This window comes from Chenopodium album, chromosome 3 (assembly GCF_948465745.1).
Source record: "Chenopodium album chromosome 3, dcCheAlbu1.1, whole genome shotgun sequence".
NCBI classification, from domain to species: domain Eukaryota; kingdom Viridiplantae; phylum Streptophyta; class Magnoliopsida; order Caryophyllales; family Amaranthaceae; genus Chenopodium; species Chenopodium album.
Genome location: NC_137836.1, coordinates 3,637,467 through 3,709,555, shown reverse-complemented (window position 1 = coordinate 3,709,555; position 72,089 = coordinate 3,637,467). Strand labels below are relative to the sequence as shown.

General features: G+C 32.3%; 6 protein-coding genes, 1 long non-coding RNA gene and 1 pseudogene across 7 annotated transcripts; 2 read left to right on the top strand and 6 right to left on the bottom strand.

Annotated features, from left to right (window-relative positions):
* Window positions 1-10,432: 10,432 nt before the first annotated feature.
* On the bottom strand, window positions 10,433-11,471 carry LOC145610553 (transcription repressor OFP6-like). The gene has a single exon (XM_081665870.1). The coding sequence runs from the start codon at window positions 11,411-11,413 to the stop codon at window positions 10,808-10,810; it is 606 nt and encodes a 201-aa protein (XP_081521996.1). The 5' UTR covers window positions 11,414-11,471; the 3' UTR covers window positions 10,433-10,807.
* A 2,664-nt stretch (window positions 11,472-14,135) lies between these two features.
* LOC145623725 (uncharacterized) lies at window positions 14,136-23,072 on the bottom strand. The gene is made up of 13 exons (XM_081676585.1): window positions 22,870-23,072; window positions 22,602-22,703; window positions 22,233-22,306; window positions 22,080-22,151; window positions 21,962-21,990; window positions 20,892-20,942; window positions 19,981-20,031; window positions 19,202-19,261; window positions 19,020-19,102; window positions 17,761-17,905; window positions 16,830-16,880; window positions 16,118-16,222; window positions 14,136-14,525 (listed from the first exon to the last, which is right to left on the bottom strand). Exons 1-13 carry the CDS (start codon window positions 22,941-22,943, stop codon window positions 14,394-14,396), a joined length of 1,029 nt encoding a protein of 342 aa, XP_081532711.1. The 5' UTR covers window positions 22,944-23,072; the 3' UTR covers window positions 14,136-14,393.
* A 16,142-nt stretch (window positions 23,073-39,214) lies between these two features.
* On the top strand, window positions 39,215-42,903 carry LOC145623723 (putative HVA22-like protein g). The gene is made up of 6 exons (XM_081676584.1): window positions 39,215-39,683; window positions 39,803-39,901; window positions 41,357-41,413; window positions 41,522-41,585; window positions 41,666-41,878; window positions 42,459-42,903. The coding sequence occupies exons 1-6, from the start codon at window positions 39,652-39,654 to the stop codon at window positions 42,822-42,824; spliced, it is 831 nt and encodes a 276-aa protein (XP_081532710.1). The 5' UTR covers window positions 39,215-39,651; the 3' UTR covers window positions 42,825-42,903.
* A 158-nt stretch (window positions 42,904-43,061) lies between these two features.
* Window positions 43,062-43,610, bottom strand: LOC145624735 (uncharacterized). The gene has a single exon (XM_081677830.1). It carries the CDS (start codon window positions 43,608-43,610, stop codon window positions 43,062-43,064), a length of 549 nt encoding a protein of 182 aa, XP_081533956.1.
* Window positions 43,611-45,429: 1,819 nt separating this feature from the next.
* LOC145623724 (uncharacterized) lies at window positions 45,430-46,522 on the bottom strand. Its single transcript, XR_014110207.1, has 2 exons — window positions 45,984-46,522; window positions 45,430-45,905 (listed from the first exon to the last, which is right to left on the bottom strand). It is a non-coding gene; the product is annotated as an uncharacterized LOC145623724 (long non-coding RNA).
* Window positions 46,523-47,603: 1,081 nt separating this feature from the next.
* LOC145610547 (protein SEEDLING LETHAL 1, chloroplastic pseudogene) lies at window positions 47,604-48,853 on the bottom strand (annotated as a pseudogene).
* Window positions 48,854-50,796: 1,943 nt separating this feature from the next.
* On the top strand, window positions 50,797-55,415 carry LOC145623722 (2-Cys peroxiredoxin BAS1, chloroplastic-like). The gene is made up of 7 exons (XM_081676583.1): window positions 50,797-51,180; window positions 51,836-51,910; window positions 52,065-52,146; window positions 52,236-52,315; window positions 54,366-54,491; window positions 54,885-54,998; window positions 55,099-55,415. The coding sequence occupies exons 1-7, from the start codon at window positions 50,953-50,955 to the stop codon at window positions 55,213-55,215; spliced, it is 822 nt and encodes a 273-aa protein (XP_081532709.1). The 5' UTR covers window positions 50,797-50,952; the 3' UTR covers window positions 55,216-55,415.
* Window positions 55,416-57,270: 1,855 nt separating this feature from the next.
* Window positions 57,271-63,038, bottom strand: LOC145610542 (cytokinin riboside 5'-monophosphate phosphoribohydrolase LOG7-like). The gene is made up of 7 exons (XM_081665861.1): window positions 62,706-63,038; window positions 61,409-61,506; window positions 59,728-59,758; window positions 59,142-59,241; window positions 58,937-59,007; window positions 57,979-58,122; window positions 57,271-57,686 (listed from the first exon to the last, which is right to left on the bottom strand). Exons 1-7 carry the CDS (start codon window positions 62,814-62,816, stop codon window positions 57,591-57,593), a joined length of 651 nt encoding a protein of 216 aa, XP_081521987.1. The 5' UTR covers window positions 62,817-63,038; the 3' UTR covers window positions 57,271-57,590.
* Window positions 63,039-72,089: the final 9,051 nt, after the last annotated feature.

Sequence of the window (72,089 nt, the reverse complement as noted above, 5' to 3'; positions counted from 1 at the left end):
TGGCAGCGAATAATTAGTGCCAACAATTGAATGTTGTTGCAGCAAGTTCAGGATTCTGAGTGTATCAATTTTAGCCTATTTGACGGGGTAGCTTCAATGTCTGCAAATTGATTATTATTATTCATTACTAATTTACTGGCTACCTCAACTATAATTTTCATTTTTTTTTCAAAAAAAAAAAAAAAAAAAAAAAACCTTAAATTTATTTCTGATTGAAAAATATGAAGTATATCCATTCAAAACTCCAAAGGCCTCTAAATAATTTAGGTTGCGTCAAGTCGGGTTATTGGATCAAACTTGATTAAGACAAGTAAAACCGGATGTATAAAGTTTGAGTTTGTGTTGGATCGATGTTGTCAAGTTTTGTACACAGATTTCAATGCAAATACTTGTTCTCCTAAAAAATAAACAAAACCTTTTGTGTGCCCCGGGTGTACAGTAATTTATTGTACATCAGCAATTCTCACACGTGTGTCACTAATAAATTCATTATCCCCAATACTCTGTATTATTCTCTCTCCTCTCTCTCTTCCAACAAACTACCAAATTTACGACCACATTCAACCTCAAATTACAATAAGGTTGTTGTTAGGATGATCTCTCATAGAGTTTCGCTTCCTTTGATCTATATTTCTCAGTCTGCAATTGATTTTTCGTTTTATCAAATTTCGAACCCTAACATTCTTAAATTTTTTTTTTTTGGTGCTACATTCTTAAATTGTGATATTTCGCTCTCAAATTTTTCTGATTTAGGTTTCTAATTGATATTCCGATCAAATTTCCGAGCCTTCATAACTTTGGATTTAGAGAACGAGTGAAGTATCAGTCGAAAAATCAGGTATTTTTTTCCATTTTAAAATCAAATTTTCATTTTTATGTATAAAAATTACCCTTTTTACCCACAAAAGTTACCTTTTTTATCTATAAAAGTTACCCTTTTTACCCACAAAAGTTACCCTTTTTATGTATAAAAGTTACCCTTTTTACCCACAAAAGTTACCCTTTTCGTGCACAAAAGTTACCCTTTTTACCCACAAAAGTTACCCTTTTTACCCACAAAAGTTACCCTTTTTATCTATAAAAGTTACCCTTTTTACCCACAAAAGTTACCCTTTTTATGTATAAAAGTTACCCTTTTTACCCACAAAAGTTACCCTTTTCGTGCATAAAAATTACCTTTTCTACCCACAAAAGGTACCCTTTTTATACATAAAAGTTACCCTTTTACCCATGGAAGGTACCCTTTTCATGCATAAAAGTTACCCTTTTTTTCTTCTTCTGCTTCCTTTGCAACGTTTCTTCTTTCCTCAGCATCTTTCTTTTTCTTCTTTTTCTTTGCAATTGCAGCCTTTTTTCAATTGCATTAACATAATCAACATTTTGAAAAAATCATGAAAAAATTAATAAAACACACCTTCATCTTCTGACGACTTCTTTGTACTCTTCTTCTTCACCATTGTAGAATCAAATAAAAAACAAAGAACAAAAACAAAATAAAAAAACCTAAAAATCGAAGAATCAAAACAACTAATACAAACAAAAATCTCATAAAATTAAGTAAACAAACTTAAATTTGCAAATAACAACTTCATAAGTGAAAGAGAAGAGAGATAATCGTTGTTGAAGAAACATAAACCAAGTTGAATAGAGATAGAATTGCCAATTGAGGAAGAAAGAAGAGAGAGAAAGAACTTTCTGAATGAATGAGAAAGAGAGAGAAAATATTGGTTTTTATTTGTAGGCAATGAAGCTTGGCATGTGTGAATCAAGATCGAAACAAAATTGTTTATGTTTAGAGAGCCGATTTACACTAATTTGGTGTAAATCGGATGTCATTAAACATTTGTGAAAAATAAAACAAAAACTTTTATATATACCCGATTTACACTAATTTTACTGTACATCGAGCAGTATAAGGGTAACTTTTACCTAATTTTAGGGTAACTTTTTGCCTTTTTTTGGGTAACTTTTAACATAATACAATTTTTATATAAATAGACAATAAGAAAAGTTGTATAATGGTAATTTAATTACATTTAATCACAAATAATTGATTTTTAGTCATTTAAAATGTGATTCTTTACTAATAATTTTTATTTGTATTGGATTACTTTTATGCATATTAGGGTAACTTTTATTTATTTTAGGGGTAACTTTTGATCAATCTAGTCTATCTTTATAGTGGATGTACAATAATTATTGTCCCGATTTTTTGTAAAGTTTGTAAAAACAAAATTACCTTTTCATAATATTTTTTTAAATAAATTATTTCCTAGCATACATTCGATTATGCAGGTACAAAACATCATCTAGAAAAAAAAAACAACAATCATCAAAAAAAAAAAAAAAAACATCATCTAGAAAATCTAGCTGATATTTTTCTCTATCTGATCTTTGCAAGATGAATGGTGATAAAATTCCCGATATTTTGAAATTAGACCTAGTTATTGGATAAGGTAATCCAATGATAATAGGGTCATGGCTGAGCTTAAAAGACTCATAATGAACATGGTTTTTAATGGACAGAATCAATATAAAGTCAAAATGTTTTAACAATTTAATTAATAAAGAAATAGGTAATGTAAAAAAAAAAAAATTACATAAATATTTTTGTACATATAATTTGTTGGTCTGCCCATTATTATCAACATATTATTAACCTGCAATCTGCAGTGGCCCGATAAAATGTGACCATCTTTGTACCGACCCGACTAGCATCAACCACTCCAACTCGCCCAGTAACCAGGTCTATTTGAAATTATAGAGAGTTTAATTGACACCACAGACACTAATTTAAAACACTAATGTGATTCCGTCCTTGCTTCCACAGAAGAGTATTATACTCCGTATTGGATTTTCACAAATGACAAACTAACCAAAGTGACAAACTAAAATGGTTTCAATGTTTAGTCTGAAACGAACTGTATCATTTATTTACTTGCTAAAATTTAAGATATATATTGAATTGGTTCATTAATGTCTCTCAGATATATATGGCTCTATTACATGATAACCTACTCCAAAACCCCCAATCCTTTCATATTAATGATGTGAACTCAATTAATAGGAGGTAGCTAACATTACTCAGGTTCCCCTCGATCTCTATAGATAGACTGCATGCAATGATAGTATATACAAAGTACATATTTTTGATAGGCGAAATTGGTTTCAACAACACGAACTTTTAACAAGATGCATGTAGGCATGTAGCAGCAGCATGAACTTTGACTAATAGCTATAACAATACAAACTTCTTTACTAGATGTACAAAATATCATAAATGAAGCTCGACCAAAAATTTTGCCGAATTAGACATGGTATCTTGCTAATATTTTATTATCATAAAAAATCGTTTGGTATTGCGTGCCTCGATTTGTATGCGGGAAAAAAAAATCAAACTGGGTTTTGGAGGTCAATTTAGTCAATATTGTGATCAAATTTAACAAAAAAAAACTATAAAAAAACATCGATTTGCATGCTATAAAAATGTCTCGGATAAGGTTTTGGGTCAATTTGGACCTTGAGGACTAAATATGATATCAAAATTTGCAAAAAAGTTAATAAAATATTAAAAATTCCATATTCGATAAATTTCCGGTCCTAGGTTTCATTTATGATATTATGTGCACCCGATGAAAAAGTTGGTGATGTTTCGTCTACTAGTCAAAGTTCATGCTGTTATATGCACCTTGTTAAAATTTCGTGTTGTTGAGACCAATTTTGTCTTTTTAATATTACGATTTGAGTAAATGTATTAAACTTTAGATCAAATAAATGAAGGATTTATTTATTAAGTTGTGCTGAATTTAATTAAAGTGTTTCCCAATTATTAATGAGATACATATGCTATGCAAAGTCACAACAAAATTCTTGTAACACTTTAATTTAAATTTTTTGAAAAAAATAACTAAATATTGGCGCAACTAATATATGGTTGTAAGCTATACTCTAGATACTTGAATCTCTCACCCGTGAATGTAGGTCTATTTTGACCGAACCACGTAAATCCTTGTTTATCTTCTTTATTGCTTTTCTCATTCTTATTTTTCATTGATTTGTTCCGGATTAAACAAACACAATTAAACCCTTTTTTCCTAAATAGACCTACATTCACGGGTGAGGGATTCAAGTAGAGCTTCTTCATTACGTGGTTCGGTCAAAATACACCTACATTCACGGGTGAGGGATTCAAGTAGAGCTTCTTCATTATAATGGAGAAAGAACGAGAGAATAATACAAGGAGTTCTAAATCTAAAGGCTCAAAAGGTTTGATCTACTATCTACGTATTTGATCAACAAAAGAGTCCTTTTATAACACAAGGAAACCCTAAAATTATTCCCCAAGTATAATTAAATAGCCGTCATAAAAAAGATATAATTTTAGGAAATATTCCATAAATTATCCTAGAAGAATCGAACTACCGAGCTATAGTTCGGAACCTAGCTCAAGCCTTCCGCAAGTCCTCATAGGACCGAGCTATAACTCATTTCCAGTTTCGTCAGGTTTTCTTGGCCATAACTTTCTCGTTTCTTATCGGAATTGGTCATATTACCGTTGGAAATCTCTTGAACCAAGTTATCAGCTCCAACTTGAACACTTCAAAATCACTTGTTGTTTGAGAGATATCTGCATTCAAAATCAGCCCTACTAGATTTCGAGTCACAATTTAACATCGTGTATGTTGAAATGTTTGAAAGGCTGCCATACACGATCAAAGGCCACATATCACTTTGCATAAACCAAATAAGGAGTACAACTTTATCCTTCTTAGTCATGTTAGGCCATCTCATGTTGTGCTTTTTCATGTTGGGTCGTGTCATGTCATGTCATGACTTGACCCTCCCAACGCCGTTTTTTACACAACCCCTCCCCAACGCCAAAGTAGACTCAAACTTCTTGTACCCTTTTAGAGTTGCCATAACTTTTTCTATTCCATTGTTAGTCAAACACATATTTTGCCCAGCCAAATGCTACCCTTGTGCCTTGTCTCACAAAAATTGGTTCCTGAACAATTATTTGTTCACATTTGAATATTAATATCATTATTCATTAATACAGGGCATATATTATAAATCAATGATAATTGATATTAGTAAGGTTAGGCATCTTATTATTGACAAGTTTTAATTTGCAATAAAGATATTCATACATCATGATATAATAGCTTAGTCTAGATTTTCTCTTCAAAAGAACAACCAATGATATTAACTTTCCACTATTCAATTCCAACAATCCAGCTGGCCTGGCTAGCTCCTATCTAATCCACCATCATAGTGGAGTTCATCAGGCAGCAAAACATTATTATTCCACAACTTAAAAAGAGTCCTGCCTTCACATAATACTTTTAAGCAATGTAACCCCATACATTGATCTTTCATGGCCCAAATTGTCAGATTGGTTTATCAAAAGATTGTATGCTGGAATGGTGTAAAAATTTGTCTCTATTGACATTTTGTTATTGAGTAATGTACACATTACATAACTCCCGTTTTAAAATAATTGCACCATTTTGAGTTTTGATAATATATATCTGTTCTAAATAAATCATCTTTTTCTACCGACATATATAAATATATGTATAGAAACAAATACTCCATGTCATTATATAAATGGCCTAAATGTTATTGGTTTGTCTCAATAATGTATATCTTCAAAGCATCAAATTCTTATACTGTAACTTTTATGAATTTATCTTATTTCTTAATACAAGAGATTAATTATAGACATTAATAGTTAAAGTTCTGTATTGACAAACAGAAAAGTCAAAATGGTGCAATTATTTTGAATTAGAGGAAGTACAAAACATTCACACTGTCACAACGAACGTTATCGAAACTAACTAAACTCAACAATAACAATGTTTTAGACTAGGTCACTAAGAATCTCACATTAAGGGCAAGGCTCAACAACTCCTTAAAAATCATAACAGATAAAAATTACTCATAAAAACAGAGGGAGTTGTGACAATATCTTAGGCATTATATAAATTGATATATTGTTATATGATGAGCTATGAAGTGTGTATTTTTTTACAAACAAGGTCTTGCAGTTACTGCAATAAACTTCAATATTGTACTTCACTGGAAAAACAATGCACCATTTTTTTACCTGAAAAACATGCATGACCTCAACCAATGTAAAAAATATTTTGCCAACTTTTTAGCTAAAAGAGCCATGAATGTACAAAAGATGTAATGTTGACGATCTCTAATCTCTATAAATTACTGGAGTCACAAATGAACAAAAGATGTAATGTTGATGATCTCTAATCTCTACAAATTACCTTTGATTTCAGTTTTTCCACTTGATGTGCCCTTAGCTTGTTTTACATCATTTTTTGTTTTCAGTTTCTTTTTTTTTTAAAAAAAAAACCAAAAACAGAAAACAAGAAAAATGTGTTTCCACTTTTTCGTTGTTGTCAGTTTTCAAAATTATCATGATTTTAATAAGTTTAATTAATTTTTGATTTATTATGCGACAAATATCATATACTTTTAAAAAAAACAAAAAACCAAAAAATAGAAAAACATAGCAATGCCAAACAAACCCAAATTCAATTCATAATTATTAATTTGAAAAATTTGTAATCAATCATGTTTTATTTATTTTTTTTTTTTTTTGAAAGAAATATGTATTTATGAATTGAAAAATAATAATCATGTTTTTATGTTCAAAAAGAGTAACATGGAGAAGTCAAGATAATATACAATATTATACATTGAGATGGGTAACAAAAACCCATTTTAAAATGTTGAGTTAATGTTGCAAATTATTACTTCTATATGTCATTGAAAAAGTTGTATCTAGTAAATACTTGTTAGTTGTGAACATAATTAGAAATGACATCTTATTCAGTATGATCGATAGCCATTAGCCAAATGTCATGGTGAAGCCTGTCTAGTCGTGAGGCAGCACTTTGACGGGCAACATACTAGCTATATCACATCATCAATGGTAGTTATTGAACTAAACTATCTAATAAATTTTTCTAATTTTTAAGAAATTGTAAAAATTTAGTGTTCCTTATTATTATTACTAATTTTTCTTTAATTCAATGATAAAAACGTGAAAACAAGTTATCTTTATTTGCACAAAGAATCATTTAACTAGGAGATGATCGATAATAACTTCCACCTAACGATCAAAGGTTTGAGGTTTGATTCTCATCACCTTCAATCCCCTATAATACCTCGTGATTAAATATTATTATAAGATAACCGACATTGTTTCTACTACTCTTTCTAAATGTTTTCTTTTATTTGGAATTTGGAAATTGTGATGGGATGATCTCCTTAAATTCATATACGTAGTATTACATTATTATACCTTTCGGAGCAATGCAAGTAGACTACCAAATTATTAATAATGGAAAGATTTTTACATGCATCTAAATATACTTAGAGAAAAGTACACCCGAGTGTATATAAAAATTAAAGAGTATCAATATCATTAAGATCTTGTTCTCCTGATAAAGAAAAAGAAAACAAAACACAGCATCAACTTGGGGTTGATAGACTACACACTTTACTTAAGAAAAGAAGCTTTTTTAAAACTATTGATAGAAAATGACCAATTGGGTTAGAGCGTGCAATACCACGAGACTTAAGCAATGATAGTTTTCAACTTTTTTTTGTTATTCAACTCTTTGATTATCTGACATTTTACTGCCATCTTAATATCATTATATTGCACACACACAGCAATCTAATGGCAAGCACTGGAGCTCGATCGATTAGGGCATGTTTTTTTCAATAAGTGGTAGTGAGAAACTATATTAACTTTTCAGCTACTTTTTGTATTTCTTTTTTCTCTTAAAAGTATAAAGTAAATATAAATGGCATGTTGTATTTATCGGGCTTGTTAGTGATCCTAATTGACATAGGGCACTGAAATCAGCTGAACTGAACTGAACTGAAATGAATATTTTATAAGAGAAGGAAATTAGGAGCTAAACTGAGCTGAACTGAACTGAAAATAAACGTATGAGAACAGGCCCATAATCCGAATAAATAAACATAGTTTTGTAAAGTTACATAGGGATAGAGTTACATAGACGTTAGTCCCATACAATTGTGATAGGGATAGAGTTACATATACGCTATTTCTATACAATTGTGATACGAATAGAGTTACATAGAGTCCACCAAAAAAAAAATATACGCTTTTCCCATACAATTATGAATCATCTACTTCGTATTCCATGCTATTTTTAATAATATGAACGCTGATTCAATTCAAATACTAGTATCTTTTACTTCCAAGCATTATTTTAAATATGAAAGAACCTCCTACCCAAATAAATCCATGCACAAAAATACTCTTCTCAATTTTAACAAACATGGATGATTTTTATGATTTATATTAATTGTCATTCAAAATATCAATTCCCTATTACTCTAGCTTGATGTTGGTGTATGTGCAAGCAATATTGTTCGTCGTTAGTTAATATGAAACGGAAACATTGAGTTTTCAAATAAATTGCGGAATGTATAGAATTAATATGAAATGGAGAGATCGAATTTAATCAATATGTATTTCAATGGAGACAAGCAAAATATTAAAATTGTTGTGCACTTGTACTTGTGTCCTTAAAGACCCTACAACATTGACTGTAGATTGAAACCTCATTAACTGACTTATCACCAAGTTATCTCCATCCAAATGCAACATGCATACATGACATCCTCATTAATTGGAATTTATGGTTTCTACTTCTAATGCAAGTTATGCAACATTTGGTGAACAATATCCCAGATACCTGTAACTTTTTATTTGAAAATTAATTATTTCAGAGCCTTAAGTTTACTCCTTTCTTATCAATTTACAAACAACTCAAATCCAAATTTTGTGTTTTCATACCCTTCAATTTTCAAGGGGAGATAACTAAACTGTTTTCATTCATATAGCAATGAGCTACTGAAATTTATGAAAATTAAACTAAGGGCTTGTTTGATTCTTATATATAGTTTTTAGTCTAACTTATTTACTGATTTTTAACTTGTTATCACAGTCAAGTATAAATGGTAAAGCATTCATATCTATCTTTACAATTCATTCACCAATCTACACTAATGGTATAGTACATTAGTACGTATAGGTAAGCCATTAACTACATTATCTATGAATACTCTATATGATTTTTGACCTCGCGTTACAAACACCATCTATCATGGCGTACAATATAGTTATTTTTTTAGGGAACAATATGGAGTAGTCATATTTGACACATACATAAATGATGCATAGATCACACGAGATTAATTATAACTCCGGAGTCTTATCTTTATTTTTTTTTATAGAGGACAGAGCGGTCATATTTGACACACTCATGACTGATGCATCACACAAGATTAAGAACAACTCTATAGTTGATAGTTACACATACCATTGTAATAAGTTCTTGCTTTCTTCATCATTTATCATAACTGACAGAAATAATAAAAACATTAAGCCGACCTAGGGTTCTAAATTTTTATCCATTGTTTCACAAAATTAAGACAACTAGGAGCTGAAAATAATCATAACATTAGACAATACTGTTTTATGAAAAAAAAAAAAAAAAACAAAAAAAAAAACAAAAGACAACTAGTAAAAGATTCTAGGGAGAAGAGCAAAGTTTGAAATAAGCAAAAATAAAATTAAATGAGCATTAAAACGAGCTCAATTGAAGCAGACCCATTATCATACCACTTCTTTCAATTGAATATTGATACTTTTTTTTTTTTTTTGAAGGATTGAATATTGATACTTCTCCTATGTAAACTCTACAAGACTACAATTATTATTCTGTTCCAAATCCCTATGTCTTTATTTCATCAATTTTATGTTATAAGTCTTAACTATACTTTAACCTTCTGCTTTTTTTTGGCTTTATTATTACTCAAGGCTCCAACTTTTTTTTATTTACTTATTAAAAAAATAATAAAAAATCTCAAGGCTCTTTGGGGACCCATAGCCTATCTTTTAGAAAAGATTTTTTTTTTATTTATTTTTAATTTAGAAAAGGTTATGTAAAAGAGAATGAAATACCACTTTTGACCAAAAATCAGTGGACCATTTTATAAAGATTTTATCAAGGACCTACAAATATTGAAATACTACAACGAAGATACACTTGTCTCTTCCAAGGATTGCACTTAAACATACCAATTAAAATGTGATAATGTAAAAAAATAAATAGAAACATAAAAAATTAATAATACAAATAAAATAAAATGGTGAAAAAAGACAAATTATGGATTTGAGTACAGTACGTTTGAATGATACATACACCTAAAAATGGGAGATTACAAATCCCAAGTCCTAGAATAGAATTTTAAATCTTCCCTTCAAGAATTGGCAAAAGAACATACACTATATTATTGTGTTATAGAAAAATTAAACATATATATATATATATACGCATAAATTAAAAATTAAAAAAATACTACAAATAGTAAAATCCGTTTGATTTCATACCAAATGGTAAAACATCTTTACAATTACTAGTCACATCACAAAATGACATGATCATGACTTACAATCCAACCAAGTTAGAAAGATCTTATATATGTTGCCTCAAAAAAGGAGGAATATTTAAGATCATACCTACAACCTAACACCTAATAATAATGCACTACTACTATTAATCCATCCTACTCATACTAATTAATAACAACACCAAAACATGATTACAAATGCTAACCAAATCAACTAAAAATCCAAGTAAAATTCTAGGACCCATAGCCATCACTCACTCTAGTCGTAAACAAGACAGAGTTTCAGATGTACGCAATCTTAATTATCCCTGCTGCTAATTGCGGCTACTTAAATCTCATAGGATTTAGGGCGAACGAAGAACCGAGGGGAAGAATGATCAGGCCTCCCATTGAAGAAGAAACTATTCCAAATCTCGGTAAAAACCCGGATTATAGTCCCATGAAGAGAAGGAGAATTCAACTGCAAGAAACAGTTTAAAAGCTCCTTAAGATCATTTTTAGTATAAATTTGATTCTCCATTATCATTTGTAACATAGATTGCCTGAAATCCAAATAAGGGTCACTCGAATCCTTCTCAACAGCCACTGATTTAGTCCCAACACGGCCGTACCCATCAACTGATGAGGACGGCTGTGAAGAGGACGAGGAGGAGGTGGTGGTGTCCAAGTAAGGAGAAAAAGTAGTGGAGTTAATAGTCGGATAATAACACTCATAAGGGGAGGATGAAGAGAAGTTTCTAGTAGTTTTATCCCAAGTAGTGTTAGTACTAGAAGTTGAGGAAGAGTATGAATAATTTTGGTATTTTTGGTATTTGGGTGTTTTTGATGATTTTGGTTTAGGGCTAAAAATTGAAGAAAGTTTTAGCTTTCTACAATTACAGCCTAAGTCTACTGGGACTGAGTTTAGGAGAACTTTTCTTTTGTTTGAGGACATTTTTTTAGAGAGAGAAAATAGAGAGAGAAAGAGGGGTGACTGAAATTTTTTGGTTGAATTTGTGGGAGAGACGTATAGGTTGTGTTCATGTGAATGAGTTTATATGTATGTATGTTAGGAAATCTAGGATGACATGTGGGTGTTTGAAGTTGAAGGTGACAGCCATCCTACTATGGTTATAGTATGGGGACCCAATGAGTAATTAAGGATCCGTGTGGTGCATTTATCTTATTAATTAATTACAATGGGTTGAATGACATCATATAAAATCTAGGCATCATTTGATATAATAGTATGTCAAACTTTTGAATAGTTTATGGAAGGGAGTTCAAGTTCAATTGGATCATTTATCTTACAACAAAGGTGGAGCTTTTTAATGTTCAAGGCGATCGTAAAAAAAAATGTTAAAATGCATAGTTAGTACCTGTTCTGATTGATTAAACTGAGTTGAATTGAACTGAACTTATTGAAACTAAACTGAACTGAATATTTTATGAGAGAAGGAAATTAAGAGCTGAACTGAACTTATTAGAATTGAATTGAGTTGAACTGAAAATAATCTGAAGAGCACAGGCCCTTAGTTGTGTTTAGTTAGGGCATGTTCACATTTGCTGACTGATTGGAGCTGAACTGAAATTAAGTAATTGTGAACAGGCCCTTAGTCTGTTGTATGATATGATGTGTTGTAACATTATTGCATAAACTGTGAATGTCAGCTAATTTAATTGGTTAAAAGTCTTATGGTAATATTCAAGATTTTTTAAAACCAAATCACGTCTAAATCAGTGTCCATACATTATCACATAAACTATCCATAATATATGGACTAATGGAGTATATAAGTGTTAGATATGGAGTATACTACTTATGAAAAGGACTTTTGTGAATTTTATTAAAGTATATTAGAAACCAAACCCGTGAAATTTCCATGCAAAAACAAACCCTTTTGAAAAAGTTTTGGTAGAAAGTAATCAAAGTATAATGGATTAAAGAAAAAGTCATGATAAACTTTCGTATTCGTATACATCTTTAATTAATCGTCTCTATTAAAATTAAAATTTATAGATATAAAATTGTAACACAATTGATGCATCTTTAGTTCAATGTCCAACAAATAAAGCACGTAGAAAAGAACTTCATGTGCTTTAATTAATGCCTTAATTAAATTTACTTGCTTTAATTACATAGACTTTTTAATCTCATCTCTAAATTATACAGCTATTAACCTTTCGAGTTTTAGATCTTATTGTATAATGTAGTGGCAGTAATTTATTCTCCTACTTGATTATTTAAACATTATATTATTAAACAATATAATTAGCATAAAATCTTCCCTGACAAAATTTCAGATTTAGAAAAATTAAACCAAGGAATTAAATTATATTATAAAGAAGGTACTAATTAGGTAAACTACAGGTTAATATAATAATTCTTGTCTGCAAACAGAGTTTGTACTCTACTACAGGAATCATTCAGAATTTTTAATAATGCATTAAACAGAATATAATTATGATTTATGTTTCTTGAAACTACTAAGTAACTTCATTAATAACAAGACATGCTTGTATTATCTAAAATATATGTAGAAAAAAGACAAAGTACTTAAAAGTTAAGAGTGGTTTACGAATGATTTAAGAAGGTGCTAATGCTTGCCCCCAGTATACTTTAGAATAAAGTACTGTAATAGGTAGCTAGACATAAATTGCATATACATTAATGTCCATATCACTAAAAATTAAATTTGATTTTGGATTTGAAGTTATCTATGTCCCACAATATTCACTCAATTTGTAACATGTGATTGTCTTACCTCAAAGACTTAAAATGCTTTGGTAGAATTTCAGTCGTATAGATTGGATTCAGTTCGAGTCATATAGATCGTTTTTTGGGTTAATTATGATAGATGTGCAAATCAATCTAGTTTTGTGTACGGCCATTTGGGAATTCTATCAGGCATGATATGGTTATGTACGTTGGTATTATCCGAGTTTTGGTGTAGGTTTGAATGAAAGAGGGTGCACATAGTATTTCGATACCGTGATCCACAAATGACTCTAGACTATGGTCCATAACTAATAAGAAGGCTATATACGTACGTTGGTAGTTATATGAGAAGCGCTAACTAGTAACTACCAACCTAGGATCCTCTTTGTATGGCCAGACAAAACTGTAAGTAGACTTCGACATTGCTGGGCCTTAGTTGAGGGAAAAAACTCCAGCAGTCAAGACAAATATATAGACTGATTGACATGCTATGTATTAGTGACAAAATACAACCTTTAACTGCTAAACTACCAAACAATTCATGTTGTCTTCTTATGAATTATGTATGATTAGCAGATTTCACTAAAAAAATAAAAAAAAATTCAGCCGACATCCTAATATTTTGAGGTAGTTCACAAGACATCTCCAACGATTTAAGTATTCAAGCATGAAACAGATGGCTACTTGGCCGTAATGTCTAATTAACAATCAGTTTAAGGGTTGGACTAGCAATATGATCAAGGAAAGAATTAGCAAACCTGCATATAGTACTCTGCAGCAGCTGTTTGCATTTCGTTTACACGTATGATGAGGCCTCACTGTAGTCCGTAGACACGGCTGGCTGCTGAAATCCTTCAGAAAATGAAACAGACTATTGTAATGAAAATGCTGAAAAGATAAAAAAAAATTCTGTAAACTTCCAAACTATTTTTTTTTATTTGCATAGACTGTTCAAATCGAAGTGATATTTGATCAATATCTCAGAAATACAGGGACCTAAGGATAGAGCAATTCATTATTTCATTATGTACACAGGTGTAGCAGCAAACGAAACATACATATGACAAACTTGTATCACTTAAGCCATTACAGAATCTATATCCAGTCAACTTTCAGAAGAAGTGCGGTGAATATAGTAAAAGAAGTAGGAACCAGGAAGGTAACATTCTCTTCATTGTTTACTCATCAAATGGAGAGCCAGACGACGGTATAGTGTTTACAAATGTTTCTTGATCAAGCCAGCTACATGCTGGGCAACCCAAGTGGAACCAGCCACGGTGCAACTAAAAGCATGGTCGTGACCCTCTTTTTCAATTGACAAAGAAACATCAGGAACTTGTTTGGAAATCTGTAATAAGTGCAGAAGAAAACAGAGGAGTTAGAAAAAAATTGCCCAACAGACAAAGAAACATAAGAAATTTGTTCGGAATATTCACATCATTGTCTGTTTATTTATCATCTGTCATCACATAGGACATTATTTGTCTCATATATCTAACAGAATATTGGACCTTCTAAGCAAATACTAAGTATGAAACGTTGCAAACTTCCAGTTTTGACTAGAATTTAAAACTGTGACAGTTTAACTTTGCAGAGAGATCAAAGTCTATTTTGCTCCACCTTACAGAGCTCTTTCTGGTAAACAATAAGCTCAATTGTCAGATACTAAACTTCTTCATTTCGTCTCAAGTACCAGCATTATATACCTGACACCCTATATAGGCACAGTCACTTGGGCACTTCAACTTCAGTCTGAGAAGGGAAATCTGAAACTTTCTCCGTTTCATAACATTTTGCCTGCTTGTCTTTAGTACAGATTTTAGAAAGAGGTAGAAAGAGAAAATAACAGAAACTTCACCTTAAAAAGCAAGTGCGCAAAAAATTTGGGACACCCAATACAGGCAAATGTACAAATATGGGATAGAGAGAGTAATTCTCTACCTACACTATATGCAAATAGAAAAGGATATTGTCCTTATCCATGGGCTACATGATAAATCGAATAATTCTAATTCTGTCGAGTATCCCCTTTTCTCAAGTTGAGGTAATATTAATGGAAGAACTCTGGATCCATAACCAAAGTTGACATTTGCATAGAACATTGAGCATCACAGAAGCAACTACTATCTTAAACTGAAATCGGCTTTTTGATTAAGTTAAGGTGTTAAACTGCTTTAAGAACAGACTTATTGATCAAAGGACACATTCTACAAGAACAAATAGAGATTAGAAAATATGACACCACAGTAAGAGAAATAGGAGAGATGATTCAATACATTCAAACAAATTTCCCTTGATCTAAATACTAACCAAAGCAATACGGATCTAAATCATACTGTACAATAACAAAACGGCTCAATTAACTATACAATACACACTCAGTTGTCAGATTTAAGCAGCAGACAGTAAGTAAGTTCTACATCAGCAGTTAATCATAAACAGACCCTGATATTGTTTGGGAAGGCTGCATATATCTTAACTTCCCTTATCCTAGAATGAGCAAAAGACAACTTCAGAGGATTTGGTGTGATGCCTATCTTGATGCATTTTGTCTTAAGCTCCCAACTGCCCAACTACATAGCTTTGACGGCATTTCCAAAGAAGTGAGAATGAGAATCCTAAGCTCAGCAGAAAAGATGTGTTCAACAACATTTGCATTCTGACATATACATATACCATACAGAATGCAATGACTGTCACAAACTGATTTAAGTTTATGGGCAGAAGCAACAAATTTTCGCCGAGTATATGCAGAGGCAGAAGCAACATTTTGGACGTGAATCAGGATGCAACCATTTATGCATCTGCTGATGAAATTTTATATAGACGCTAAATACGTAGTATGCAATTGCAATCAACAGGTACACAGCTAAGTGTTGAGGTGTAGCAGTATGGTTGAACAACTGAATATCTTAGAATGACTGGACTTGAATCACATACCTCTTCAAACAATGACAACGGACCCCAATGATCATCAATGCCAAATAAAAATGCTATTTGATTTGGCTTAGCTTTCAGGAAGTCCCAGTCCGGTGCTTCTGAAAACTGTTATAAAAGCAATCAGAATCAGCACTAATGATTTGTTTTCTATCCAATCATTACAAAGGGTAAGACACTTCATTCATTTTTTCCACACAACAGAAACTTTATTAGATTTAGTTAAAATTGAAGGGTAATGCAATATTGGCATATAACATTGCATTAATTATGCAATATAGCATATATTCTTATGTTGATTTGACAAACTAGAGCATATAATATTATGTTGTTGATGCAGAGTTACTGATATTTTGAAACAAGAAAATCAGTTTAATTTGCCTAATAAAACACATTTTTTAATGTACAACAAAGCTTTACATTCATTTACTACTCTTCCAATAGTATTCTAACCAATGAATTGTCTACAAATATACATTCTTGTTTATCGGCAGACTTGTTTTTCAGCAGCAAACTCTCAACATAGAGAAAGAAGATCTTCCTGAGAAATTGCAAACTATACAAGACACAATAGATCAAATTCAATTCTAGGAGGTTGTATTTCTCTTCCGACCAACCAAGTATTGCAAGGACATTCATAGCATCATATAAAACAAGAGAAAAAAAAACATATCAGAAGTATGCCTACAGACAAAATAATTAAACAAAAATTTACCTTCTCAAACTCTGTCTTTGCCATAAACAGCATATTCCGCATTGTGTGGTACTGCGTTTTTTAATATGAACAAACAATAAATAAGAATTCATTCATTTCAAAATGTATATAACTTGGCCAAATAAAAAAAAAAAAAGGAGGAAGATCCCTCAAATATGGCAAAATACAAAACAATAGAGTTCTCTTTTCTTAGCAAAAAGCATTCTTCAAGGGATGTGTTGAGTTCCAATTGTGAATATGATCAAGAAACCATTTAAGCTGCACAGAAGAACATAAATTTCTTGGTAGATGTACAGTCTAATTTATGAGCAAAGCCTTCATAAAACAGCCTCAAGCTCTCATGGTACTGTCCATGGGAACGGAGGGAGCAATTTATGACCATTAAATGTAAATATTGATTGATTGCTTAAGCAAGACTATAGGACCAAATATTCCTCCAAAAAAAACTATAGGACCAAATAAATTCTAGGTTGTAATGTAAATGAAAAGTAAGAGGAACATAATCCCACATATATAGATCTTAAGAAATTCTAGTTGACCAGACCACCCTATGCTGTTACAGCACATTATATGACCTGAAAAGGTTACAATTTTCTTTTATTTAAGTTTGGCTAATTTTTTTCTCTCAAAACTTGAGGATGGTGGATATGTTTTAACCAAAGTTAATTGGTTTTAGCAATGAGATGCAAATAAACAAATTGGATTACAATATATTTTGGTGGAGTTAATTAAAAAAAAAAAAAGGATAAAAGCATAAAACTAGTCAAGAAGTGAGTTCTTTTGTGTCTCATTTAACATGTTTAAATCTAAGCCGACACAATATTGCAGACCTTGGTTTTACAACATCTTGATGGAAACTTCTAGATCGACATCTATTCTTAACTTGTTATTGAAAAGCACAACCTTCTTATCCAGATTTTGGAAGTCTTACCTTCAACAAATGGGAGCAAGCAGCATCTATAGCAGCACCAGACCATGAATTGCCTAAAGTCGTCTTCACAATTAACCTTGATAAACTGGGGACAACGCCCAGCAGAGCTACTATAGAGCTTACCAATGCACATAGTACTGAAGACCTGGAAATTTGAACAAGAAAATGGACCATTCAACTAAGTTATGTAGGGTAAGGGGGGTGGACCGGTGGAGGGACAGCAGGATGCAGTAGGAGCAACAAGTCATGTAAAATCTCAATCTAGAAAAGAAGTTATAGATTGCCTCAGTTATGCAAGCCTCACATTGTACAAAGACAATGCAACTAATGCCCACCACAACAGGCAGCAGCAGGACTGGCCCTAAGACAGAACGATAGCTCTTGCAGATCTTAAACAGGAATTTTTTTTATTTTTTTTATCAATTCAGTTAGTGAAGCAACTCGATAGCCTAACCCCACCGGGGGGAGTTTTAATGGCGACTTAATATCTAAGTCTGACAAAGCATGGTTTTCTAGACATGACGCTCTTCACATTCAGCTAGCCAAGTGTATAAAGGCCTAAAGTGCCAAGGAACATAAGAGTAAACTAATGTGCTATGCAGAAAGCAAAGCACAGATCAACACTCATCCCTCATTTTTGTACAGACTAAACACAAATTTTGCATCTGAGAAGTTGATCCATGATGTGATAGTGAGGAATAAGCAGTTACGTCATAACAACTTAAACATCAAGAAGTAAAAGCAAATTTACAATTATATATACCACACCATGCCATTGCCAAACACCAAGCATATGGCCCCCACCTAAGGCGGGATTAAGGGTGTGCACTGTATGCAGAAAGAAGCTATTCCTGATGGACTCACAATAGGAAAGCCTACTAAATGTTTTATAAATACTCCATGAGTAACAATTGAAAGTCAGAGATGCATTCAAATTTGTTAATTCAGATGAAATATGAGGATATGAAGAATCAAAGGGCATAACACAAAGACAAAATCTGCACAATAGCTAACAATCAAATGTGTAAATATGTTAGAAAACTCCTAGACCAGAATCACAAGAAAGTGAACAAAAAAACTTTTTTTTTTTTTTTTTGGAGTCGTTTGACCGTCAGTAAAACAGTAACAACCCGGTATAAATACCATCAACACAAGAGCAATGCAGTAAATGTGTTTAAGCACCGTTTTAAGTTGTGTAAAGTTGCTAAAATTAAAATGCAACTCTTATCTTGATGTGGAGTGTAAAGATAAAAATTTACTCTGCTAGCTTCCTGATGGCAGTTTGCTTTGATGATTTGGAATTTAAAGCCAAGAAAGGGTATAGCCCAATGAAGTATATAACCTGGATAAATAGCATCCAGATTAATCAATTGAGAATAAGAAAGCAAAGGTATGAAAGTAAAAGTGTATGATGATTTCTCCAATATAGTTAACTGAACACCTTCTTTGAAGCTCTCTTAAACATTTCAGATGCTATATGAGATCCAATAGAGTGCCCAACCTTCAAAAGAACATATAAGTCAGATAGGATACTTCTGAAAGGATAGCTGATACAGGCCAATGAGATAACCATCCCCAAAAGCTAACTCGGAGGATAGAGAGTCCATAGACCTATATAAACCCCACATCAGCTTCCCCATATGACTGATATGGACTGAGTAGCATAACTTGCGATGGAACCGTATCAACAAGACAACAAGTATTGCTCAGATTTTTTAAAAGGCTTCCGTAGAACCACGCAAAAGTACTAAAATATACATTCATTACATATGTATTTCTACGACACTATTGACCAGTGATTGCTAGAGTATTTCACCAAGATTATAAGGTAATCAGAACAATGACAAGCAAATGGTGAAAAGAAAACTCAATATCTAGTATGTCAGAAAACAATAATATTCTGCTTTTTAACCAGAAGTGTGCATAATGTCAAAGCTAAAACAAAAACAAATTATTAATCAAACAATGGTCCCAAAAGCTAAGATAAGCATTCAAATATCATATGACAACCAATAATGTTCAAATATTATCACCAGGACTGTAGAATTACATGGGCTAAATGGATTTTTATTGCTTTTGGAACTGATGAGAACTGCCAAAATCCTAACATCAAGCACTTTGTGGATATTTTTCTTTTCAAGCCACAGGGAATTCAATTATTAAGTGATGCTTACTAATAAGAAATCCACAAAGATTAGATCTAAATGGAAGTTCACCCACCAGTATTATTGGAGCACTTTTATTTTGGAGTTCATGGGCAATAAAATCAATCTGCAGCAACAGAAACACAAAGCATCAATGATTCATCTTGCACCTTAAAACAGCTTTGCAAAGTAAATTAACTCTTTAACTCGACACAGAAACTTATTGTCCGTAACCACAAACCATGTGAAAGGCTTAATTAAGAAAAATTACATAATTACATGACAGGGGAAAGCTCCCCCTGCAGTCAATAATGCTCAACTACACTACTTTAGAGTTGTGACGTATGCAAAAAAAGCATAAAAAGAATTATACTTTCGATGTGTCAGAGCTTGATCATAAAAATTGGAAAAAAATATGTGGTTCTTTCTACTCGCCTAATTGGTGCTGATGACTTGAAAGTGTATTTATAAAGCAATAATAAAAAAAAAAAAAAAAATTAAATGATGGATTTTAGGCCTCAAATCCATTTTCAACTAAGCATAATAAAAAATTATCAACACAATCACAAATAAATTACAGTGCAAAACTCCCTCCCCTTCTCATTAGAAAATTCTCTAGTTCTTTATTAATATAGTGGTTTTAGCCGTTTTACAAAGTCAAAGCAAAGCTAACCACAGAGAAAACTCTCTAGTTCTTTATTAATATACTGGCTCCCACTCTTTCTCATAGTACCAGCAATTCCTCATTCCAGGAATAGGATAAAAACTGTATTCAGAATAGTACATAGGTTTAAACTGAATATGCAAAGCATGTATAGTTTTCTATTATAAAAGCCAAATTATCCTTCACATTGTAGTTTTAGCACAATGTACTCAGCTAGACAAGTTGAAATCCAAAATGAGATGTGTTAAATGGCCCCATTTCAGTGAACTGCCACCTTAATATAAAAGAATAGTAATGGAGTTTGCCAAACAAAAAAAGCTTACCTTGTGGTTAATTTGATCTTCCAGTGAGAATAAGCGTCCATGCTCCCAATCCTAGCACACAATCAAATGCGATAAGAGAGGCAGTCTCAACTCTGAAGCATTAAGTTATCCAAAAGAGAGGTGCCATGCCGAATTTTCATTCATTAATTTTACACATATACAAATATTATTATAACAAGCCAAGGAGAATCCTCACACCACTTCACAGCTTACTTTCTCCGAACAAGAAAAAATTAGCCAAAAAGTTATTTCTATCTTTTCTAAGAAAAAATTCAACTATGTAGCCTGATATTGAGGTAATTACAATGAGATAAACCCATGCATTAATACACATTTACAGTAAGGTAGCCTATTTGAAATAAAATTATTGGATAAAATTAAATGTTAACGTCCTCAATAAACTACCAAGAGTACCAACAACACTAGCAAAGATATTGGGAGGGGGGGTGTTTCTTGTTTTCTTCGCCTGCCTCCTTTCTTGTCTTTCTTCTTTCTCTTCTATCTTTCATTCCAAGATTCTTCTTCTTTGAAGATCCAATACCACCACTTTCTCCAATTGACCAACCTACTTTTCCCCCTTCTCAAGCTCACAATTTGAAACAATCATGGAGCTCGTTTTAAACTCTTCCATTAAATATCTCTCCATCATAGTCACCATCATCATCCCTCTACTGAGTACATAAACACATAGTTATATAGAATATAGGAGTTGAATGAATTGTCCAAAAAAGGAGACACGGCAGCTTTTTACACCAGATAGTTACAGAAAAATCGAGTATTGAGTAGCCCAAATGTTAAAATGCTAAGCCACTCACTCAAAATTTTCCATCATATAAAGAAATCCCATCATTAAACCACTACACTTCGTGTTTTAACAGAATCTATGTAGCTATTCATAGCCATTATAGGCGTATCATCATGCAATAACTATCATAACATGTAAGTAATCTTCATAACTTTTACTTAGAGCAAATAGCAATACAACTTCTCCAACAAGGATCAATTACATTATACAGAAAGCAGTTCACTACTCAGACGTAAGGTCTCAACACTCAACAGACAATAAGTACCTTATTTGTGTGGGATATGTGCCCAATAGCTGTGGATCAACACAACAGGAACAACTCCCTTGAGATATTTCAGGTCGAAAATAAATGGTTTAAAAAGAGAAGGGAGGCCAAATCATGCCTGTAATTGATGCTTTTCCACCAAGCTCCTCATACAATGACTCCACAAAATCATTGTAAAATGTAACAATACCTGAAATTAAACCACCTAAATCATTGTTTACCTACCCAACTTGAAGAATGAGTCACATAAAGAGAGAAAAGGCAACAAAACCTGGATTTCCAGGGATAAGCAAAACATGCATTGTGGGGTTTGGAGCCTGAATTTCCAGCAATTCTGTCATGTAACTGAATCCAAAATACATAACTATGTAAAAACCAATTTACACAAACACAAATTCCAACAAGAATAATGACAAGAACACAAAAATTAATTGCAATTAGAGTAAGGCAAAAACTAGTTGCAACCTGTGCGGGTGTATTGTATACAACACGATTAGTTGCCCAAACACGAGAGTAAAATAACACTTTTATGTGATCTTTAGCGACTAAAGACAGTTGTATAAAATACACCCGTCGTGTACAAGACCTATGTTCGGATTAGAATCACAGTATATATAACAAGCAATTGACAATCATTTACCCAGATACATTGCACATTCGAAACTTTGCAATTTTTGAATACTCAGAATTAACACTTCCAGCACCCATCTGTACCCACTTGCAATGTATGTTGTTCTTCAATCTGATACATTACAACAACTTGTACAAATTAGAATTGTATAGCTAATCAGTGAAGATCAAATAATTGGGTGTTTTTTTTTTTTCAATTACGCACTTCAATTCAACTAATTATTGATTACCCAATTCAAACACAAAGATAAGCAGAGAAAACTACAATGGAGAATTACCTGGAGAAGAATTGTGGGTGTTGGGTGTTAAAGAATGATCGAGCAATTGGAGAGCATAACAATAACCTGAACATGATCTAAGATGTTGTCATTTAAACTATACTTGTTTTTTCAACGAACTACTACAAGATTATAGTTGGGTCATTTCCAAATTCACCCAAAGAATGATGGGCTTTAGTCATTTGTTTGTTGACAATCTTGACATTCTCTTCACTGGTATAAGTTATGGGTCTCTTATAGTTCTTATAATGTTGGATTGTTCTCGGGTTTGGGATTTATGTGGGGGTGATTTTTTTTTTTTTTTTTGACAGGATATGTGGGGTTGATCTTGAGTAAGGATGGGAATTCTAAATGGATATCCGCAAATTCGATCCACCCGAAATAAATAAATGGACGAAAATCCGCATTAAATGGATGAAGGGCGGGTGACGGATGAAGCGGGTGACGGATTGGGTCGGATTCGGGTGGGGCTCCATTTCATCCGTCACCCGATCCGTCATCCGTTTATCACCCGATCCGCAGTCCATTCGTATATATATAAAAAAAATTCCCAATTTTCTTATATACTAGTATACTACACTATGTATGTACTGTATATTTCTAAAAAAAAAAAAAAAATTCTAAAAATTCTTTAATTTTATTTTAAAAAATATAGAACCTCCCTCAACTCCCAATTATGTAGTACCGAAATAAGTTCATGATTCCGTTCAAAAAAAAAAGTAAGTTCATGATTATTATTATTGCTATAGTTTGGAATAAAAATTTAATTAATGGTTTACTTTTTAAGTATAAAATTGGCTAAAAGTTTTTTTTTTTTTTATTCTAACGTATTAGATTTAGATTTTATAGTTAGAGTAGGATTATAATTATCACCCGTTAAGCATCCGATCCACCCGTTTCATCCGCGGATGACGGATGGATCGGATGCGGGTGATGGGTTTTGCGGGTGACGGGTGAATCGGGTGGAGCGGATGATTAATTCGGGTGGATGCGGGTGGAGCTCCATCCGACCCGAATCCGATCTGTTGCCATTCCTAATCTTGAGTTAGGATAAGTTAGATACTTTTAAGGAAAATTTGCAAGAAAAATTCTTTTATAATGAGTTGTTTGTAAGAAAGGATCTTATATAAAAATAAATGAATAAAAAAAATGTGGCAGTTTGGAGCCTTACTTCAAAAAACAATTGTGAGATGGGACCTTTTACAAAATCCAGTCATTGAAGCCTCAAAAACCACCTCCACCTCGTCGAAATTCCACCCTGACCCTTGTAAACCACCTCCACCTCACCTAAATCCCACACCGATCCCTGAAACCACCTCTACCTCACTCAAATCCCACACCGAACCCCTCGAAAACCATCTCCACCAAGCCGAAATCTCACCCCGACCCTCGAAAACCATCTCCACCTCACCAAAATTCTACACAAACCCCCGAAGACCACCTCCACCTCGCTGAAATCCCTCACTGACCTCCGAAAACCACCTCTGCCATGCCAAAATCCACCGAAAGATCCCATCTAACAACTTTTTTTTTTTTTGAGGTCCCATCTTACAGTATAGTTCCAATCCGTCACCTTTTTTTTAATATATAATGTCCTTTCTCACAAACAATTCAATTTAAAAGGTCCTCTCTTGCAAATTTTCCTAATTATAACATCAGGGTAATTTATGGAATCTTGTCTCATGAAAAAGCAAATTCATTAATTGAATAATGTGGATATTGAATTGTGTCTCCTCGATTATCATCCAACAATTGAGCTATATTGTTTGCTTAAGTTCGGTTTTGAATAGCTCTCTTTCACCAATTTGAAACATTACGAATTATTCCCTTCGTTTCGAATTAATCACAACGGCTGACATATATGTCAATACACAACTAAGGCCCTGTTCACATTTACTTAATATCAGTTCAGTTCAGATCCTAATTTCCCTCTTTCATAAAATATTCATTTCAGCTCAGTTTAGTTCAGTTCAGCTCCAATCAGTTTAGTTCAGTTCAGTTCAGTTCAGTTCAGCTCAATTCAGTAAATGTGAACGGTCCCTAAGTTGAATCATTATTATACTATACAAGACAACATTTGTTTTATGATTATACATCCTCTACTTATCTTTTAAATGCAACTCTGCTTATTACACCCGGCCTTATCAATGCATTATTTCAATCATTAATAATATCTTTTATTAATAATACATTAAAATTAAAAATGATATTAATAAAGTATAAACGAAGATGATTTTAACAAGATCACACATGATTATATTTAGTTTTAATTATAAATCAATTAAAGCTAGTCAAAGTGGAGTATATAAATAGTGTAAAAGTTAAAGTGTTGCATATAAAAGAAAAAAAAGGAAGTGTATTGGTAAAAATTATAGTCAAAGTAAGTATATAAATAATACAAAAGTGAAACGGTTACGTTTAATACGAAGTACAAGTAAATCTAAAAGACTAAAATAAACTCCAAAGCAGCTAAGTATTTCTTTTTAACAAAAAACATTATACAAAATTCTTCGAATACATTAGGTAGCCCTTCTACAAGCTAGTATATCGAGTAGTGATAGAGCACTACCAGGTATGGGCTCGTTAGGCCCATACCAGGGGTGAAAATGTAATTTCATGTATTACTTAGCTATGTTGTAAAAATGTAGTCTCTATCCTCTCAATAACAGTATATAAATTAAGAATAACAGTAAAAAAACCAATAATAATAGTACACAAACCAATAATAACAATACACAAATTAATAATAAATGAGCACCGACAAAAAATTATCGGCGTCAATTTCGACCGAACTCAGCGATTTCCAGCATAGAACTCACCGTTTTTAATGGCTAGAGCCATAAGTTTGTGTCTCTCGTTTTTGGGTTATTTTTTTGGGTGGTTTCCGGTGATTTTTTGTAATACCCCGTATTTTTATACGTATTTTATTTAAAGTATGTATTTTATAAAGTATTTAAATAGTTGTAATTATTTTAATTAAAGTATTTTAATTAATATTATTATTAAAGGAAAGTTTATTTAATTATTTTATTTAAAAGTTGGGGTTTTATTTTAGGAAAGTTTAATTTTCAACAAGTTTTATTAGGGAAGGAATTAGGAAAACCTAAAAGAGGAAAGTTTAGGGAAGAGGGTTAGTAGAGAAGGGGTATAAATATCCCACTTATGAGGCAAATCAAACTTTGCCCAGAGTGGAGAAAACCCAAGGTAAACTTCTCTCTCTCTCTCCTCCTTATTTTTCTTTCTTTTTCTTTTTCTTTTTCCCCTTCCCCTTATTTTTTTCGGCTGCCCTTCTCCCTCACCACCGCCGCCAGCAGACGACAGCTGGTGGTGGCTACCGTTCTTCCTCCTCTTTTTCCCCCTTTCTTTTTCGAACTATATATAATATAATATATATATATATATATATATAAACCCTAAGCTTTCTCGTTTTAATTTAATCTATTCTTGGATCTAAATATAAATTATGAGTTTGGGGGTTTAATTTTGATGTTTGATAATTGTAATTGTATGAATTAATTTTCAGATTTGGTTTTTTATTAAAAAGCCTCAATTTTTGAAACCCTAGGTTCTTGTTTCATGATTTATTGAAAGATTATGATGTATAATAGGGTAGGCCTTTGTTTTAAGTGTTTTAAAACCAAATTACAGAAAGTTTTAAGTATAATAAAGTGCTGAAATTTTATGTAGAACACTTAATTGGGTTTCTTGAAGAAATTTTAATTACCCATTAATTGGGACTTAATTTAGGTTGTTTTAAATATAATTTCAGTTTATTCTAATTAATTTATGAAGGGTTTTAAAATAATATATATTGCTGGAAATTTGTTTAGAGTGAATATTAATACTCTATTATGGATTTAATGTGTAGGAGACTTTGAAGTAAGCGATTTCTACGAGTTGTGGCAGTTTTAATAACGTACTCAAGGTACGTTCGCGTACTTAGCATATTTTGATGATGTAGAATCATGCTAGGTTTAATTTCAATCAATTACAAGTAGTATCATGCTAAGGTTTATGTATTGAATTGTGAATTATTGGTGTTGGTGATTGGATTGTGAAGCATGAATTATTTGTGATGGTTTATGGATTGGAAAATTATATTTTGGCATGATTATATGGACTACATATTTATTTATGGCATAATAGAGAGCATGTTTAATTAAACTAATTGTTTAATTATGTTTGGAATATTGAAAAGAAATTTTATTATGGTTCATATAATTTTTATTGATGCTTTAAGCATGAGAAAGGAGCTATATAAATGTCTATGTACACAAGGAGTAAATTGTATGTTGGTGCCTATGTGCACTTAAGGTGTTTTTAACACCGAGGGATAGGATTTTTGGCACTTTATGCGTTTAAGGTGTTTTTGACACTGAGGTAGAATTAAAAAGGGTTCAACATTAAATATTATGTGGTCACTAAATATTCAAGAATTAAATTGGTATGTTTGAGTGATTGAATTATTATTGAGGATTGAATTGTTATGCTTTGAGGGTCATCACCAAGTCTAATAATATGTAAATAACGTAAAGTGAAAGAGATTACGCACCAAAACTCTTGGAACGTATATACCTTGAGTATGAACATATGGGGGGAATTATGTGACTTTATATTTGATCATAACTTCTAACGGAGTACACGACGCTGTATATTCCTTTTTATTATTATTATGCGCTGGAATTCCGCCACCTATGTGTGGCACAAGTGTGTTGTTGGCACGGTTAGCTCCCGTGTCAGTTAACCTCAATTTATTGGGGGAGGTATAGTTGGAAACCCGTTCGATGCGTAATCAACGCTAAATGAATTATTTAGTGTCCAGTTAAAGTGTCTTGTTGATTGTTGTGTGTGCTTGTAAAAAAGTGCAATGAGGTAAGTGTGTGTGATGATAGGAGAATGCATGTTAGTGTGTTTAATTACGCTTATGTACTCAGCTTTGCTGATTGTGTGTGTTGTTTGTGTCTGACCATGTCTTTATCTTGGCCCTACGATGATCCATTTTAATGGAGAGTAGTGGGGGCAAGTAGAGATACACTTTTCAGGTATTGAAGCATGTTCATGACGGGGCATGAGTGAAGAGAGAATCATGCTAGCTTCCATTAGGATATGATGTGTTTTATGCATTGAATATTTTATTATATTACTTTATGGACTAACACAAAAGTTTGGTTGTTTCGGTTTCGAATAAGGGCCTTAAATGGTTCCAAGTTGTAGTGGATTTGATTTGACTTTGGTTTTGTTGATTTTCAACCTTACTTTCGTTGGTTTGGTTTTTAAATTGTGTTATTTAAATAGTTTTGGTTTTCAAGTTTTTCGCTGTGTATCTTTGATAGTTGCCTTAGCCGTTTTCACGGTGGCGGTAATGTCTTAGATATTCCTAAAACGTATTTTAAAAAGAGTAAAGTGTGTATTTAAAGGAAAGAAATTTCTAGGGTGTTACATTTTTAATGGAGGTAGTTGCATGTTTTTGGATTTCGACCAAGGTAGTAGCTGGTGGGGTGGGATTCTTGCCGTCAGAGGTGAAGGTGTGGTGGGCGGAGGTTTGACCGACAATGGAAACTATCCATGGAGGTGGGGAAAAGGGTTTAAGGAAGGAAGAAGATGAAGAGGAAAGGGAAAAAAAGGGGGAAAAGAAAAAAAAAATGTGGTATTGGGTAGTGTAGACATCTAAAAATGTCTCCCCAAAACCAAACCCGATGATGAACAACCTTTCACCGCCACTATTGGTCGGGTTTAGTATTTAATCCCGAGAGTGCTTAAAAAATCGTATTTTATAAAATTCATATTTTTGAACAGTCCATGGATTAGTCTTGATGTTTGGTAAAAACATAGTTTTAATTTCAGCCCAAACTTATTAATTAATTTTTAGCCCAAACCTTTTTTATTTTATTGTTTTATTATTTATTTTTGGCCCAAACCCTTTATTTATTTTTATTTAATTATTTTCTTATTTTAGCCCGAATAATAAAAAGTCATAAAAGGCCCGAAATTATCAATCGACACTTAAAATGCCGAAGGAAATTAGGGTTAAAAATGTATTTAGACGGAAAAACAGGCTGGAATTTCACGCGCCACGGCAGGTACCTACCGTGTCACGGGAATCCTTCCCGTCTGACGGTGGGATTTCCCGTGACACGGGAGGTCTGCCGTGACACGGGACATTCCGTGTCTTTTCCGCGTAAACCCTTAACGCGTTTTTTATCCCGTTTTCTGAAAATTTCCCGCGTCACACCAAAAATATACCGTGTCACGGGAAAGTGTACCGTCTGACGGTGGAGCTTCCCGTGTCACGGTACAGTTTGACCGTGTCACGGGATACTTTTTTAGGGTTTTTATCATTTTAGGGTTCCGTGTGCTCCCTCAGCACATTTTCCCTATAAATACCCCCTCATTTCTGATGAACGGGGCACGGAGTAATTCGATTATTTTATTTTCTCTCTTCTATGCTTTAGCCTAAACACTAGCCTACCCTTTTCTACTTTAAAATTCCTTCTTCAAGTACTCAAAGGAGTCCATACTTTACTCGTGGTTCTATCCTTAAGCCAAGGCGTGAAAGGTAGAATTGTTTGAGGGTTTGGCCCCAAAATCAACTTTACTTTATTTAATTTAATTTAATCATCGTTTTATTATTTCCTTGAAGTTACTAACTCGTTTATTATTATGTAGTTGCAAAAAAACAGAATCAAAGTAAGGATCATGCTCCTTTTATTTTTATTATTTTTCTAACGATTTTATGTTGTTGGAACTGTGATTAATTTGGTTTTAATATTAATGTTATTCTATTATTGATCACCGTATTGCATGTTTAAAGGGAATATGTAATTGAAAATCACGCCTAATAAGATAATTTGGACAATCGGTTTAGGATCCTTTTAATCTTATTATTAATTGAAGTGATCACAAATATTTTAGAATTATGTGTGCATTAATGTTCCACCAATTTAGTTAAATAATAGTTTGGAGCGAATTGAATTATTGTTTGTATGCCTTTGAGATCACAGGAATGCTTTTCAATATAAGAATCGAGTAGAGGCCAATACGGGCGAATGTGACTCCATGACTCACTTCGTACCATCATCCCCGATCCTCCTTTCGTGGTTCCGAACCATATGGAGTTAGTAATCTCATGGATTATGAATGGGGTGTAACCTTCACGGGTCAATCGTTGTTGCCTTCGTTGTCCCTTATTCATGGTTGCCTTTTATGATCCGTGAACGGTTTACAAGTTCCTTAAAAACTTGTTGGCGGCTCCCTACTTTCCTTGTCCCTAATCGTATTATGTCAATTCCTACTTCCTATGAGTGTCAAGCATATTCACCACATGCTTTTAACGTAGGCGCACTTCGAGCGACGCCTACAAGTAGTATTACCCATATAATATGGTAGTGGGTAACACTTACTCCTAGTATATCCACGGGTGGCTCTTCATAAAGACATTCTTTTAGCTCTTGAGCATGGGATAAAATATTCTAATTTGAGATGATAATCTCTTAGTAATTTAATGCTTCGTCATATCTTTCTGGAGTCAAATCAATCAGCGGACTGAGGACCTGTTCTCTTCAGCTTATTTTCAGTTTAGTTTAGTTCAGTTCATCTCCAATCTGTTCAGTTCCTTCTCTTATAAACAATTCATTTCAGCTCTATTTAGTTTAGTTCAATTCAATTCAGTAAATCAGAATAGGCCTTGAATTGCTAATGTTGGTCATTTAATTAGCAATGATATCTAATTCTTCTTTATCCTCATCCTTACTTCAGACGTATTAGGAATTCCCTTTATGAGGGTTTCTTAGCGGGTTTTTTTTTTCCTTACAATTGTTTTGTAGGAAAAAAAAAATACCTACAAGTTTAGAATGGGACATGCAGACGTATGACTAATATTGACTATTTGGTCAACATAATTATAATACTCAATTATGGAAGAACCTCCCAAAAAAAAAAAAAAAAAGGCGTAATATTTTTACGTGCATGCCACATAATCAAATTTACATATTTCATTAATTAATCAAATGATTTCATAACCGTGTTGATGTAAAATTTAAGTATTAATTAACAAAAAATAATATTAAATCCTAGTTGTTGAAGAAAATTATAATATACTCGGTAGTCAACTGAAAATACTTCAATTCAAACACTCAAATTCTCAAAAGAGATATAGAGATTAGAGACGATGAATATGATAATCGGTAGAGTACATGACTAATAACACTACTAATAACTTTTTAAACTCAATCATATCTTACATTAAGGGTCTGTTCATATTTACTTAATTTCAGTTCAGTTCCGTTCAGTTCAGTTCAGTTCAGCACTAATCAGTTCAGTTCAGCTCCAATCAGTTCAGTTCAGTTCAACTCCTAATTTCCCTCTCTCATAAAATATTCGTTTCAGCTCAGTTTAGTTCAGTTCAGCTCAGCTCAATTCAGTAAATGTGAACAGGCCCTAAGTTATCAATTAGTATTACACTTTTTGTTAATCAATGCTAATAGTACATTAGCTTTGAAGGAACGTTAAGGTATGCAACTATTATTCTCTTTTTAATTTCCTCTTAAGCTATACAAGTGTACTCGATCATTCGTTCCACTATCCTCTTTATTCTCTTCGATCGTTTTATTTGTATGTTGTATTTAAATTATTTAAGTTTAATTACTTTACTAGTGATAGAAATTAGAATAAACCATTTTTCTATCGACATTATGGTCATTATTAAATTAGGGTCATTAACTCATTATCCATAACAATTACAAAAATTTTATTAATACTAGTATTTAAGAAGCATAGAGAGTGAGGGGTAGCTCAAGTGGTTAGAGCTTCCATTTCAATTTGTGGGATCGAATCTCAAAGTACACGTTATTAATACGGAGTATGAATCAAGAAACATATCAACACACGGATTATTTCTTTTTCTTAAAGATAAGTGTTTTTGGATAACAAAATCTGTAATAATTTTTCTCCTTTAATTATTCCTTATTTTTTCGATCTCTTTAAAATTTTAAATTATATAATTCCATTTCTAACTTTGGCTTTACCTTAGTTTCACTAATTATAATTTACAAGTAAGTAGAGATAAGATAAGTTAAGAAAAAAAAAATTAAATAAGATCTAATAAGTGTAAAACTAATGAATTGAACACATCCTTTTTTTTTTAATTTTTTTTTTTATCTTCTTCTCCCCTTAATATCTTCATTTTTCTCATAACAAAAACAAAAACATATGGTTTTTTTTTTTCAATTGTACTATTAACAATTCAAGTGATATAAGGTTAAAAATAAATAAATTAGTGGAGTAGTAAGTAGTATACACTCATAAATATTAAAAAGACACGTCATAATCTTCAACTTTTTATGTTTGATAATCTTTAGTTCTTTACACAACAATACGTAGCATCTAATTGTAAATGGGTCCGCATTTGGGAAGTTAGTATAGTGGATTTCTAACATCACTTAAAATTGTGTCAATTATTTTAGACAAAGCTAAGTTAGATAAACTTTAGACACTATTAGTTATCAAAAAAGCAACTAACATTAACTTAATACTACGTTGTACGTCTTAAGTAATTATTACCTCGTATTATAAAGTAATACTATATAGTAATAGTACTCGTAAGAGATTAAATCAAAGCTTGTGCATATCCCCTTGGCAATTGACCAAATTTCCAATATATCAGCTTCATTATTACCCATTAATAATACTAGTATTACTTTTATACATTTATATACGAGTAATACCTTCCAAAAAAAAATAAAAAATAATGAGGTATAAAACATCAAGTTTTCTACTATTTCTTAAAGGTATCATTATACGACTTGTATTAGTCGTATATTATAAGATTAAGATTTTATGAAATTATTCAAAGCTGACCAAAAGTAAACTTCTTTCATGTAATTTAATAGAATTGCATAGAGATCAATGGTTCAACTACCGTCATAGTAGTTCAAGAACTTACCAAACACGTAACTAACGTCTCAATGTTCTATTTTATCCACAATTTGAAATTTAATTGGAAGTCTAATACCAAGTATTTATATATGCATGGGTTAACCAATGACTAATTATATCTAGGTGAGTATTACTATAAAAAAAAAAAAAAAAGTTGAGTGATTTTAAAAGTTGTACTAGCTAATACAAAGAAAGCTTGATTATTGTCCTAACTGTGTTCTATTCAATGATAACTACTCCGTACAAAGTATTCAACTATTTAAGTGTGCGGATTGATAATCCACGCGCCTAAATTTTAGAATTTTAGGTTGAAAATAAATTAAAATAGACTATTATGAAATGTAGAATATGTAGTGAAAGTAAGAACAAAATATTATAGAAAGTACGGTGTACTTATCTTAGATAGATTTATGAATATATGATTGTCGTTAAAGCCTATATACATTACATGATTAAATCAAAAGTGTACATGGATTATCAATCATATGGACATATGGTAGCTTAGTAAGATTTTATTAAAAAAAAATCTAAAAAAAAAAAAAAATGTTAAAAAAAGTTGACAAAACAGACTTAACTGAATTGACCAAAAGAAAAAAATTAATTTTAGATTTTAATTTGTATTTACACCAAAAAAAAAAAAATTAGATTTTAATTTGTATTTACACAATAATTTAGCATAATTTAAATAGACTCAATCTGACTCGATCTCGACGAATTAACACCTCCATATATGATCAATAGATAAAATTTAATGACTAAGCATATCCGACTCTTCTCTTTTCTTTTTTCACATTTTTATTATTTATTTAAGCAATGTTGAGGATTTTATATATTTCATATGTTGGTCTATTGACCATGTAACGGGTTGCGAACTTGATGGAGACTCAAAATCCCTCAGACGTGACACAATCTTTTATTGAACCAATTTAAATTTTAATTTTTTTATCAAACCATGGCATGCGATTAAACACATTCAATAACTCTAATTTAATGTACGGACTACTCGTTTTGTTTTAGCTTTTTAAAATTATCCCTATTTGCAGGATAACAAGTTCCAATTTTTTTTTTTTCAATTGAAATTGATATGAGTAAATTACCAAGTACATTCTAAGGGCTTGTTCCGATTGACTGAACTCAGCTGAGCTGAACTGAGCTGAACTGAACTGAACTTATTAATTAGTGATTTTTAACTACGGATTAGTGATCTTTGATTATTTATTACTATATATATGTGTATATACAAATGTACATATTATTATTATTATTATTATTATTATTATTATTAATTTATTATTATTATTATTATTAATTATTGATTATTATTATTATTATTTATTGATTATTATTATTAGTGTTATGAAATATTTGTGGATATCCATTATCCTCCTTTGTATCATTCCGGAACAATCTAGATATAGGGTTATCCAATCAAACCCTAATATATTGTATGTATATATACACCTTATCATATGGAATAATATACACAGATTTATTCTCTCCTCAATTCTTCTCTTATTCCCTTTATTTCACAACACGTTATCAGCACCAAAGCTCTAATCTTGGTATATAATTAGCAAGGAACATCCTACAAATTGATGGATGTTAAAATCTATAATACAACACGTTATCAGCACCATATTTTTATAAGTTGCTTATCATATTTTTATATCTCATATTGCATGCTTTATTTTCAATATAATAATTGTGGTGTATGTCAATGTTCATTCAAAGTATAGTAAGACATATTTACATACAACTTTGATGGAAAATTAGAAAGAAATACTTATGTTTCTATGGGCTTATACTTGTGATGAAAATATTGAAAACGTCGATTTAATAACATGTTGTGAATCATGTAAGAAGAGTTCTTGAAGAACTTATATACGACGTTTTTAAATAATCAACCCTACAAATTTTTGAATATTACAATTATCAAACTCTTGAAAATTTTATGTGACTACATCATTGACATCTCAAACTGAAGTTTGAGTATAAGAGTTAGTGAGATTTACTATTTATATACGTAGAAAAATTATCGTGTAGTTAATTATGAAACTTCTAAAGAAACGAGATACTTATGCGTGAGACTGTTTCTTATGGTCCAGAAGAACCATGATTAATGTATATAATTGCATATGTTATATTATAATTCATATGAGATTGAAGAACGACATTAATAATGTCAGGTTTTGTCATCAAATGATTATTAATGAATGTTTGATCAAATAATAATTATCAATTTCTATTATTAACGACTTCCTGAAGAAGTCATAACTCATAAGTTTAATTTTTAGAGATAAACACATGTATGGTGAAATGAAGACACTTCACATGTTCACGTGAAGACCTGAAGAATTGAAGATGCAACTTCAACTTAGGAGAGTCGAAGATCAACGGATGATACTTTACTTACTACATATGAGAAGATATCCAAACATATTGGATTCATCGTTGCGGTACTAGAAGATCTCAAGTACAGTTATGTATTCATCAGGGGGAGAAAATACGCGCTGCACTCTTTTTCCCTTGACAATGGTTTTGTCCCAAATTGGGTTTTCCTAGTAAGGTTTTTAATGAGGCGGCATCTTGAGCGTATTACGAAGAATGATGTACTCTTTTTCCTTCACTATGTTTTTATCCCACAGGGTTTTTCTTAGTAAGATTTTAATGAGGCACAGTCTTCGATAATGGACATCCAAGGGGGAGTGTTATGAAATATTTGTGGATATCCATTATCCTCCTTTGTATCATTCCGGAACAATCTAGATCTAGGGTTATCCAATCAAACCCTAATATATTGTATGTATATATACACCTTATCATATGGAATAATATACACAGATTTATTCTCTCCTCAATTCTTCTCTTATTCCCTTTATTTCACAACAATTATTATTATTATTATTATTATTATTATTATTATTATTATTATTATTATTATTATTATTGTTATTATTATTATTATTATTTATTGATGATTATTATTATTATTTATTGATTATTATTATTAGTATTATTATTTCAATTATTATTGTTATTATTATTATTATTTATTGATGATTATTATTATTATTATTTATTACTTATTGATTATTATTATTATTATTTATTACTTATTGATTATTATTATTATTATTGTTAATATTATTATTATTATTATTAATATTATTATTATAATATTAATATTATTATTATTGTTGTTGTTGTTGTTGTTGTTGTTGTTGTTGTTGTTGTTGTTGTTGTTGTTGTTGTTGTTGTTGTTGTTGTTGTTGTTGTTGTTGTTGTTGTTGTTGTTGTTGTTGTTGTTGTTGTTGTTGTTGTTGTTGTTGTTGTTGTTGTTGTTGTTGTTGTTGTTGTTGTTGTTGTTGTTGTTGTTGTTGTTGTTGTTGTTGTTGTTGTTGTTGTTGTTGTTGTTGTTGTTGTTGTTGTTGTTGTTGTTGTTGTTGTTGTTGTTGTTGTTGTTGTTGTTGTTGTTGTTGTTGTTGTTGTTGTTGTTGTTGTTGTTGTTGTTGTTGTTGTTGTTGTTGTTGTTGTTGTTGTTGTTGTTGTTGTTGTTGTTGTTGTTGTTGTTGTTGTTGTTGTTGTTGTTGTTGTTGTTGTTGTTGTTGTTGTTGTTGTTGTTGTTGTTGTTGTTGTTGTTGTTGTTGTTGTTGTTGTTGTTGTTGTTGTTGTTGTTGTTGTTGTTGTTGTTGTTGTTGTTGTTGTTGTTGTTGTTGTTGTTGTTGTTGTTGTTGTTGTTGTTGTTGTTGTTGTTGTTGTTGTTGTTGTTGTTGTTGTTGTTGTTGTTGTTGTTGTTGTTGTTGTTGTTGTTGTTGTTGTTGTTGTTGTTGTTGTTGTTGTTGTTGTTGTTGTTGTTGTTGTTGTTGTTGTTGTTGTTGTTGTTGTTGTTGTTGTTGTTGTTGTTGTTGTTGTTGTTGTTGTTGTTGTTGTTGTTGTTGTCGTCGTCGTCGTCGTCGTTGTAATAAGAGCTTAAAAGAATGAAATTTGGCTTTATATCATTAGCAATATCATTAGACGTAAATTAAGAGCTGAACTAAACTGAACTGAACTGAATTTCAACGGAAGAGAACAGACCCTAAGTTTCTATATGATGTTCCTTGTATTAATATAATGTTTATCCTGTTTGACTTAGGGTTTGTTCCCATTTACTGAGCTTAACTGAACTGATTGGAGCTAAACTGAACTGAGCTGAGCTGAAATGAATATTTTATAAGAGAAGAAAATTAGGAGCTGAACTGGACTGAACTGAACTGAACTGAAAATAAGTAAATGTGAACATACCCTTATTTCATTATCATTAATTATCTTTGAACAATAATAATAAGATATAATATGAGTATACTGATTTTAAAATAAGATCTAATATTATGCGTTTACATCAAAAAAAAAAAAAAAAAATTATGAGTATACTGATTTTAAAATACACTAATGAATTTTCAAGGTCAAAGTTAAAGATACACCGTACCTGTTAGTGAACCATTTAAACCAAAAACTTAAGTTGATGGTTGAAACCCAACAATAAGTTTTATACTATATCAAATACCGTTAAATTAAACAATGATCTTGTAAAAAATCAATTATCATAAATCAATTTTAATCGGTGTGTATTTTGTTCAACTAGCATTCACTAATTGATACAAAATTGAAAACTTTGAACTTTATTTAGTTGTAAATTGAACTTAATTGATAGTCCGATCATTATCAAAACGTACTTGAACTTAATGGATATTTCGATCATTATATATATCAAAACTTACTTGAACTTATTTTTCATGAACATTTAGTTTTGTATCTAATTTGAAATTATTTGAACCGAGTGATTATTGCTTATTAGCCATTATATTACCTTATCTTACTTGAGTTTATTAAACTTCATCATAAGCTAGTTTTAGGGTATGTTCTGATTTATTGAATTGAGTTGAGCTGAACTGAACTGAATTGGTTGGAGCTGAACTGAACTAAACTAAACTAAACTAAACTGAATTGTTGATGAGAGAAGGAAATTAGGAACTGAAGTGAACTAAACTGGACTGATTAAAGCTGAACTGAACTAAATTGAACTGAAGTTAAGCTGAAGAGAACAGACCCTTAGTCATACCTTATTAACCCTATCTTAGCTAAAAATTTATCATCTCGATATGATATTATTTGATCTTATGTGAAATCATTACCCTTTTCAAGATGACCGGAACATATATATATATATATATATATATATATATATATATATATATATATATATTTTACTTAAAGCACAAAGGAGATCAATAATTCCGGCCAAGTTGGACCTTAACATCATATATTGTGCCCAAATACGTAAAAAAAGTAGCGAGTTTTTCGGGTCAGGTTTAGGTTTTTAAATTTTTTTTTTTAAAAAAAAAACACTTTTTGGCTTGTCCAAACTCGCCTTTTTTTCGATCTTGAACGGGTTGGGCTAGTTGGTCAAGCCATAGTTGATCACCTCTACTTAAGCGCAAAGGAGCTAGGGGTAATCCTTAATGTAAACTATTTTATAAATGCATAATGGCTAAATCCTAGAAAAGTGATTAAGTGCCTGAAAGTAATTCCTAAAATTAAAGTAGGTTGTAAAACCGTCTCATACAACATAATATTTTGTTAAGATATGTTTAATTTTAAAAGAGTGTTTTAGATTATTTAAAGTGTAATTTAAAAGGTAAACACATGTCAACTTAGAGAATTTATTTAAGGAACAAAACATTGTGACATCTTTAAGGTATAAAAGCTACGCACACGATGTATTTTCTCCAACTAAATCCAATTATACATAATTTCTACCTTAACGGAAATACAAATCACAACCATAACTCGCATGCATTTCACATCTTTCTAACTTCATACAGAGTACTCCCCTCGTTTTTAAATATTTGCTCCACTTTTCTTTTCCGGCTATTTTTAAATACTTGTTCCATTTCCTTTTATGGAAAACTTTTACAATATTTAATTCATTTCTCACATTTAGTGGACCCAACATAATACTCTCTTTCCTCCTATCCTTCCAATACTTTTATTTTTTACAATTTTTTATTTTCTCAACTACCCCACTTTCTCCAATTTCTCCTAAAACTCCGCGCATGAAGAAATAAAGCAAGTATTTAAAAACGGAGGGAATACCTTATAACTTACCTAAATCCGTATACGAACATTTCTTAGGATGTTATTTTTAGCACCCGAATTCCGTTTTATTCCCAAATCAAGGATTTCTTCTAAAGTAGAAAAAAAGAAAAACAAAGCAAGCAAGAAAAATATGGAGGGAAATGAGTGAAGCAATAGTAAGCTAAAAGCGAAAGAATAACTGCCTAAACGGTGGACTGAATCTTCGCCCTATCGCAGGCGTCCCCGGCAAGTAATATTCCTTAATTTTCTCTCTCCTCCTTTTTTTTTTTTTTTTTTTTTTTAATATCTTCTCGAATTCAAATACTTTTATCCAATCATCATTCTCCATTTTCTTTAACCACCCTTGTTTCTTTTTTTATTCATCTTTTTTTTTCTCTTTTTTTGTACACAATATATACAATACTTCTTGGCTTGTAAACTTCAGTTTCCTCCTTTTTCAAGTTTTCTTAATTTTCTTTTTAACCCCCATAAAATTAATTTCATTAATATTCAAAGATACATTCTACACTATACCTGCAATTTCCATTGAATTTTCTGTTCAATGTGATTGACCTCTGTTTTCATTTTTCTGAATATAAATTTCTGGGTTCTGACTTCTTCAATCACTCGTTGTTTAGTTATAGAAATCAATTTCTTATTCATCTTCATTCATACTCTAATTTCTTGATATAGTTCACGATTTTTCGTAACGCAATCCGAAATTGATCATCCAAAATGTTAGGAGATTTCATCGGTAGAGGACTTTTGTAAGTAATTTGTTTCTGTTCTTACTTGAATTTCGATTACATTAGTTTGATTTGTATTCCGATTCAAGAAATTTTGTGATTCAAATTAAACGGTCTGATACAAGAATTTGCGATTGTAGTATGGTATTGGGGTTCGCATACCCAGCATTTGAGTGTTTCAAAACGGTGGAAAGGAACAAAGTTAACATCGAAGAACTCCGATTTTGGTGTCAATATTGGTACGTTTTTTGTACTACTATTATTATTTTGATGATGATGAAAAAATATGTAGAGTTTGATCATGATTTTTTTATTTGTGTTGATAATAATTGGATATATTGTGTTAATTGATTGATAATTATTGATGTGAAATTGGTATAATTCTATCATATCTTTTAATTTAACAATTATTTGCTCAATTGAATATTGATTATTAAATTCTCTGTTACATTTTCCCGTTACTTGGTTGCTTCAAGTTTTCATTAATTGTATACAATTTTTATGTAATTGGGGTTCAAAATTTCATACTGAAGTAGTATTATTATTAAAATTTCGTAGTTCAATTGCACCATGTCTTGTACTGTATACAACAGGAGAATAACACACATTACAAAATGACGTGAGATTGAGGGATAGCTTAAGTGATTATCGATTCTCACCCGCTGTTGTGGCTCGGTAAACACACAACAACAACAACAACAACAACAACAACAACAACAAAAATTGTTTAGCCGTTCCACTTATTTAGCGTTATTGTTTATCCGATTATGTATTTCTAAAGTACAATTTAAAATTAAATACAATATCCTTTGTTCATTTATTTAATTTTAAGTTTATAAAGTATTGAACAAATTAATTATATATATAAAAAAAATAGAAAATAAAAAAGTGGGGGAACGTGGGAGAGTAATTTTGGGGATCATGTGATGAATGAGAGAGTTATGGGTGTTTTAGTTGGCTGGCCTAAACTTTGTAGGTAGTTGAGGTGGTCAACTGCTCTATTTCACAACTCACACTAACTTCCCTTACAATTATACCCACTAAGGTGATAAACATCAATTTCTGGGCATTATATGTCAAATTTTCAACTTATTTGAGTAAAATATCAACATCCAGTTATACTTAGGCCAAACTTTAGGTAGTAGAGTAACAGAACCACATAATATCTACTACGGGGTAATCTTTTTTGGTCGTTAGTTTATGTAAGTTTAGATAAGTGCTACGTAGCATTAAGCTCATTTTGAACTAATAATAAGCATAGAAAAATTGAGTTTATGACAACGAAGCCTTAATCATAGTGAGAATTGATAACAACTCGGCCCCTAAACAAAGAGATTGGTTTGATATGGATATGTTAGGGAAGATTACAGAATTAGCATTTTCTTGCTTAGCTTAAAAAGGCAGTAGTACTATGAAACTAAGGCACTTTTGGACTCCATGGATAAGAATTACGCTAATCGTAGTAGCAAACAACACATTATACTTGTCGTGACACAATTGTATTACTTGTATATTTTATTATTAGCAATCAATCAAGACTTGTTGATTACTCTTAAGTAAGATCAGAACTTGAAATACTAGTAGGTACTGCATCTTTCACAACTTTTAGTATCAGGTTTATAATGCTAACAATATTGTACATAAGGTAATCATGTTATTGTTCACTGAGTCCTCGATTGTTCGTCTTTCTGTAGGATCATTATTGCTGTACTTTCAGTTTGTGAGAGGTTTGGTGATATATTCATATCATGGTAAGCAGAGGTTTCTCCTTTAGTCCTTTACATAGGAAGTATGTCAAATTGTCTCTAATTTACATGTTCTTTCAATTACTACTAACATGATTTCGTTTTTGCTTAAAGGGTGCCATTATATGGAGAGTTGAAGTTGGCTTTCATTATCTACCTTTGGTATCCACAAACAAAGGTAATTAATCAACTAATGCTTACCCCTGATGTGTAACTCTGATGTTAAGAGTGAACTGACAGAAATGTGGTATGATGCAGGGAACTTCTTATGTGTATGAGAGCTTATTAAGGCCATTTGTATCGAAACATGAGACGGACATTGACAAGAACCTGCAAGAGTTGAGATACAGAGCTTGGGATGTAGCCATTTACTACTGGCAAAATTGCACTGAATTGGGATCATCAGCAGTTTTCAATGTGTTTGACTACATAGCCAACCAGTCTTCCAGGCTTAGAGGAGGCAGCACTCAGGTATATCTTTCTCAATTTCTGTCGCCGTCTAAAATAGGCCCACTAAAATTGTTCCTGAATCATACATGCCTCAGCTAATTAAGGTCAAACGCCTCCTGAAAGAAGTCATAATTCACTATAATGTCTATGATCAACTGTTGTATGATGTATGCTAATTTACTTCTTGAAAAGTTAGAATTTGGACCCAGTAATGATTAATGATATAGCACACTGAATCCTTTAAATCATTCAGTTGTCTATGTGTCTCTCGCACTCTCGTTGTCATAGCGCTGTCTTTAATTTTTAGGCAAGTGAAGCAATGAATTGTGATCATGCGAATTTAGAAACGTGCATCTCACAAACATATAAAAAAAGGAGCAAATGTTTGTGATTATGCAAAGTATTGTATATGTTCTTTTTACTCTAGCATTATAAGTAAGTCAATGCACATTGGATCCCACACTAAATAAGTGCAAAAGGGAGACAAATTTCATGTATTCAAATATTAATCATGAATTAAACCTATAACACTAACACCTTACAAACACACACACACACTTTATTTTTGCTGAGCATTGATTTGTTATTTGGCACGTTGCAGAAAGATGATCGGAAACGACGAGACGGCAGGGGCAGCCCACCACCACAACCACCATCAAAAGGGTCCAGCATATGGCCTCTCCGACAACGAAAATCAAAGCCTGAATCACCAACTGCCTCGCCACTACACCCGAACCACCGAGAGGAACAGCCAGCACCATCAGCACCTCCCCTTCCAGCTCCATTTCCCAGTTTGTTTAAAAATGAAGCCCAACATTCTAAGTCCAAACTGGTCCAAATGAAACTTGAAGAGGCCCAAACTGAATACATCTACGTTCAAGAGGTTCCTGAAGAAGCCCATTCCAAAGGCCCAGAAAAAGAAAAGACCAAGCTTAGCCCGACCCGTTTAAAGTTTAGGCGATCATAACCCATTCAATGATCACCTAATCAAACACCATTTTTGACATTTTCACCCAAAAAAATCATACTGTACAAATCTCCATTGTTTATAATTCACCCAAAAAAAAAAAAAAAAGCACTCTTTTTTTGTTTACTTTATTTATTTAATTTTTCTCATGTTTGTAATTACAACTTTGCCACCACACAAATTTGCAAATTTTTTTTTGGAAAAAAATAATTGAAAAGAAAAGAATACAATCCGTCGTTATCTGCACAGGATGAGCCAGAGAGCGTCTACCAACCAATCATAGACACGTGTTACAGTCTCCGACACCGTCCGCCGGCAACTGACAAACATGGGCCGGAAAATTTCACCGGGAAAACAAAGCCGGCGAGATGAAGATGAAGGAGAAGTCGAAACAGTAGGCTGAAGGTACGCCCAAGCAGCCTGCTTAACCAAACGGTTCTTAATCGAAATCTCATACCCCGAACCACACGAAGAAGACGAAATTCCGGCGAGTGCGACGGCCGGAGTAGGAGAGAGAATGGAGGAAGGACTACTACACGGGAGAATATCTCTTAAAGAAGTGTAGTTATCCGATGATGGTAACGGCGGCGGCGACTTCAACGGAAAAAGCTCGAAATCCGCGGCGGAGAACGACGGCGGTAACGGCGGCGATCTGTTGGCGGTGTTGTGGTGGTTTCCGTTTATTTGTTTGGGTTTACGAGGCGGAACGATGACCGCAGAAGGGAGACTGTTACGACGTTTGAGAGTAGTAGTAGGATGATTATCATGTTGTGGTTGATCTACCATTGGTAATAATGTTGGGTTGAGCTAGAAAGAGCGTGTTAATGGAAATATGGAGGTTTATAGTTTAGTTTTAGAAAGAGAAAGAGAAAAAGAAAGTGGAATGATGAATAGTTGTTGTTATTAATGAGAAAATTGTAAAGATTTGTATGGAAAGATTAGAAGGGGAGAAATTAATGATTGACGTAAATTGTCACCATCCATTTGAAATTGGTTATTGGTGAATTTGTGATGGGTTGTTTAGATGCAATATTTGGGTATTGGATGGTTTTTCCAGATGGTGTTTCCGTGTTTAGTGTTTTACTACTTCACTTTACTAACTCAATTGTGTATTTGTGTTTGTGAGTGGGATGTATGTAAATTCATTTGACTCACTCTTTCCAATTGAAGTCGTTAATATATGTCCAAAAGTCGAGTACTTTCGTCTTTAACTTTTGTTTTTGATGGAATTAAGCTAAGGGTCTCTCATTGATTAAACTCGGCTGAACTCAAGTGAAACTGAATATTTTATAAGAGAAGGAAATTAAGAGCTGGAAATAAATGTATGAGAACAATCCTAAGCAATTTTTTTTTTTTTTTAAATGTTCTATGAGCATTTAATATACTTTCTTAGTAAATTAGTTTAATAATAAATGTTTATTTATTGTCAATTTTTTTCATTTTAAGCTTCTTACATACGGTCCTAAATATTTGTCTTTTATTTATTTAATATTTTTACGGAGTACTTTTTAAAAACTCCTTGTCTATGCAAAATGATGTTGTATGTACCTGTATGAGCATCATCATCCATTAATTAAATAACACTACTAGTATAAAATAAGAAATTTTAAAAATTTATTATGAGTACTACATTGCATACCTGAAAAGGTAATATTTCTACGGAGTATATTAATTTTATATATGAAGCATTTTTCTTTTTTTTTTTTAAAAAAAAAAAGAATATTTATGCATTTTCCTAAGCAATTGCCATTAAATATTTAACTTATTTGCCCAAAATTTAAGTGAGCAAATAGAGATGTGTGGATAGACATTAGAATTTCAATTTGGGATATGATTTAAAGGAGAAGATGGAGAAAGAAAGTTGTAGTATTAGTTATAAAATATAGTCAAAGTACTAATATGAATATATTAAAAAGTAATACGTATAATTTAATCTTAATTATAGTTGATTATAAACATATACAAATATACAAAGTACGAGTACTGGTATACTACAATCATGCACTTAAAATATTGGTTATTCAACCACCAAGTTGAATGTAGGTCCAAGTTCAACTTTTTTCATTGATTATGAATAATTTAACAACTAATCCTAAAATTGATGTACGTTCCTAGTTTTGAAATTAAGGATCCTCTAATCTTAACATTGAAGTTCTTGTTGATACCCTTTTTTTCTTCCATATTAGATAAAATAAAATTCTCAATTTATGATATTAATTAGATTAATATTTGTATATTGAATTAAGTATAGAGTATAATGTATCATGGTTTAAGTTCAATTTAGTGCAATTGGTTGATTGGTTACGTAATAGACTTGTCTCAAATCAAAGGGTTAGCCGGTTAGGTACTTTTGTTTCTATCCGTTATTATATGTACTCCGTATATTTTGATGTTCTTAAAAAATAAAAATCATACTTCGTATATGGAGTAACATAATTTGATGATAAGAGATTATTTTTAAAACTTGAGGTTTGCTAATTGGTTGACTTGAAGAAAGTAAAATGCCAGCAGAGAAGTGTGATCAAAGGAATGCATTCAATGGAAAAACAAAGCCAAAGATTGCATGGCATGCGAACACATGGCCTAAGATTTGCACAAATAAAGGTATTTTTCTCAATCTTTTTTAGGTACTTTACCATTAATTATTAAGGAGTATGATTGGTAGAGTGCCATTAGTAGCCAACTGGATATTCTAAGGATTCTAAACAATCCTAATTATAAAGAAAATAATGTAAATTGCAACAAGGATTTCCTTGCAACAACTTTAAGTAAAAATGATCCAACACTCTTCTCCATCACCTCATTCATATGACTGCATCAAGGTGCACGGAGTTGCATACACCACCAGCGCGCGCATTATATAAGTTGGCATGTGAGATTGTTATCTTGTGAGGTGTGCATGAATGAGAAGCGTAGTTGCGTAACAACCACACATATTGGCCCATGCCAAACAAACACAAGTACCAAACCACCTCACTTGATCACACAAACACCCAAAGACATAATGTGAGCTAACAGGCTAAAGGAAGGAACTCACGTACGCATTGTTTTGTAATGACCAATTTACTCAGGGAAAGCAGACTGAGAAACAGAAATCATAGGGCATTAAACCATAGCAACAAGGGACGCTAGTGGGAAGTTGTTAAGAGCAAAGATTACCTCACTGCAACTGGTGGTATAGTCCATATTGTTGTGGTAGATGCTTTGGGGTTGTAGACTTCCATGTGGTGAAGGTTAACTTACTATGGATTGTACCGGAAGTGCAACATCACAATGCACTCGTATTATACTTTTTAGCCTATTACACAAGTTTGTTACGGCCCAAAAATGTGATTATTTAAGTTAACATTGGTTGTACAGATGAAATCACACAAACAAATGTCAAATATCTCACTGGATTAACCTTGCGGGTAACCCAGAGACTATCGGAAAAAGATTCAGCTCTAAAAAAACACAAAAGCAGGATGCTATAGCGAGTGATGCACAACAGCAGTTTTCCTGTTTTTTCCATACAGAACAGACTACTTCTCTGACAGTAAGCACCAAAATTTTTAAAGAGTTACCAACAGAAGTTACTAAATAACATAACCAACACCACTAGCAGCTAACAAAAAGGAATTCAAAAACTAACAAAAGAACAAAACTACCCATGCTATGCATATTCTCTCATGTAACAAACTCAAAACAAAAAGATAATATTCTCTCCTTTCCCAGCTCATATTCCTTTCTCTCTCTCTTATCTTAAGTTCTCAACAAATATCAGTTCCATGATTGATTCTAATAGCATCAATTTCCTTTCTAGTACACTAGCAGGATTTACCAAAGAGAAAAAACTCAATAAGATGATCAACTTCCACAAATTTTAATTTTCAAAGAGTTATATAGGAATAAAGCATCACATTCCAAGAACCACTACAAAATATTTGTCCTTTCATTCTTTGCAGCTTGAGAAAACTGTGATATTTGTCAGTTAGCTTCCTCTCAGAAAACCTGGCAGCTCTTCTATAAAGGTTGCACCTAAGAAACTAATATATGAACAAAGCTTCTACAGCCCGTTTTCACAGCATCGATTTCCTCTCCACATTAGCATTTTGTAAGAAAATTCAACAACATAGTAAAGCTCAACATTTCAACCCAGTACAGTCCTTGGCTTCAATTTTAAAAGAAACTAGATGAACTGTATGAAGCATCACAACCCCAGACCAAAATATCCATATTGAGCCAATCTTTTTCATATTAAACATTTTTTTGACATCTAATTCTACCAGCATCTATAACTCGTAGACAGCTCGACTTACTCAAGAATATCAACATGTCTACATCAATTAGAGAAATTAATCAAACTTCCTCTGTAAATTTTGTAGAGATACATGCTAGCTCTAACTGAGATATTGCACCTAAGTACCTAACCATGGACTAACTGAATACTATCTAAAGCATTGCCAAATGGAGAAGGAAAGCATTAAAATCCACCTCCATGTCGCCTGATCTAGCAAAATGCAATGCAAAAGAAAGGAAATCGGGATAAAGGGCAGGCGTAGCATTCAGTTACTTTGGTGGTTAAAGACTGAGCTAGTATAGAACAGGAAATAAAAACCCAATTAACTTCACACGATGTTGAGTACCATACAATAGTAATCAGTGTTGTGAAATCGTTATATCATCCATAAACTTCCACACATTAAAATTGTTAGTATTAGCATAGTTCAAAGATGATAACACATTAACACTTGGCCAATTATAGCAGTAATCTTGGCATTTGAGACCAACAACAACATAGAGCTCGAAAGAACATCATGTATTCATCTATAAACCTTGATATATTCACTTGATCATGTATGTTACAGTAGTTAAAACAATGAGCAATCTACATTGTATTAACAACAATAAATTCAAAAGTCATTTGGTTTTTTGCAAACCCCACAAAGGGGAATTGCTCTTAGGCATAGAAGAATTACAACAAACATCCAATCGCTTTCGAAAATCCTCATCCTTCATCTTCAACATCAAAGGAAGAGGAAAACAAACACCCCTTTCTACACAACACTGATGCCTAGGCTTAATCCTCTTCTCTAAACTAAACGAAAAGTATTGAGGAAACTCCTTCAATTCCTTCAAATCCCTCCCCATTTCCACCACAAAGTAATTATATTTAGGCTCGAAATTATCCTTAACACTGTAACAAAACAATGCAGGAAATCTCCTAAACAAAGACACAGAATCATGATATGCAAAACCCACTTTCTCAAAATACTCAATTTTAGGCAAATATTTATCCTCAACAGAAGCTGAAAGAAGATCAGTATGCTTATATACCTCATGAATCCCAATGCTCTGGAGAAAATACAAGGTGGGTCGGAGCCGGGTTTCTACATCGGAGACGAGAAGGCGGGGACGACGGCAGATTACACGGGGGAGGTGATGAGCTGGCACCTTCACTTCTCGGAGAAGGAAGGCGAAAACAGGGGCTGTGTTGTGGAGGCGAAGGGAGAGGATCTCAGGACACATGGTGGTGATACGGCGGAGATGCGGCGGAGAGAAGCCGAGGGAAGTGAGGTAATCGAAGAGGGTTTTGAGGTCGGAGAGAGAAGAAGCGGCGGCAATGGCGGAAGGAGGGAGGAGAGAGAGTGAGTCTAGTCCAATGGAGTCCAGGAAGAGGGTTTTTTCTTCGAATTCAGGGTCAGAGGAAGTGGGGAGGGTGGTTTTGGGGTGGGAGTTTGGGGTTGAGGAAGGTAAAGGTTGGATTTTGGGTGGTTTTAGAGGGTGGATTGTGGTGGTTTTGGAGGAAAAGGTGGGGAAAATGGTGGTTTTCCGGCGGAGGAAAGAAGGGGTTTTGGGGAGGAAATTGGGTTTGAGGAGTTTTCCGGTGGTGGAGGTGGCGGCGGAAGTGGTGGTGGGGAAATTGAGGGTGTCTTGCATTGTTGAAGTGGGGGTGGAATTACATGGTTGGGAAATGGAGAGAGAGTGTGAAGAAGAAGGGTGGTGTTTGTCTTTTAGGTGGGAATGAAAGAAAGAGAGGTGGATAAGGTTTAGGGGAGATTACAGGTTATCTACAATCTAGAGCTATGGAGTTTCATCCAACTAAAGTGAAAGTAAACTAGTTCAATTTCCACTTCACCTCCCACGTATGAATTTTCACTCACAATGACACAATAGTACTCTAAATGGTCTATTCTCGTATGATTATTTTCAATTCAGTTCAATTCAGCTCCTAATTTTCTTTTTTTATAAAATATTCAGTGCAGTTCAGTACATCTCTAATAAGTTCAATTCAATTCAGCTCAATTCAATCAACGAGAACAGGCCCTAAGTCTCTAGATTGATGGCACTAGGTCAAGTCGGCCCAAAACCCAGCACGGAAAAGGCACGACTCAACATGTTATTGTGTGTGTCAAGATGTGGGTTGAGTCTAGGCCGCCTTTATTTGGGAGAAACACGATAAGGTACAACACAACCTAGCCTGGCACGACAAAGCACGCTAAAATCAATGAAATTTTGCTTGGGCACGGAAGTTCGTCACGTGAGCTTGGGCAATACACAAGCCAACTTTTGAAAATTTTGGCCCGGCTCAACACAACACGTAACTCGTGGAGTTGTGGGTCAAGCCAAGGAACAAACCTAACTAACCCCAAAGCACATGAGCCCAGCACAACCGACCTAAAGCGATTTTTACTCTTAAAGGGTCAAGGTGGCAATCAAATTATTTAAATTAAATTCAATTCGAGCAATGCATCAAATGTGTGGAGATTGATATTGTTGTAAAAAAAAAAAAAGTTTGTGATTGTTCAAGCACAACTCTTCTCGTCATTTAACCACTATAGAGATATTTTAACAAAACATGTACTACCTCCGTTAATTGTTATGTGCAAGTTTGGGGTATTATTTGTGAGATATAAAAAAAATTTCAAAGTTGCACATAACTTTTAACGGAGGTAGTATATCATAAAGTTAATTAGAGAGCCAAATCACGCAAGATTCGAGTCATTTGGTCCAATAGATAAAGTTGACTGAGTTAAATTGACGTGCACTTTTTAGATCATGTCTATAAGTTGAATCTAAATTAAGGTTAAATGCACAGAAAATCAAGTTTTCAAGCTTGCATAAGACTATTGAGCTAGGTTTGACCATGCTTTTGGGACAAATTAAGGTTGGATGCAATTGATTATGTATAATGTATCATGGTATCGGAAATACTTCTCTCACATTTTGAAGGTTCAATATAGATGTGATGTCACAACAAAGTTCAATTCTACATCTACAATCAATTGCATCAAATTTTATTGATTCCAACGCTACAACATCAAAAGCACCCCCTTCTTAAATTAGGGGTGGCAGTTTGGGTCAGCATGTCGGGTCAAAAATAGTGTAAAACTTAATATTGTTACGAAATATGAAACTTGGGTCGAATCCAGTCGAATTCGGGTTGTTCGGGTTTCTCTCAGTAACTTCGGGTCGGGTTATCGGGTCGGGTCAGAGATTGTCAGCCCTACATGGCTACATGACATAGTATTGTATTATAGAAGATAGTTTTTATCAACATCAAAGATGATCAGTTGAAAATGCAAATTAATGTTAACGTGTGATAAATTAACATTACCTTTTTTTTTTAATAAAAAAAACACCTTTAATATATTATTGTTCTTATTTGTAATTAAAATTAATGATTTATTCAAACAATCCTTATCGCTGGATCAAATATTGTTTGATGAAAACATATTCATATTTGTACATCTTTGAATTTATAAGAACTCGATTTCTTTAATTAGTCACTTATTAATAAACCCTTTTTTTTTTTTGAATAAAATAAAAATAGTCTTTTTTTTTTTTTTTTTTTTTTTTTGGTTTAATTAAAAAACGACAATTCCATCAATTTGTGGAGAGAAAAAGAAGTAGAGTGATAAGTGACCATTTTCTGGAAAAGTCTAGAAAAAAAACTTTACTAAAAAAAAAAAAAAAGACACATCATCAGATTCATCACACACCAAATAACCAATCTTCCATTTCCACACACTGAAACAGTCTACTTATCCACTCTCTCACCAACCTTTCTCTTCACACCATTCATATAATCTCACTTCAATTTCATACCCAGAAATTCGAGGAGAGAGAAACTCAACCTTCATCAACAATGGCGTCTGCAGCTTCATCCTCTGCTATTCTCTCTTCTAATCCTAGGGTTTTCGCCCCTAAATCTCATGCTCCAATGGCGGCTGCTTCCGTTTCTTCTCTCCCTAAACCTTTCTCCCAAACCCTAACTCTTTCTTCCACCTTCAATGGAAAATCCTTCCAACCTCCTCGCTCTTTGTCTTCTCGCCGCACTCAATCTTCCAGACGCAGCTTCGTTGTTCGCGCTTCTGTATGTCACTTTTTCTTCATTTCAATTCATTCATTCATTCTTCATTTTTTCAATTAATTTTGTAAATTTATAATGATTACTGTATTGTATATTCATCATTTTGATTGGAAAAACTGCTGATTTGAATGTTGCTCTTAATATCTTGAATTCGGTTTAATTGACGAATAATTGATAGACTGTAGATTGTAGGTTGAACTGCATTGTTAATGTGTAATAAGTATCAAATTATCACTATACATTTGTGTAAATTGGAAATAAAATGAGGTGAATTGACAGCGGGCGATTCTGGAATTATGAATGTCAAGTTTGAAGCCTTTTGTAATCTTTGATTATGAAAAAGTAACATTATATTTAAATTGTGTGGTCAATCTATTGATTATAATCGATATAAAGTCAAGAAGTGTTACTTTTTTTGTTGTAAGATAATACATTTTGGCATAATGTTATGGCATAAGATAGTTAATTTTGCGACGTAATTGTAATTGTAATGTGGCCTATTATATTGGAATGGAGGTAGTAATTATTCTTGTTAGTCCCTTTTACACATTACGCTATGATTATTGGGGTACTGACTGTTGTGTGGCAGTTATCATATGATTCAAGCATCAATGTTGGCTATAACTTGACCCTTTTTTTTCTGTCTTTTTTTTTTCAGGCTGACCTCCCCTTAGTTGGAAACGTTGCGCCAGACTTTGAGGCGGAGGCTGTTTTCGACCAAGAATTCATCAATGTAATTTTCGCACAGACAAATTTATTACAATAGTTGCATATATTACAAACATGCTTCACCCATCCGATTTTGGATTACTTTGTTTTATGAGTACTAGTTCCAGTCAGAAAAGTTGGAAAAGGGTTGGAATCTGATTGTTTTAACTTTCTTGCAGGTTAAACTTTCTGATTACAGGGGAAAGAAATATGTAATTTTGTTTTTCTATCCTTTGGACTTTACATTTGTTTGTCCTACTGGTTAGTACTCTGAATCTAAAAGGCTAGTTGATGTTTATAATTTCCAAATAAGCTCCTTACACCCTTTGCTTTCCTTTTTGTTGTTGTAGAAATCACTGCTTTCAGTGACCGTCATGCAGAGTTTGAGAAGTTGAACACCGAAATTCTAGGTGTTTCTGTTGACAGTGTTGTAAGTATCTCTTGTCTTTCTCATTTTTTGTTTTTTTTTTTTTCATTTTGCTACCATCTTGTGCTGAGTTACAGTTGTTTATTGGTTGTGGCTTGCTTACATTGTTCTCATCTGTGATGTATTTTGTGTTCAGCTAAAAAATCTAAATTTAGTAGGAAACTGATTCTCTTCACCGTCTCTCCTGCAGTTCTACCCTCTTATTTATTGATTGTGCTTTTTACATGCAGCCTACACTTTTTATTCTGTTAATTTTTGGTTGCCAAAAATGTCTTTGTTGATGAGTGGTGACCAAAAAAGGATGAAAAGGGGGACAGGGGGGCACATGACAATATGACATTCCTTTTTTGCAAGAAATAAATGGCGGATACGTCAATGTGGTAGTCATGGAGGACCAAAAAACAACCTTTACTAACATGGATGATAATTCTATGAAGATTTCTGTTACTAGTTATGATTGTAACAGAAGATTTGTTGTACTATACTATAATGCACAAGAACATTAGAGAAATGAAATTAATGAAAAAGGTAGGGAGAGCTGGGGCCTGGGAGGGTGGAGAGTCAGGAGACTACAAATTGATGTTAGTTTCTATTGAAATGGAAACCTCTCTACACCATACAACTATGAAAAGACTAGTGGTTTCAAAAAATTATTGCTACCGAAGAACGACTGTGGGCAACATTAGCAAGTTCTACTTTAGGTTTATCCCATGAAGGCTCTTCGCTTTATTTGCGGACAGGAATTTAAGTTTTGTCAAATGATGATCTAGAGCCCAAATTATTTTTATCTGGTGATTTAGTTAGGAGTTATGGGAAAATGGCATGTAATTTGCAGTATTCATTATTTGGATGGCGATGGGGCTTTGGTTAAGCAGTTACCTTAAGCCATACTTTCTTAATCAACTCAACTAAATCTGACCGCCCTATCAAATGCATAAATTATACATACATTGGTAAAGGGAATGTGAATTAGCGTCACACTGTCCTTCTGCACTTCATCTGTGAATTAGGAGTGCCAAAAGATAGTCTGGAGTGTCTATAACCTTTGGTATGTATACTGTCTTTATCTAAGTGGACCAAGCCTATTTGGATGACCTTTTGGGAGTCAATGGAGGATATCCTCTAGGAAATATTTCTAAGTAACAAAGAATAAATTACAATGAACTTGAGAAAAAGCATGTGGGCCAATTGCCTTGAAGGAGCACCCGGAATCACATCAATAATTTGGATTATATGGCACACTTTCAGATTGCCTTCCTGAATAATACTTTTGCTATCTGAATTATAATTGAGTTGAGCTAAATTCTGTACTGTTTTGGTGTGCAACAGCACAGAATTATGTGCTGTAGTCAATATATCTGTCAACTTGAACATTTCCCAATTATTTACTTCTCTTGCTAGTGGGGTCATTGTCAATGGGAGGTAGGGATGAGGCTGATGCAAATATTCACTTCTCTATGTGAGCTGTAGTGCATTTTTTTTGGCAGAGCAGTCTCTAACTGCCTAATTTTGGAATGTTGGGGGTCTTGAGGCTTTATATTTAGGCAAATTTTTTACAAAATTCATGGCATAAGGTGGATTTTGTTGTTGTGAATTTTCTGCATAGCCTGATTTTTTATAATATCACTTCACAGCGTAGCTTGAAAACTCTCTTCAATCTATCTGGATTTTGCCCTTGAATGTTAACCCCGCAATTAATTTGACTTTATCTCTTGGCTTTTCTATTGAGTAGATATTAACTTAATTCAGAATAGTTTTCATTGTGATTATTTTCCTTTAACTTTTATTGTGGGACAACATTATAATTCATGGAACATGCATTAAACCGTATTCCATGAACCATACCCAAGGCATTACACCAAAATTACTAATTACAAGTAAAGACGATATAAAGTACCAAGTACCAACCAATTTATTCACAAGGTTTATGTACACATTTCCATGTCAGATATCCTTTCCATATAGTATGTTCTGATTGTAACATTTTTAGCACTTTCCTCAATTCTGTATTAGTTTATCCGTGTAATGGTTGATATAATTGTTTATTGTGCAGTTCTCACATCTCGCATGGGTCCAAACAGATAGGAAGTCTGGTGGTTTGGGTGATTTGAATTATCCCTTGGTTTCTGATGTCACCAAGTCTATCTCAAAGGCTTTCAATGTTCTGATCCCAGACCAGGTATGCATGAATCACTTTTATTGTTGGAATGGTAACACTCGGCTTCTCGGTTTTCTGGCTTCAACCATTAAATAATGAATTTGGTAGTCTTTCACAATTTCACACATTTGCTAAACTTGTAGTCTTTCACAATTTCACACATTTGCTAAACTGTTAAAAGTAGTATAAGTAGAGTCTGGCGCTCATTTGCAGTCTTTTCTTGTAGTAATAGTGTAATACCAACATTCCCTGAAATTCATGAGGAGTGGGCTTAATAAGTACATGTGTTCAGCAGCTTCAGTCATTGATGGATGTTAGTTAAATTTTTAATCTTGGACCTTCAAATGCATAAATATACAGTTATAGTGTTAATATTTCTGTTTATTTGATTCATCTTTTGTTCAAATTTACCAGGGAATTGCATTGAGAGGATTGTTCATCATTGACAAGGAAGGAGTCATTCAACATTCAACCATCAACAATCTTGCTATTGGTCGTAGTGTTGATGAGACTCTGAGAACACTCCAGGTATATAAATCTCAAATTGCCACCCTGTACTTATCCTTTCACTGGATTGGAGAAATGTTGAGTAGTGTTGTGTTTCATCTCTTTTAAACTGGTTTTGCAGGCATTGCAGTATGTGCAGGAGAACCCTGATGAAGTCTGCCCCGCAGGGTGGAAGCCTGGGGAGAAATCAATGAAGCCAGACCCCAAGCTTAGCAAGGAGTACTTTGCTGCCATTTAAGGAACACGATTGACTCTGCATCACATAGGAAGTCCTGAATTTTTGTTTTCTGTATCATGATCTGTAATCTTTTGCGAAATTTGAGCTGATTCTAGGGAATAAATGTCAACAATTTATCTATGTATCGCTTTTGTAGCAGATCCAATTGTAATGGTTTAAACTATTATCATTGAGCTATTTGGATTGTGTGCTTTGTTGTAGCTAGCAGTACAACGGAGAATTGTTTATTTGTTTATTAGAAGCACTGCAAATTGCTCAACTTTGAGCATCGTTTTAGTATGCATATCAACCTCTCCTTAGTCATGGTGATTTCAGAATTCGTAGTAATTTATTATACTGTCAAAGCGTCATTTGAATAGGATTCCACCTATTCTGATACATATACGTTAGTAACTTTCTAATCAGATTATTTGAAGAAATTGCCAAATTGGAGTGGGAATAATAATGATAATGGTCATTTATAATTAGCACACCCATAGTTATTAGTGGGTGTAAATGGGTGACTGGGCTTATCCACATTACAATCACATACTACATCAAGGCCTTTAACTCTGAATCCTTATTGCGTCCCCAAAATCCAATAAAATGCTTTGTTGGAAACGATTTTCTAAGAAATGATTTCTAATTTTCCACAATTGTTTGTCAAGGGTGGGAAATAGTTTTTCAAATAGATTTTCTTAGGCTAAGCAAAACTACCCGAAAAACTGATCCGTAACCGTTCGGAAAATTAGGGTATTCGATCTGATAACCATAATGGTTCGAGTACCCGTTTCGATAATTTGTTATCAGGTATGGTTATTGGGTATCATTTTAAAATTAACGGTTATCCAATTTGATCCGATAAGCATTTTTTTTGTTGTTTTCTCCACTTAAATCTATATTTTTTTTAATCTAAATTCTTACCTTACTTCATAATCACTTTATAATATCAATGATTAGTAATATTATTAATAACTTGGTGAAAATCATATGATATTGTTGTTAATTAGTGGTAAATTATATCTAATAAGTAATAACTATATAATTAAATTTAATTATCATTATTGGGTACCCGATAACTGATCCGAAGCCGGGTACCCGAAGTACCCGAACTTATCAGTTCGGATTATGGATAACACTTTTAAAGACTTTGATTATCGTGTACCCGAACCGTTAGTACTAACGGTACAGGTATCCATCCCATGCTCACCCCTAGTTTTCTAATAGGGGAAAACATTTCCATTTGAAATTGAAGTGATACCACATTTTTTTTCTTCTCATTATTCTTAATTTTGCTTTCGTCTCCTCTCATCCATTTTCTTGGTTCCACTCCTATATTAGTTCGTGTCCGTCGATATGTCCAATTGTTATACATACGAAGTAACATATAATGAAATTAGGAAGTGGTTGTTTTATTTATTTTTATTTTTTTTTACATTACATATAAATAAATTGGATGGATTGTATAAAACTTTGTCAAATTCATATGCAACTTAAGTAGTAGTATTTTTTGGACGGGAGTCCAAGTCCGCGATCCAAATACATTTTTTTGAGTCCAAATTCAATCCACTTCAGTGCATATTTTTGTAAAACTATTAATGGGGAAGAAACACAATGAAGTTCACAAAACTTGACCAGTTGATCACTTGATAAAAATAAAAATGCGGAGGAAATACCATGTAGTTTGAAGAACCATTGTTAATACGAGAACGTGACTACTTTTCCGAACATCAGAAAAATAGTATGGTATAATCTCAGTCTGGTTATAATTTGATTTGATAAAATTTTGCACACTATCACCCATAAACTATGGATTAGCTTTTGGTTGCATTAAGAAGCACAAAAGCTTAAATATGAGAGACATGAAAAAATTTGTAAGCCAAGTTAATTTATAATACAATATTCTAGACACTATTACTTGTTGCTAAATGGCTAAAATGGCTAAGAGCCAGAAATACAATTTAAATAAAGCTGAGATTGTTAAATAGTAATCCTAAACTTACAACAAAAGTTTGCCACAATTTACGTTTGATCAATCTACAACATCACAATATGATGAAGCATAAAAAAGTGGCAAAAAAGTTTGGATAATTCAAAATTAAATTTGTACATCCAGAGATTGACCAAGTAACTAATAGTTTAGGCTAATTTTTTTTGCTTCATTTTTTCCATTGATTTTTGTTAAAACCATTCGTTTTCCGGTCACGTATACAACCAAAATGGGGTGGTCAATTCATTTGTCTAAGTACCAAAAAACCAGAGGCCCCTTTTCCTTCCTATACTAAACATTAGATTACCCCATATATCAGCATCACATATCACTGTACTTTTGTGTATGCTATAGGCCGAGGCCCCCCCAAAATTCCGAAAACCAGCAGCAGCACACATGAGCACGGTTATGTTGTGACGCCCGATTCAGAGACATAATTAGGCCTCTCCACTTCCTCCCAGATCAACTTAGACGACAATTCATCGATCTCGGGGACATACTCCTGCTAGCCCAAAGAGTACAGAATTATTATGTGGAGTAATTAGCAAGATTGCTAACTTCGATAATGCATAGGACTAATTAATTAATCAATTCTAGCTACCCTAAGTGTTGATATATTAAAGATAAAAATTTGATACATTCCTTCCCTTGATTATTATATGAAAACAGCATACTTTCTTGCATCCCCGCGACCAGACAATAGCGAGTTTAACAGTTCTAAATATGTTTATATATTCGGTCTGTCAATTAAACTGTCTTACTATTGGTGTAATTATTGGATATTGATTAATTACCTCAAGCTTTCTAAACAATTCTTTGGCTGTTGGGGCTGACACAATGATCCCACGAGACGTTGGAGAGATAAAGCCTTCATCAACGGCCTTATCGATAAAAGATAATAAGCAATTGTAGTACCCATCCACATTCAACAGACCCACCTGTATTATAAAAACAACAAATTGCACAACTTCAATCAATAGATACTAACCATGCTTTTCAATTATATTCTTATTACGATCGATGTTGTCACGACATACATCAATCAATTAAAATGTTTTTAATATGTCGTGTGAGATGGAAGGAGTTCTTAGATCACACGCAATTGAAAATTCGTCGAAAAAAATCTGATTCCCTGAGGGAGATACCCTCAGGAAACCTCTCAATAATGATGCACCATGACTATGTAACAGCATAAAATCTTCTTAGCATGTTTCCATGTGAACTCACCCAAAGAATCACATGCATTTTCCATTATTATCTATCCTCATCAAATCTCCTATTTGATCAAATCTTCATTAAATCTGTTATTTATTTCGATTATTAAAGCATTTATACATAATCAGTCGTATAGTCGGTAGATGTCATGGCAAAGGAAGATGTTGACTACTATGCTTTAGTACAAAAAATTATGACGATAGTCCACAACGAGCATTCAAAAAACAATCTCATATTAAAGCTTGGTCAAAAGATGGAAAGGAATCATTCTTTTAACGGAAAGCCAACAATCCAACCGTCGTAATCCATTACACACTTGTTGGTTGTTTCATACTCTAGGGACATTTACACATCAAAAGCTTGATTGGTAGTTGGTCTCTCCATAACCCATGCATAAAAACATCTTCATTTTTTTTAACTCTGGCCTACATCTTTTGGTGTCTACTAATTGTTTCTATTCGCGAAAAGAGAGGATAATTTACACACGTCGTTTTTTTTTAAATAAAAGAGCATTTCAGGTAAAAGTAGGATTCATACAGGTTTTCGGTGTATTCCTAGCTGAGCGTAAGTGATGACTTCTAGAAGTTCTTCAAGAGTGCCGTAACCACCTGATCATACACGGAATGAACACGTTAATTTAATTATCATTTAATAATCAAATCAAATAAAGTAAAGCAGTATGATATCATCAATCCAAGGCCTATCCACGTTAAGCTTAGTTAGACTAACACGAAAAACATACCAGGTAATGCAATGAATGCATCAGCTTGTTTAGCCATTTCAGCCTTCCTCTGGTGCATGTTTGATACAGTTTTCACTTCCCCAACGGTTTCACCAGTTATCTGCCCAGTAAAATTTTACGTTAAGAAAAGCTATCATCAATATTCAACAACACCACAATCCAAACTAATTCCAAGTAATTTTGACAGGATCAAACTGCATGTATGTTGATTAATAACAAAAACCGTATCATATTCTTATTATATTACTTAACCAAACTATTTTTGTTACAGGTTTTTTAAAGATTAAGTAATTAGTGGGTCCACTCTGATCCACAAAAGATAATTAGCACCGAAGAGTTTATAATAATAAAGAGAAACTCAAGTGTATGAATGTTTTGACTAACAACATGGAGATAGTACAAGCTGACTTTTGCTTTAGAGCTAATAAGAGGCAAAGAAAGCAACACATGTATGGAAAGCCAAGAATGTAGCCTTTTATTTTTCCAAACGACGATGACTAGCCTACGTAAGCAGAACAACTTAAAGAATATCCCTTTATTATAAAACACTAAGCTAACCACCCTATAATGAGAATGAGATTATTACCTCTTTAGAAACAAGGCTCTTTGGAATGACCCTGCAAGTTAAAAACAACCACCAAAAGCAAAAAGTAAGTTAACTGATTTGTTGGCACGTCAAACTTCTAAACGGAATCATTATGATCTAATTAGCTTTAATTAATATTCAACAAAGATGTTCAAACATTCAAATAGCATACACGTCAAAGCATTTGAGTGCATTTGATTGATCTTTACAATAAGATAGTAGATAAAATATAGATTAGCTTTAGACCACAAAGTTAATAACAGAAACTACAAGGCACTATTGTTTAAAGTAAACAAGAAAAGAAGCCATCAACAAGAAAAGTAGCCATCGAAAATTTATCAATAATCCGCTCACCATCTCCGTTAACAAAATACATCTAATGGTTTAAAATAACAGATTTAGACATCCATGAAAGTATATTTATTGAACTTATGCTCATAAAAATAAATACGAGTCATAATCACCTCATCTAAGAGATACGCAAAATCATTTAATCTCGAGTTTTACTCCCCGTCCCTTATTTTTTGCCCCATATGATTCAAAAAGCTCTCACAAACAAGTGAGCCATGGAGCAAACAAAAAAGAATTGAGGAAGTAGGTACAGTTCTCATTGAAACTGGTAGGTAAAAGAATGGTGCAAAGGCATGTAGCTTAGGTTAGGTACTTTGAACTAAAAGATGAAGAAATTTTACTAGCTAGTAGGATAAGGTTAACACAGTGGCAAAATCAAAGATCCAAGAAAAGGGGGAGTATGTCATAAAAATCAAAGCTTAAAAATAATATGACAAGTGTATTTGCAGAGTGAAAAGTTAATCCTTCTACCAAACCTTTTCATGTCAAAAAAATGTGTATGGGAATAAGGAGAGTTCCTGTAAAATAGCCTGACATGGGCAAAACCCAATGGATTCAACTTTACTTTTCCCATCTGATCAGATCAAACTAAAAGGGTATAACAACTTTTGTACCAGTCATTTTGTAAATACTTAATTCATGTAACACATACAATCAAACTCTTCCTTTTTTCTTGTATGGGTAAAACATTCCTCACATATCTCAAGAAACTTTATTTTATGTGTTTTTTTGGTAATACAAAGTTTTCTTCTTTAGATATAAATCCCAAAATGAACTCAACTTTCAAGGGTGGTCATATTGTCTAATCGAACATTCTTTAAGTGCTCCAATATTATATAACACGCAAATATATTTAAAACCATCAGAACTTTTTAGGCTATGTTATCGAGATTTGGATACCAATATTCAACACGCGTACATGTTTTAAGTATCTAACTTAACCAATTTTATTGTCAAATGATCTGACATGGGCACTTGATGTGAAATGATGAATCAAGTCTAGCATAAGAGCATAGAGTTCTTAGAAGCTCAATAAAAATAGTTTTTGCATGGTCTAGGATGAAGAGAAGTTTAGTGATACCCCCACACCCCACTTCATAGAAGAAGAAGAAGCAAAGAAAAGGGACAATTATGAAGGGGGCAGGCAAAGCAATGATGTTGCTAGACTTTGAAAACTTAGCATATAATCTTTAATTGGTTGACATATCCATTTACAACTCAATAAACAACACATAGTAGCATACTACTCCTAGATAAGTAGATAGTCTCCTAGTACTAGTAGTAGTAATTTTTAGAAAGAGAAAGAAGAGAGAGAAAGTAAGGAACATACCCTAGAACATGGCGCCCACCATCATGAGCTGCCTGAGAAACAAGACCCATCAGACCCACGCTGCCACCTCCATACACCAAATCAATCCTTCTCTCCACCTTCAACACAAACACACACATCCAGAGGTAAATTAAAAATTTATAAAAATTAAAATATTTAATATTGAGAACAAATCAAATTAGTTCATATTGGACACGTGTCAGAAACCCACAACTCACACAACCTCATTAAATAAAAAAGAAAAGGAAAGATAATTAAAATAATCATGATTGTGAACCATATGCCTAATCTATAACAAGTCTACTAAATATAGATTTTATTAAAATAATTTTATAAATGTATAATTGATTTTCATGGCCATAAAAACAAAAAATATTGATTTTTAAATTTAAATTAATTTCATTTGTTGGTGGAAAATTAATGGAAGTAATTGAAACCCCATATGTCACCACCCCACGCTTTTATGGGTCATGATATCCAACAAGCACGTTTGTTTCCCTTGAGAGCACCAAGGGAAAATCATAAACTTTTAATCTTTTTAATTTTTTTACCAATATTTTTTCGAGTTTTGCTAAACGTAGCCCTAAAAATGTACCAAGTCGAGAATTTATGATAAAATCACACGTCAATTGCTTACTTGGTGAAATTGAACGTCTACTATGTGCCTATATCTTATAATTGAACACTTTAACATGTAATTTGCTTCTCTCTTCTCTAATTAATTATGTTTAATGAATATAAATATAAAATAAAAAACTCTAGGAAATTAAGGGGGAAGAAAATGGGGGGAAATAGGGATCATGCAAGAAGGCTGTTTCACTGACAGACAGATTACAGCTTGCAATAATTTTCTCTCTCATGTCAAAATTAACCTTTAATCTTCCTCCATTTTCACCAAATTATTACAACAATTTTACACAATTTTCAAATTTAGAAACAAAAAAGATTAGTGTAAAATAATAGGGTTTAAAGTGGGTAAACCAGAAAAAGTTACAATTCTGCACTCATTATCGCTCAACTTAAATACCCCATCAATTTTTTTCATAAAAATTCTGTCTTTTTCACTGTCATTTTCACAGATTTTTGTGCAAATGTTGCATAATACAGAGCATATAAGAATACCCAGAAAGATTATTCAACTGCATTACAAATCAGACCTTCTGGGATTATAAATTTACCCAAAAAAAATAGTTTATCTTTTCCAAAGATGCAATTTTTAAGTTTCTTAATGCAATAATTCAGAAAATAAATAGCAAAAAACACAGGGGATATTGGAATTTAGTAATAAAATTATTACCAGTTCATTGCCAAGCTCAACAGCAGCTTCTTGGTAGCTTAATTTCTTGCCGGAACTGCTTCCACAAAACACACAAACCCTCTTGAATTTTGACGGCTTTGTCTCTTCCATTTTTTTAAATTTAATTTAATTTTCTCTCTCCTAAAAAAATGTACAAATAAAATTATAAAATTCAGAGAGACTTGGAAGAAAAAGTTGAGAGAGAATAATGTAAGAGAAGAATGAGAACAAAAGTTGGGATATGTTTGCATATGCAATGTTCTCCTATAAATATAAACCCACCGGTCCATCCGGGTAACGCCTCTACCAAGTAACCATTTTTTAATGTCTTATTAATTTAACATTATAATTTTATCTATTATTTCCTTCGTTTCTATTTAGTTGACGCGTTTGATTTTGACACATATATTAAAAAGAAGAGAGAGAGTTAGAGAGAATGTAAAAGCAAGTGTGGTAGTTTGTAAATACAAGGTAAAAAATTTACCCCAAAACAAAACGTGTCAACTAAAAAAAACTTCCTAAAAAGAAAGATGTGTCAACTAAAAAGAAACGGAGGTACGGAGTAGTATATAATTTTATTAATACCTCTGTTACAGGTTACGTGCAACGATTAGACATTTTTCTTCTCTCCTTTATGTCAAATCGTTGCACATTACCTGTAATGAAGGTAGTATTATGTCATGGGGTAATAAGATTTGTTATGTTTAAATATGTGATGTTGATGTTTGCTTTTGAATTTTTGGTCAAAGGACTTAGAAGGTTAACTTTGATCTAATTGGGTCCCATAATGACTATATATGCTATGTCTAAGTGCAATACAATTAGAAAATTATTTATTTTTTAGAAAATGAAATGATTATGAATGGAATCGTTTACCATCTTTGATGGCTTGGTGGTTACATACTTACATACTAGTGAGAAAAGAAATTTAATTATGTGATTATAGCTTATAAATGGTTTTCCTTGTGAGAAATTAACTTCTATATAAAAAACCAATTATTAAAATTAGATTGTATGAAGCTATTTTGTAAAATACTAATAAAATCTACGTGTTCATATTTGTTATTTTCATGTTAGAAGTTTAGAAAATATAATACAAACGGATCGATGTTGACTATTACATACGAATATACGATCATGTTCTTTTGAGCTTTTGGGCAGAGTAGGGTTAGCAAAACAGCATCTTTCAACACTGTAGAGCATAGCAGAGCAAATTTCAGCATAGTATATAGCATTATTAAGGCTTAGCTTAGGACTTGTTCTCTTCAACTTATTTCACATACTTATTACTTATTTTTTAATAAATTCATATTAGATTAGAAAAGATTCAGATCAGACCAGATCAGAACTTTTGATTATCATTTACTTATTGCTAAATATCGTTAATTGGGTATTAATTTTTTTTTATAAAAATTACATATTTAAAAAGTTCATAATAAGACGAATCTAACAAGATCCATTTTGATTATATTTTTCTTTATAGATTAGTATTAAAATGCGGTCAAAGTTTATCAAATTGTTAAATCAGATCATAAAAATTCAAATGAGACTATAAAAATTCAGATCAGATCTACTTGTTTCAGGTGAAGAGAACAATTCCATAGTAGCTCAAAAGAATAGGGTCGTACTGTAGTATTACGTGATCATCCATTTTGATATTTCTTTAACTTTTTTGCCTTTTGGTACAAGTATATACAAGTATTAATTTATTCCCTCCCCTTTGCACCCACAAGACTACATCCTTGTGTTTCTCCATCATATTTACATTATTAGATTTCATTCTCATATTGTTACGTTATAAAGAATAAACCGTCTTCTTAGATCTTTCATCAACACTTCAAAAGTCAATAAAATGCACTTCATAATATCATACTAAGGGCGTGTTCACTTCAGCTTAATTTCAGTACAGTTCAGTTCAACTTTTAGTTTCCTTCTCTCATAAAATATTCATTTCAGCTCTATTCAGTTCAGTTCAGTTCAGTTCAGTTCCAATCATTTCAATTCAATTCACTAAATATGTACAAGCCCTAACTTTAAATAACAATTTATTATTATTATTTTTTTTTTTTTTTAATTTTTAACATAACAGATACGTCAATGAATCAACTAATAACATCAATTTCACCTACTTTTGCTAGTAAATCGTTTTGTATTTATGAAAACTCATTTTTACTAATTGAAACATAGCCTTAAGCCCTTAATTGATTAAGATTGAGTGTTATGACCATTAGAGATATTTTCATACTTAAACCAAGGAGAGAAGAAACTTATTACGAGTAACAAATAGAAAAAAGACAAAATGGACAATCCACTGATTTTATGCTCACAATTCACAAATAGAATTAAGAAAATGTGGAATGATGTAAACGACAATTAAGGGGTGGATCATCGTTTGTGCCTAAGTTTTTCAGAGCACAACAACTTTGAGTTTAATTGGTGATACATACACGTGGAGTGTTAGGCTAGAAAGTGTAACCAAGTTGTGCACCAAACAACCAAAAAAATTAATGGTGTCCAAAAACAAATCATCATCACTTCTTTCATTTCAATATTTCATATCGATTGCATTTGCATGCTCTTTTGAGTCTTTTCCCATTACTTAGTAGCTTACATGGCTTAGTATAAATTTGATTAAAATGTCTTTTCTCCCTTTGATAGTATCATGTTGTCATCAAAACATTCGACATCTTTTGAAGGCTTTTATCGACTTAATCCATTCATGTCCTTGAAACTATAGAGAAAAGATAAGGTAATTCTTATCCTGCTAAGTACGAATTCATACTTACCAACATGTCGTGTATGGAATCGGTCTACAATAAATTATTGTAGATCCAAAATTTAATACTCTAAAATAATATAGTCACATTCTAAATAATATAATCACTTTTTTTTTTTTAGATGATATAATTATCTTATTGTGACTCATATTTTGAATGATATAATCGCAGTTTAAACAATTTAGTGACATGATATAATTATTTTTTGAATGATTTAATTACCGTTTGATACTTTTTTTAATGATAAATTCACTTTTTAAATAATACATTTACATAATCATTTTTGGATGATATAACCACTTTCGTAATACATTTCTTATGATATATTTGATGATTGGGTGCACAATAATGTCTTTTCACACTTTTTGTGTTTTTTTTTTTTTATTTTTGGTTTATAATAGTGATTTCTCCCTCAAAAGAAAGGGTTTTCGATCTCCTTCGAAAGACAAGATTTTTCGATCTCCTTCGAAAGACAAGGTTTTTCAATCTCTCTTGAAAGACATGGTTTTTCTCCTATTTTGAGGGGGGGATTTCTTTAGCTTAAAATCTGGGATAATAGATCTGATGGATTGCCTTGAAATTGTTTCATTGATGAAAAATTATCCAGGGTCGCAAAGGTTTTCAATTTTTCGAATACGGTTAGATGATTCGATAGAAATCATCCTCACGACTACAAGGGATTGTCTCTCCAACAAGACTGTATTATCCAGCGATATAAGCGGAAGATATTCCACATTGCAATTAAGATCCAATTTGAATGAGTAAAAAATAGGAACTAAGTTAATTTAAGTGAGCATGAGATAGCCTTAAACAAATATTCAACTCCCAAGATCTTTAAAGGTCGCAGCACACAGTTATTGCTAAAAATATTGTTGGGTAAATAATATATGGAGGTTTTTGAACTATCAGGAGTAGCTAAACATTTGTAAAAATTATATGATAGTTATTTTTACTATCATTATTGTTAAACTCAAGAATATTGTGGAGAAAACGGCTTGGCCTTTGCATTGATAATCATCACATATATATGCACAATACAATAGAAAATCTTACTTGCCTAAAACTCCTAACAAGATAAACTTAACATAAATACAATATTAACAAATATAACCAAACCGGCTCTAATAATTATGGCATGTTCACTTCACCTTAATTTTAGTTAAGTTCAGCTCCAATCAGTTCAATTCATCAATTCAGCTTAATTCATTAAATGTGAACATACCCTTATCTTAAATTTTTATTAGTTGATTTTGATATATTTTTTATGTCAAAATAAATAAAATGTTTTTCTTATTTTTTTTAAAACATTTTTATAGTTAATTTATTACTAGTAATTAACTTTTAATTTCAGTAATAATAAAAACTGTTTTTTTTCCCCTAATACTAAGGCCCTGTTCTCTTCACCTTAAAAAAATAATATTAAGTAAAAATAATTTCAGTTCAGTAAAAATAAGTTCAGTTCGATAAAATTAATTTCAGTTCAGTAAAAATAATTTCAGTTCAGTAAAAATAAGTTCAGTTCAGTAAAATTTAGTTTTCTTAAAGAAGAATTATAATAGAAAATCAGTAAAAATAATTTCAGTTCAGTAAAAATAATTTCAGTTCAGTAAAAATAATTTCAGTTCAGCAAAATTAAGGTGAATCAAACAGGGCCTAACTCACCAAACGCCACACATCATGTAATAGATTGAGTGTTGACCAAAATCACTTGAAAATTTATGGCAAATTAGAACAGTGAGAATCAAACCCCTTCAATAACCTAAAGATCGAATTTAAAATCTCAATCTACTCGTAGGGAAATCTATTTAAACAAAATATAGTTTAACATTTAATTTCATAATTATTTTGACCCGAATTTGAAAAGTCTAAAAGCCCAAAACTAGGCTTATTTCCAATGGATTCAAGTTAGGAGTTGTAGTACATTAGTATATGACTATATGTAGTACTAATAATTAAGTACTAGACCATACTAGCACGTTAAGTGGTTAAGGGTATCCATCTTATAAAATAATACAAAAAAACTATTGCAATTATGGACGGTAGAACTATAAATAATTTTATGAAGAGAGATTCTAAAGATTAAATTAATTGTTCCAAAGATTTATGAATCACTAATATTAGATTTGTAAGATCTTGGTTTCGATTGTACAGTTAGTGCTTAGTTACATTATCATTATTTATAATTTTCTTTACATTGAACATAAATTGAATGAACAATCTAATCCTTAATTTGTAACAAATTTTAATTAATTTAGCTAGACTTATGTACAGTTGTCTTACAGCCAACAACAGATCAAGACAAATTTATAATCTAAGAACAAAGGAGAAGTGGACAAAATACATAACAAAAATTATATATAAATCCCTAAAAAAAGGAATGTAATTAGTAGGTTTTTTTTTTTTTTTTTTTTGTTTATTAATTTGTTTTATAAGTCCAAAATACTCAATTTTAGCAGCCAACTGGTAGATTAGATATCATGAATCGTATATACATGAAAAATCCAATATATCTTCGAGAATCTAGGGATGAATTAGCCAAATGGTGGCTTTTGGAAGAAATTTAAGACGTGCTAATGGATATCATCTAGAAGACTAGAATTATAGAAACCTTATTGGCTTTTGAAGTTGTATGTTTCACTGATAGTCTAAAAGATCGTCAATATCACCTAAGTCAGTTGGTAAAGTTTTGAAGGAGTGATACTCATCGTATACCATACAAATTGATTTTCGTTTATATCATTACCCTTGAGCCTTGGAGTACTGGCTCTTGAGTCTTGATCTACTTATCCAAAATTATTACCCGTACAAAGGTAGAGTTTCCATCTCCCAATCACAAGCTAAGGTAGAGAGTTGAAGGGCCACAATATTGTTGGATTAAAGAGAGAAAAACCACGCTTTTTAATTGTTGATCAGTTCACTCCACAAGGAGGTTGTGGCTTACAACGTTTGCCCACAAGTGGGTTGTGAAGTAGGCTTTTTATATCTTCTTTATAAGAATATCAGCCTACTCCACAAGCAGGTTGTGGCCAACAACGATTGACCACAAGTGGGTTGTGGAGTGGACTTTTTGATGTCTACATTCATTCACCTTTTGGCATTCTCCTTCATCTCTTGGATACTCTTGTAATCTCCCATTAAAGTGGTTGTTTATGGTGATTTAATCAACTTCTATATGATTCAATCACCCCTTTGATGTCTAGATTCATCCTCTTGAAACTTCATCCTTGGCTATAAAATTAGCTTGGTTATTTTTCATTGTTGATATACATCATACATACACAAAAAACTAGCTAAACACATTTGTTCTTTAGGCATAAGTTTATATGACTCCACCTCTCATCCAAAAGTGCCTTTGAGTGAGAGTGGTGTGTAACCTTAGGGAACGTACCGGCGATATAATGTGCACCCCACTTGCGCCGGAATTCGTTTTCAAAGGCAGTGACGAAGTCACGCCACACCATCTTCCTTTTGATCAAACTATTGCATTATTCATTCTATTATTCGTAGCCTTTGAAACACATATTTTACAACAAATATTTCATGAAAATGACGATGATTTTAAAATGGTGTAGTATCTTTATAGTATAAGTGTATAACGTTATTGTTATGAATTTTTCAAGGTGCATTTTGCTCACCTTTGAACAATATTTATGTGTATCAAAGTTGATCAAATCAAATGTAAACGTAATGACTAAGCTAAGGTTCTGTTTTGATACAATTATTTTTGCTAAGTGTTATGTTTTTTATTCATTTGTTTACTTATTTTAAAGTTTCTTTTTTTTTTTTTTTTTAACATAAAGGTTTGGATTTACTTAAGCGCAATGACTAAGGGCCTGCTCTGATACGATTATTTTCAGTTCAGTTCAACTCTAATAAGTTCAGTTCGGTTCAGTTCAGCTCTAATAATTTAAGTTCAGTTCAACTCCTAATTTCCTTCTCTTATAAAATGTTCAGTTCATTTCAGTTTAGTTCAGTTCAACTCTAATAAGTTCGGTTCAGTTTAGTTCAGTTCAACTCAAATAAGTTCAGTTCAGTTCAGTTTAGTCAATCAGAACATGCCCTAATAAGGTGTTTTAATTCATATTAGTTTTGGAAAACAAATAAATCCATTATTATTATTATTATTATTATTATTATTATTATTATTATTATTATTATTATTATTATTATTATTATTATTATTATTATTATATCAGAAAAAACCTACAAAGTCAATCAATTTACAAGAAATTAGTGGGGAGTCGAGATACAATCTGGGCCCCCACCCCTCTAGCTATAGCGAACCCGATCCTGCTGAAGATGTGAGCTGCCGCACGAGCACCAATATCCTGAATCTTAGCAAACGCTTGAACCCGCTTCAGCAACGCAATAGCATCCTTATCTAATTCCCCCAACGAAGAAAAGGAGAAAGGAAGAAAACCGTAGCCAATAGCCCTGCAACGCGCCCCATACTTGTCCCGCTTCCGCTGAGCCGCCGTAGACACAACACGACCAGGAACGAAGGAGGTTGTTATTATTATTATTATTATTATTATTATTTTCACCCTGATAGAGCCCCATTGATCTTTTTGATAAGCGTTTAAGGTTTATCTACAGGGTAAAATCGTAGTATCAATAGCAAAATTGCTACTTCAGGTTTTCAAATATCAGTTTTACTGGTAAACTTATTTACGATATTGCAATTACTTTTAACTTGTACAACTTATTTTACTTTTAACCAAGCTTATATAAGAAACCCAACTAGCGACGTACTTTTTTACATCGTGAGTTAAAAGTCCAAAGAGTTTCAAACCGAAAGAAATGTCTAAAAAGGTCCAACTATATATATATATACTAGTATATAAATTTTATCTTTAATTGCGTTGATTCGGTCCAGCGACAAATTAAAAAGCCCACTTTTTCCTTTCTTAGCATGAAGGCCAAGACAAATAAATTTATGCATGTAGAAGTAGAATTTGCCGCTGGGCATGAGCAAAGCATGCACATTGCACAGGCTATATGTGATTAAACTCAATTTAGTGTTGAAAATAATACCATAGTACCTCAATAAAGGCCAATTGACCTGATTGGTAAAAAAAAAACTTTATCCGACGATAATTTGGTAAAAGAAAAAACTAATCATATGCGACAATTTGGTTAAAATAATAAACTCCGCCAACATTCAGCCCAAAAAATCTAATTTTTTTCGACAAACCATTTAAAATCTTAATTTCATTTGTTTTTGTATTTTTAAATTTATTTTTCCCATTTTAAATATCGAATTAATATGTCATCCTTTTTATTTTGCTAAATATAATTCTGATAAAGGGGTATGAAACTTAAGTGAAAATTGATAGTGAAACATTTTTTTTTCTTGAAAAAAGGGTTGGTAAAAAAAAAAAAAACACGAATAACGAACTAAATTAAGCATTCGCAAGTAATTTGTCAGAAATTTTTGTATTTTTTTGGCTTAAATGTCGCCTGGGATTATTTTATTTACCAATTTATCTTTTAGAGTTAACTTTTTTTACCAAATTGTCGCGAAAGTTATTTTTTGGAGCAAAAGGGGACTCAGTTCACTTTCCGGTGAAATGTGACCTTGGTTGTTGGAAAAAAAAAATATGCAATCTGGTTTCTCTTTGCCAATTTTATTTTAAAATTTTTATCCCAACAAAAAAAGTTGTTATAAATGGTTTTTTCTGACAATATTTCCTTATTATTTACTAGATTTATTTAGTCTCAATAATAAATTCTATTTTGAGTATATTATGTGATTTATATATTTTAAAAAGTGTTCCGATATAAATATATAGTGAAAACGTAAATTAAATTGAGGAATTAAACGAGGTAGATGCTTAAGTAACATAATAAGTGGCACATTATTTAATGTCAGATTCTTAATTATTTAAAGATTTTGCTATATATATATATATATATATATTTTGATGCTATGCTATAATGAAATTATGAGTGTACAAAAGAACCTCAAATTATTAGGGTGATAAAATAAACTTCTCAAAATATAAGAAAATAATTTTCAAAAGAGGAATAGAGAATCAGGTTAATAATAAAAGGATATATGAAGGTATTGAATGTATATGTAAATTTGCATGGGCGGACCAACTAAGGAACAGGGGGACGACTTTCCCTCAACTTTCAGAGAAAAAAAAAACAGAGGAAAAAGAGAAAAAAAAAAAGAAAAAAAAAAAAAAAAGCAAGAGTAAAAAGATTTCGGGAAAAAAAAAACTGGGAAAATCAATTACATAATACTAAAAGCGAATCTAACATGACACTTGTCATGTTCTGATTAAAAATTTTCCCGCCACTTTTTTCTTTCCAATTTTTTTCTTTTTTGTACAAAATCTTCATTAATATTATTTTATATATCCTATGATATTTAACTTTCAATTTGGCAACTATATACGAAATATATTCTATATGCATATCTTTCAAATTTTTTATAATAGGTATTTTTGTATAATAAACAAACACATAATAAGGTAATATATTAGAATAATAAAATGTACTACTCCCGTACTTCGTATCATTCTACAACGTATTTTTTCTTTGAAAGTTTTTTTTGCTCTAACCAGGATTTGATACTTTAGCTATTATCATATATTTATTG

Coding starts and splice junctions, on each gene's coding strand:
- LOC145623722 (XM_081676583.1), top strand. CDS start 50,953: ATGGCGTCTGCAGCTTCATCCTCTGCTATTCTCTCTTCTAATCCTAGG. Junction 51,181..51,835: donor GCTTCGTTGTTCGCGCTTCT/GTATGTCACTTT, acceptor TTTTTTTTTCAG/GCTGACCTCCCCTTAGTTGG. Junction 51,911..52,064: donor TCGACCAAGAATTCATCAAT/GTAATTTTCGCA, acceptor ACTTTCTTGCAG/GTTAAACTTTCTGATTACAG.
- LOC145624735 (XM_081677830.1), bottom strand. CDS start 43,610: ATGGTAGATCAACCACAACATGATAATCATCCTACTACTACTCTCAAA.
- LOC145623723 (XM_081676584.1), top strand. CDS start 39,652: ATGTTAGGAGATTTCATCGGTAGAGGACTTTT. Junction 41,414..41,521: donor GGTGATATATTCATATCATG/GTAAGCAGAGGT, acceptor TTTTGCTTAAAG/GGTGCCATTATATGGAGAGT. Junction 41,879..42,458: donor TTAGAGGAGGCAGCACTCAG/GTATATCTTTCT, acceptor GGCACGTTGCAG/AAAGATGATCGGAAACGACG.
- LOC145610542 (XM_081665861.1), bottom strand. CDS start 62,816: ATGGAAGAGACAAAGCCGTCAAAATTCAAGAGGGTTTGTGTGTTTTGT. Junction 61,507..62,705: donor TTGAGCTTGGCAATGAACTG/GTAATAATTTTA, acceptor TTTGTGTTGAAG/GTGGAGAGAAGGATTGATTT. Junction 59,759..61,408: donor GGTGGGCGCCATGTTCTAGG/GTATGTTCCTTA, acceptor TTTAACTTGCAG/GGTCATTCCAAAGAGCCTTG.
- LOC145610553 (XM_081665870.1), bottom strand. CDS start 11,413: ATGTCCTCAAACAAAAGAAAAGTTCTCCTAAACTCAGTCCCAGTAGAC.
- LOC145623725 (XM_081676585.1), bottom strand. CDS start 22,943: ATGTTCAGGTTATTGTTATGCTCTCCAATTGCTCGATCATTCTTTAAC. Junction 16,223..16,829: donor CAAAGACAGAGTTTGAGAAG/GTAAATTTTTGT, acceptor CTTTTATAACAG/TTTTCAGAAGCACCGGACTG. Junction 14,526..16,117: donor CGTTGTCATTGTTTGAAGAG/GTATGTGATTCA, acceptor CACTTATTACAG/ATTTCCAAACAAGTTCCTGA.